This window comes from Zalophus californianus, chromosome 5, assembly GCF_009762305.2.
Source record: "Zalophus californianus isolate mZalCal1 chromosome 5, mZalCal1.pri.v2, whole genome shotgun sequence".
NCBI lineage: Eukaryota > Metazoa > Chordata > Mammalia > Carnivora > Otariidae > Zalophus > Zalophus californianus.
The window spans coordinates 7,142,136-7,214,224 of NC_045599.1; the positions used below are offsets into that span (position 1 = coordinate 7,142,136).

At 38.2% G+C, this 72,089-nt stretch overlaps 2 pseudogenes; one reads left to right on the top strand and one right to left on the bottom strand.

The window, feature by feature from the left end:
- Positions 1–25,162: 25,162 nt before the first annotated feature.
- On the top strand, positions 25,163–45,121 carry LOC113928632 (annotated as a pseudogene).
- Positions 45,122–46,176: 1,055 nt separating this feature from the next.
- On the bottom strand, positions 46,177–52,871 carry LOC113928631 (annotated as a pseudogene).
- Positions 52,872–72,089: the final 19,218 nt, after the last annotated feature.

Below are 72,089 nucleotides of genomic sequence, written 5' to 3' on the forward strand. Positions count from 1 at the left end.
CATGGTTAACAGTATAAAGATAAACAGGACAGTGACATCATCCTGGTTTTACTATGCCCATTATGGGAGTTGATGAGGTTTGCTATTGAGAAATTCCTTTTGGGACTTTGAAGAATGAAATTAAGAGACCTAACAAAAACAGAAAGATAATAGGTAACTATGTTGCACTGTTCTGGTTCTCTTCTCATGTCTTTTAAAAATCTTTTCTTATTATTAACCGGAAATCTTAGCCAATATTAACAGTAATCTCAAATTTCACCATCATTAGTAACATTTTATATGTGAAATAGATGCCAGGTTTTATGTGGCCTTGGCCTTTTCTATATTATAAAATATTTTTCTTAAATTGTGTATATCTATCCCCAATTAATTTCAAGAGTATTGTATGAGGTATTGGTATAGTTCTCTTGTCTTTCACTAATGCAGCATCTGAGGCTCAAAACCTAAATGATGTATCAACATCTTTTATATATGAATTTTGAGAAAAGATGGCTTATGAGTAGGGGACCATATTCCAACTGGTCCCTGGAATTGAGCTGGATATCTACCAGACCACTCTGAGCACCCATGAAATCAGCCTGAGATGTAAGAAGATCTGGATCTCTACAGACAATATCGCAGACGTTTGGTTTCAAAGTACAAAGCTGGGAGCCGTGATTCCAGGGACAGACATCGGATGATAAATGGCAGCAGGTGGGAGCCTGGCCATGGTCATCGATGGTGAGCGACAATCTGGTGTGCTGGGGATGGGCACAGGCTTGAAGACCAGGAGCAGCTGGGAAAGGAATTTAAGGCAGCCCCAAGGACAGACCCGGAGTGGTGGGGTTGTGTGGGTGAACTGGGAGCAGCTGGCAGTTTTAGAAGCAGAAAGGGCAGAGACGTGACCAGGCCTGGAGACAGGACTGGGGGCGCTGTGAAGGGATGCACAACCCAGGACACTGCAGATTAAGGCAGCACAGACAGAAACAAAGATGGTGTTGCCTGAGGAGCTCACTGAAAAACAGACTGTGATCTCTCTGCTCTGAGGCAGAGGGTTGGAAATGGTCTCTTCTGCTCTGACTCTCGGAAGAGATGCGCAAATTCGCCAGGAAAGACGCCAGAGAAAAAAGCCCCAACAAATTGGTTTTCACTGAGTCCATCCCCCACCACAGCGGGGCAAGGCAACTCTGCCCAAACAGGGTTGCCTGAGTAACAGCACGGCAGAACCCTCTCCCAGAAGACAGGCTGGGAAAACAAGAGGCCAGCAACCATAAGGTCCCTAGAAAACAAGTGCATCTTACTTGGGTTCTGGTCAATAATTTGGACTCTATACATTCCCTCAAACACCCATCAACAGAATGACTAGGAGGAGGAACCCCCAAATTAGAAAAGACTCAGAGATTATGACTTATGCTGCAGATTTACAAATGGATGCAGATATAACCAAGATGTTGGAGATGGAATTCAGGCTAGCAATTGTGAAGACAATAGCTAGAATGGAGAAATCAATTAATGGCAACATAGAGTCTCTAAGGGCAGAAATGAAAGCTGAATTGGCAGGACTTAAAAATGCTATCAATGAGATCCAATCTAATCTAATTAATCTAACAGCTAGGGTAAGTGAGCCAGAAGAATGAATTAGTGACCTGGAAAACAATTTAATAGATAAAAAGGGAAAACAGGAGGCCAGGGAAAAATAACTCAGAATCCATGAAAATAGAATCAGAGTAATAAGTGACACCATGAAGCATTCCAATGTCAGAATTATTGGAATCCTGGAGGGGGTGGAAAGAGAGAGAGGACTAGAAGGTATATTTGAGCAAATCGTAGCTGAGAACTTCCCTAATCCGAGGAATGAAACAAAAATTCGTGTCCTAGAGGCAGAGAGGACCCCTCCCAAGATCAAGGAAAACAGGCCAACACCACAGCATGTAATAGTAAAACTTGCAAATCTTAGAACAAGGAAACCATCTTAAAGGCAGTTAGGGGGAAGAGATTCCATACATACAGAGGGAGGAACGTCAGAATAACATCAGACTATCACAGTCTGTTTTTCAGTGAGCTCCTCAAGCAACACCATCTTTGTTTCTGTCTGTGCTGCCTTAAACTGCAGTGTCCCAGGTTGTGCATCCCTTCACAGCGCCCCCAGTCCTGTCTCCAGGCCTGGTCATGTCTCTGCCCTTTCTGCTTCTAAAACTGTCAGCTGCTCCCAGTTCACCCATGCAACCCCGCCGCTCCGGGTCTGTCCTTGGGGCTGCCTTAAAGTCCTTTCCCAGCTGCTCCTGGTCTTCAAGCCTGTGCCCATCCCCATATCCTTGCCAGAAAGGGCCGGCAAGACATATTCAGGGTAGTAAAGGAGAAGAACTTGCAGCCAAGAATACTTTATCCAGCAAGGCTGTCATTTTTAATGGATGGAGAGATGCAGACCTTCCAAGACTGGCAGAAAATGAAAGAATATGTGACCACTTAGCCAGCCCTGCAAGAAATATTAAAGGGGGTTCTATATAAGGAGTAAGACCCCAAGAGTGATATACAACAGAAATTTATAGGGACAATCTAAAAAACAATGTCTTCACAGGTGACATGATGATAATTAATTCATATCTTTCAATAATCACTCTCAACGTGAATGGCCTAAATGCTTCCCAAAACAGCACAGGGTTGCAGATCGGATAAAAAGACAGGACCCATCCATATGCTGTCTACAAGAGACTCATTTTTAACCTAAAGATACATCCAGACTGAAAGTGAAAGGATGGAGATCCATCATCCATGCCAGCAGACCTCAAAAGATACATGGGGTAGCAATTCTTGTATCACACAAATTAGATTTTAAACTAAAGTCTGTAGGTAGAGACACAGAAGGACACTATATCATTCTTAAAGGGTCTATCCAACAAGAAGATCTAACAATTGTAAATATCTATGCCCCCAACATGGGAGCAGCCACCTACATAAGCCAACTGTTCACCAAAATAGAGAGTCATAGTGATAACAATACATTAATTGTAAGAGACCTCCTTACTCCACTCTCAGCAATAGACAGATCATCTAAGCAGAAAATCAACAAGGAAACAAGAGCTTTGAATGATACAATGGACCAAATGGACCCTATAGATATATACAGAACATTCAACCCTAAAACAGCAGAATACTAATTCTTCTCAAGCGCACATAGATCTTTCTCCAGAATAGACCACATACTGGGTCACAAATCAGGTCTCAACTTATATCAAAAGATTGAGATTATTCCCTACATATTCTCAGACCATAATGCTTTAAAACTGGAACTCAATCACAAGAAAAAATTTGGCAGAAATTTGAACACTTGGAAGCTAAAGACCACTCTGCTCAAGAATGTTTGGGGCAACCAGGAAATCAAAGAACTTAAACAATTCATGGAACTCAATGAGAACTAAAACACATGGGTCCAAAACCTATGGGATACTGCAAAGGCGGTCCTAGGGGGAAATACATAGCTATCCAAGCCTCACTCAAAAAAACCCAGAAAAATCCGGAATTCACCAACTAACTCTACACCTTAAAGAACTAGAGAAAAAGCACCAAATGATGCCTAAGCCACACATTAGAAGAGAAATAATTAAGATTAGAGCAGAGATCAGGGTGCCTGAGTGGTTCAGTTGGTTAAGTGGCTGCCTTGGGCTCAGGTCATGATCCCAAGGTCCTGGGATCAAGTCCCACATCAGGCTCCCTCCTTGGTGGGAAGCCTGATCTCTCTCTCCCTCTCCCACTGCTTGTGTTCCTGCTCTCGCTATCTCTGTTTCTGTCAAATAATAATAAAAAAAAACTTAAAAAAAACAAAACAAACAAACAAAAAAACCTCCCAAAAAACAGTCCAGGGCCTGACGGATTCCCTGGGAAATTCTACCAAACATTCAAAGAAGAAATAATACCTATTCTCCTGAAGCTGTTTCAAAAAATAGAAACAGAAGGAAAACTTCCAAACTCATTCTATGAGGCCAGCATTACCTTGATCCCCAAACCGGGCAAAGACCCCATCAAAAAGGAGAATTTCAGACCGACATCCCTAATGAATATGGAATCCAAAATCATCAAAAAAATCCTAGCTAATAGGATCCAACAATACATTAAAAGGATCATCCACCCCGACGAAGTGGGATTTGTCCCCGGGATGCAAGGGTGGTTCAACATTTGCAAATCAATCAGTGTGATAGAACACATTAATAAGAGAAGAGCCATATGGTCCTCTCAATGGATGTAGAAAAAGCATTGAACAAAATACAGCATCCTTTCCTAATTAAAACTTTTCAGAGTATAGGGATACAGAGAACAAACCTCTAGTTCATAAAATCCATCTGTAAGAAACCCACAGCAATTATCATCCTCCTTGGTTAAAGTTGAGAGCCTTTCCCTTAAGATCAGGAACACGTCAAGGATGCCCACTCTCGCCACTATTGTTCAACATAATACTAGAAGTCCTAACAGCAGCAATCAGACAACAAAAAGAAATAAAAGGTATTCAAATTGGCAAAGAAGAAGTCAAACTCTCTCTTTTCGCAGATATCATGATACTTTATGTGGAAAGCCTGAAAGACTCCACCCCCAAATTACTAGAATTCATACAGCAATTCAGTAATGTGGCAGGATACAAAATCAATGCACAGAAATCAGTTGCTTTCTTATACACTATCAATGCAACTGTAGAAAGAGAAATTAGAGAAACAATTCCATTTACAACAGCACCAAAAACCATAAGATACCTCAGTATGATCCTAACCAAAGAGATAAAGGATCTATACTCTAGGAACTACAGAACACTCATGAAAGAAATTGAAGGAGACACAAAAAGATGGAAACATATTCCATGCTCATGGATCGGAAGAATAAATATTGTTAAAATGTCTATGCTACCCAGAGCAATCTATACCTTCAATGCCATCCCAGTCAAAATTCCAATGACACTTTTCAAAGTGCTGGAGCAAACAATCCTAAAATTTGTATGGAATCAGAAAAGACCCCGAATCACCAAGGAAATGTTGAAAAAGAAAAACAAAGCTGGGGGCATCACGTTGCCCGGTTTCAAGCTATATTACAAAGCTGTGATCACCAAGACGGCATGGTACTCGCACAAAAACAGACATATAGACCAATGGAAGAGAATAGAGAACCCAGATATGGTCCCTCAAGTCTATGGTCAAATAATTTTTTTTTTAATTTTTTTATTGTTATGTTAATCACCATATATTACATCATTAGTTTTTGGTGCAGTGTTCCATGATTCATGGTTTGTTCATAACACCCAGTGCTCCATGCAGAACGTGCCCTCCTCAATACCCATCACCAGGCTAACCCATCCCCCCACCCCCCTCCCCTCTAGAACCCTCAGTTTGCTTTTCAGAGTCCATCATCTCTCATGGTTCGTCTCCCCCTCTGACATACTCCCCTTTTCTTCCTCTCCTGTTATCTTCTTCTTTTTCTTTTTTCTTAAAATATGTTGCGTTATTTGTTTCAGAAGTACAGATCTGTGATTCAACAGTCTTGCACAATTCACAGCGCTCACCGTAGCACATACCCTCCCCAATATCTATCACCCAGCCACCCCATCCCTCCCACCCCCAACCACTCCAGTAACACTCAGTTTCTTTCCTGAGATTAAGAATTCCTCATATCAGTGAGGTCATGTGATACATGTCTTTCTCTGATTGACTTATTTCACTCAGCATAACACCCTCCAGTTCCATCCACGTCGTTGCAAATGGCAAGATCTCATTCCTTTTGATGGCTGCATAATATTCCATTGTGTATATATACCACCTCTTCTTTATCCATTCATCTGTCGAAGGGCATCTTGGCTCTTTCCACAGTTTGGCTATGGTGGACATTGCTGCTATAAACATTGGAGTGCACGTACCCCTTCGGGTCCCTACATTTGTATCTTTGTGGTAAATACCCAGTAGTGCAATTGCTGGATCGAACGGTAGCTCTAATTTCAACTGTTTGAGGAACCTCCATACTGTTTTCCAGAGGGGTTGCACCAGCTTGCATTCCCACCAACAGTGTAGGAGGGTTCCCCTTTCTCCACATCCCCGCCAACATCTGTCGTTCCCTGACTTGTTAATTTTAGCCATTCTTACGGGTGTGAGGTGGTATCTCATTGAGGTTTTGATTTGGATTTCCCTGATGCCAAGCGATGTTGAGCACTTTTTCATGTGCCTGTTGGCCATTTGGATGTCTTCTTTGGAGAAATGTCTGTTCATGTCTTCTGCCCATTTCTTGATTGGATTATTTGTTCTTTGGGTGTTGAGTTTGATAAGTTCTTTATAGATTTTGGATATTAGCCCTTTATCTGATATGTCATTTGCAAATATTTTCTCCCATTCTGTCGGTTGTCTTTTGGTTTTGTGGACTGTTTCTTTTGCTGTGCAGAAGCTTTTTATCTTGATGAAATCCCAATAGTTCATTTTTGCCCTGGCTTCCCGTGCCTTTGGCAATGTTTCTAGGAAGAAGTTGCTGCGGCTAAGGTCGAAAAGGTTGCTACCTGTGTTCTCCTTTAGGATTTGGATGGACTCCTGTCTCACGTTTAGGTCTTTCAACCATGTGGAGTCTATTTTTGTGTGTGGTGTAAGGAAATGGTCCAGTTTCATTCTTCTGCATGTGGCTGTCCAATTTTCCCAACACCATTTGTTGAAGAGACTGTCTTTTTGCCATTGGACATTCTTTCCTGCTTTGTCAAAGATAAGTTGACCATAGAGTTGAGGGTCCATTTCTGGGCTCTCAATTCTGTTCCATTGATCTATGTGTCTGTTTTTGTGCCAGTACCATACTGTCTTGATGATGACAGCTTTGTAATAGAGCTGGAAGTCCGGAATTGTGATGCCGCCAGCTTTGCTTTTCTTTTTCAGTATTCCTCTGGCTATTCTGGGCCTCTTCTGGTTCCATACAAATTTTAGGATTATTTGTTCCATTTCTTTGAAAAAAGTGGATGGTATTTTGATGGAGATTGCATTGAATGTGTAGATTGCTCTAGGTAGCATTGACATCTTCACAATGTTGATTCTCCCAATCCATGAGCATGGAACGTTTTTCCATTTCTTTGTGTCTTCTTCAATTTCTTTCCTGAGTATTTTATAGTTTTCTGTGTACAGATCCTTTGCCTCTTTGGTTAGATTTATTCCTAGGTATCTAATGGTTTTGGGTGCAATTGTAAATGGGATCGACTCCTTGATTTGTCTCTCTTCTGTCTTGTTGTTGGTGTATAGGAATGCCACTGATTTCTGTGCATTGATTTTATATCCTGCTACTTTACTGAATTCCTGTATGAGTTCTAGCAGTTTTGGGGTGGAGTCTTTTGGGTTTTCCACATACAGTATCATATCATCTGCAAAGAGTGAGAGTTGGACTTCCTCTTTGCCGATTTGGATGCCTTTGATTTCTTTTTGTTGTCTGATTGCTGTGGCTAGGACTTCTAATACTATGTTGAATAGCAGTGGTGAGAGTGGACATCCCTGCCGCGTTCCTGACCTTAGGGGAAAAGCTCTCAGCCTTTCCCCATTGAGAATGATATTCGCTGTAGGTTTTTCATAGATGGCTTTTATGATATTGAGGTATGTACCCTCTATCCCTATACTCTGAAGAGTTTTGATCAAGAAAGGATGTTGTACTTTGTCAAATGCTTTTTCTGCATCTATTGAGAGGATCATATGATTCTTGTTCTTTCTTTTGTTAATGTATTGTATCACGTTGATTGATTTGCGGATGTTGAACCAGCCTTGCAGCCCAGGAATAAATCCCACTTGGTCGTGGTGAATAATCCTTTAATGTACTGTTGGATCCTATTGGCTAGTATTTTGGTGAGAATTTTTGCAACCATGTTCATCAAGGATATTGGTCTGTAATTCTCTTTTTTGATGGGGTCTTTGTCTGGTTTTGGGATCAAGGTAATGCTGGCCTCATAAAATGAGTTTGGAAGTTTCCCTTCCATTTCTATTTTTTGGAGCAGTTTCAGGAGAATAGGTATTAATTCTTCTTGAAATGTCTGATAGAATTCCCCTGGGAAGCCATCTGGCCCTGGGCTTTTGTTTCTTGGGAGATTTTTGATGACTGTTTCAATTTCCTTAGTGGTTATAGGTCTGTTCAGGTTTTCTATTTCTTCCTGGTTCAATTTTGGTAGTTGATACATCTCTAGGAATGCACCGATTTCTTCCAGGTTATCTAATTTGCTGGCATAGAGTTGCTCATAATATGTTCTTATAATTGTTTGTATTTCTTTGGTGTTGCTTGTGATCTCTCCTCTTTCATTCATGATTTTGTTGATTTGGGTCATTTCTCTTTTCTTTTTGATCAGTCTGGCCAGGGGTTTATCAATCTTGTTAATTCTTTCAAAGAACCAGCTCCTAGTTTCGTTGATCTGTTCTACTGTTCTTTTGGTTTCTAGTTCATTGATTTCTGCTCTGATCTTTATGATTTCTCTTCTCCTGCTGGGTTTAGGCTTTCTTTGCTGTTCTTTCTCCAGCTCCTTTAGGTGTAGGGTTAGGTTGTGTATTTGAGACCTTTCTTGTTTCTTGAGAAAGGCTTGTATTGCTATATACTTTCCTCTCAGGACTGCCTTTGCTGTATCCCAAAGATTTTGAACAGTTGTGTTTTCATTTTCATTGGTTTCCATGAATTTTTTTAATTCTTCTTTAATTTCTTGGTTGACCCATTCATTCTTTAGTAGGATGCTCTTTAGCCTCCATGTATTTGAGTTCTTTCCGACTTTCCTCTTGTGGTTGAGTTCTAGTTTCAAAGCATTGTGGTCTGAAAATATGCAGGGAATGATCCCAATCTTTTGGTACCGATTGAGACCTGATTTGTGACCTAGGATGTGATCAATTCTGGAGAATGTTCCATGGGCACTAGAGAAGAATGTGTATTCCGTTGCTTTGGGATGGAATGTTCTGAATATGTCTGTGAAGTCCATTTGGTCCAGTGTGTCATTTAAAGTCTTTATTTCCTTGTTGATCTTTTGCTTAGATGATCTGTCCATTTCAGTCAGAGGGGTGTTAAAGTCCCCCACTATTATTGTATTGTTGTCAATGTGTTTCTTTGCTTTTGTTATTAATTGCCTTATATAATTGGCTGCTCCCATGTTCGGGGCATAGATATTTACAATTGTTAGTTCTTCTTGTTGGATAGACCCTTTAAGTAGGATATAGTGTCCTTCCTCATCTCTTATTACAGTCTTTGTTTTAAAATCTAGTTTGTCTGATATAAGGATTGCCACCCCAGCTTTCTTTTGGTGTCCATTAGCATGGTAAATGGTTTTCCACCCCCTCACTTTCAATCTGGGGGTGTCTTTGGGTGTAAAATGAGTCTCTTGCAGACAGCATATTGATGGGTCTTGTTTTTTAATCCAATCTGATAGCCTGTGTCTTTTGATTGGGGCATTTAGCCCATTTACATTCAGGATAACTATTGAAAGGTATGAATTTAGTGCCATTGTATTACCTGTAAGGTGACTGTTAACTGTCTGTTGTCTGTGTTTGTTTCTGCTCTTTGCTGCTTTTAGGTTCTCTCTTTGCTTAGAGGACCCCTCTCAATATTTCTTGGAGGGCTGGTTTCGTGTTTGCAAATTCCTTTAGTTTTTGTTTGTTCTGGAAGCTTTTTATCTCTCCTTCTATTTTCAATGATAGCCTAGCTGGATATAGTATTCTTGGCTGCATATTTTTCTCGTTTAGTGCTCTGAAGATATCTTGCCAGTCCTTTCTGGCCTGCCAGGTCTCTGTGGATAGGTCTGTTGCCAATCTAATGTTTCTACCATTGTAGGTTACATATCTCTTCTCCCGAGCTGCTTTCAGGATTTTCTCTTTGTCTCTGAGACTCGTAAGTTTTACTATTAGATGTCGGGGTGTTGACCTATTTTTATTGATTTTGAGAGGGGTTCTCTGTGCCTCCTGGATTTTAATGCCCGTTTCCTTCCTCACATTAGGGAAGTTCTCTGCTATAATTTGCTCCAATATACCTTCTGCCCCTCTCTCTCTCTCTTCTTCTTCTGGGATCCCAATTATTCTAATGTTGTTTCGTCTTATCGTATCACTTATCTCTCGAATTCTGCCCTCGTGATCCTGTAGTTGTTTCTCTCTCTTTTTCTCAGCCTCTTTATTTTCCATCATTTGGTCTTCTATATCGCTGATTCTCTCTTCTGCCTCATTTATCCTAGCATTTAGGGCCCCCATTTTTGATTGCACCTCATCAATAGCCTTTTTGATTTCGATTTGGTTAGATTTTAGTTCTTTTATTTCTCCAGAAAGGGTTTCTCTAATAACTTCCACGCTTTTTTCAAGCCCAGCTAGTATCTTTAAAGTCATGATTCTGAACTCTAGGTCCGACATCGTACTAATGTCCGTATTGAGTAGGTCCCTGGCTGACGGTACTACCTCTTGTTCTTTTTGCTGAGGTGATTTCTTTCGTCTTGTCATTTTGTCCAGAGGAGAATAGATGAATGAGAGAACAAAAGGCTAACAGGTTTACAACGTCCCCAGCAAATATACTGTATACAAATCAGAAAAGACCTGAAACCAGGGGAAAAGAAAGGGAAAGAAAGAAAAAAGAAAGAGAAAAAGAAAAAAAAAAGAAAAAAAAGATAAAAACAAAAACAAAACAATTCAAAAAAGGCAGAATATGATCAAATATGATCAGGCTAGTGCATAGATCAGTGCCACACACTAGATTTTGGGCGTATTTTGGTCTGTTAGAAAAAGTGCCTCTTAAAATTTTAAAGGAAGAAAGACATATATGTACAAAATAAGGGTTGATACAATGAAGGGATGGAAGATGACTGTAAAGATGAAAATTATAAAAGATTTTATAAAAGGACTTGGTAAGATAAGTTGTTTGAAAAAAGAAAGAAGATTTAAGGAAAAAAAAAAAAAGGAAAAAGGGAGAGAATGTGATCAGGCAGGAGACTAGAACAAAGCCATACACTAGTGGTTTAGGGTATATTTTGATCTGTTAGAAGAAACTGTACCTCAAAATTTTAAAGAGAGAACAACTTATATATATATGCCAAAAACAAGGATAACTAGTATGAAGGGATAAAATATGACTCTAAAAATGAAAAAAAAATAAAAAATGTTTTTTTTTTTAAAAAAGGGATTTATAAGATGTTGGTTGAAAAAGGGAAAAAGAAAAATGAAAAAAGTCAACAAAAATTAACTTTGATGAAATAATGAATCATGGTAAAAAAAAAAAAAAAGAAGCCATGAATCTATGTGCAGTATTCCCCTAGCGCTGGAGTTCTCCTATTCTCCTTGATCGATCAACTTGGTCTTGGCTTGCTGGCTGTTTGTGCTGATCTTCTGGGGGAGGGGCCTGTTGCTGTGGTTTCCAAATGTCTTTGCCGGAGGCGGAATTGCCCCGCCCTTGTCGGTCCGGGCTAAGGAAGCTGATCCAGTTTGCTCTCAGGAGCTTTTGTTCCCTGCAAGCTCTCGGTACAGCTTTGGAGGACCAGGGCGAAAATGGCGGCCTCCCAGTCTCCGCCCGGAGGAGCCGAGAACTCGGGGCCCCACTCCTCAGTGCGCCCCCAGAGAAAAGCAGTCACTCCCGTGTCCCCGGTCTCTGGCCGCACTCCGTGCTCACCCGGCCTGTGATCGAGCGTTGCTATCTCTGGCACCCGACCCCGCTCGGAGTCTCCAAACCCAGCAGATCCCTGCAGTGTGTTCCCGCACCGCTCCTCCCCGGGAAGGAAGGGGAGTCTCCCCGGATCTGCTGCTTGTTGGGTCCCTGCTGGGGGAGCCGTGCCCCGACTGGGCCGCAGATCACAGTTTGTGGCAACCCAGAGCTGAGAGCCCGCGACTCTGCTCCGTCTCTGCAGCCGGCTTCCCTGCTCTGATACCTGGGAGCTCTGCCGCACTCAGGCACCCCCGGTCTCTCTGTGACCCCAAGGGTCCTGAGACCACACTGTCCCGGGAGGATTCCACCCCCCGCTTAGCCACTGCAGCGACGTCCCTCCACCAAGCCAACTTTTAAAAGGTCCGATTTTGTGCTCCGCGGCTCTAGCACTTGCCAGAAGCGGCTGGCGGAGGCCCCTCCCCCGCCGTCTATCCTCCCGAATATCGCCGCGGATTCACTTCTCCGCACGCCCTACCTTCCAGTAAGTGGTCGCTTCTCTGTTCAGAGAGTTGTTGCTACTCTCCTGTTCAATCTCCTGTTGAGTTCGTAGGTGTTCAGAATGGTTTGATCCCTATTCAGCTGAATTCCTGAGACCAGACAAAATCTAGGTCTCCTACTCCTCCGCCATCTTGGTCAAATAATTTTTGACAAAGCAGGAAAAAACACGCAATGGAAAAAAGACAGTCTCTTCAAGTAATGGTGCTGGGAAAACTGGACAGCCACATGTAGAAGAATGAAACTCGACCATTCTCTAACACCATACACAAGATAAACTCAAAATGGATGAAAGACCTCAATGTGAGACAGGAATCCATCAAAATCCTAGAGGAGAACATAGGCAGTAACCTCTTTGACATAGGCCACAGCAACTTCTTTCAAGATACATCTCCAAAGGCTATTGAAACAAAAGCAAAAATGAACTTTTGGGACTTCATCAAGCTAAAAAGCTTGTGCACAGCAAAGGAAACAGTCAACAAAACAAAGAGGCAACCCACAGAATGGGAGAAGATATTTGCAAATGACACTACACATAAAGGGCTGGTATCCAAGATCTATAAAGAATTTCTCAAACTCAACACCCAAAAAACAAATAATCAAGTCAAAAAATGGGCAGAAGATTCAAAAAGACACTTCTCTGAAGAAGACATACAAGTGGCTAGCAGATACATGAAAAAATGTTCATCATCATTAGCCATCAGGGAAATTCAAATCAAAACCACATTGAGATACCACCTTACAGCAGGTAGAATGGCAACAATGGACAGGGAAAGAAACAACCAATGTTGGAGAGGTTGTGGAGAAAGGAGAACCTTCTTACACTGTTGGGTGAATGCAAGTTGGTACAGCCACTTTGGAAAACAGTGTGGAGGTTCCTCAAAAAATTAAAAATAGAGCTACCCTATGACCCAGCAATTGCGCTCCTGGGTATTTACCCCAAAGACACAGATGTAGTGAAAAGAAGGGCCATACGCACCGCAAAGTTCATAGCAGCATTGTCCACAATAGCCAAACTGTGGAAAGAGCTGAGATGCCCTTCAGCAGATGAATGGATAAAGGAGATGTGGTCCATATATACAATGGAATATTACTCAGCCATCAGAAAGGAAGAATACCCAACTTTTACATCCACATGGATGGGTCTGGAGGAGATTATGCTAAGTGAAATAAGTCAAGTAGAGAAAGTCAATTATCCTATGGTTTCACTTATTTGTGGAACATAAAGAATCTCATGGAGGACATTAGAAGGAAGGGAAAATGAAGGGGGGTGGAAATCGGAGGGAGAGATGAACCATGAGAAACAATGGACTCTGAGAAGCAAACAGGGTTTTAGAGGGGAGTGGGAAGGGGGGATTGGTTACTCGGTGATGGGTATTAAGGAGGGCACGTACTGCATGGAGCACTGGGTGTTATATGAAAACAATGGATTTTGGATCACCACATCAAAAACTAGTGATGTATTGTACAGTGACAAGCATAACATAATAAAATTTAAAAAAATTAAAAAAAATATCTTTTATTTATTTATTTGACTGAGAAAGGGAGAGAATAAGCAGGGGGGGCGGTGGCAGCCAGTGGGAGAGGGAAAAGCAGGTTCCCCAGTGAATAGGGAGACTGACTCGGAGCTTGATTCCAGACCCTGAGATCATAACCTGCGTTGAAGGCAGGTGTTTAACCGCCTGAGCTACCCAGGCATCCCTTGAATTTACCTTTAATGTCATCTGGCTCTGGATTTCTGTTTCCTGGGAGTATTTTGATCACTGAGTCAATTTCATTGCTCGTAGTGGGTCTACTCAAATTTTTGATTTCTTCTTTATTTAATTTGGGAGGATGTATGTTTATAGGAATTTATCCATTTCTGTTAGATTCTCTAACTCATTGGCATATAATTTTTCACACAACCCTCTTATAATCCTTTCTATTTGCATGGTGTTGGTTGTCATTTCTCCTTTGATTTCTGATTTATCTGTGTCCTGTCTCTTTTTATCTTTCTTTTTTGTTTCTGATGAGTCTAATAGTTCATCAATTTTGTAGGTCTTTCAAAGAATGAGTTCCTAGGGCACCTGGGTGGCTCAGTTGGTTAAGCGACTGCCTTGGGCTCAGGTCATGATCCCAGGGTCCTGGGAAGCAGGGAGTCTGCTTCTCCCTCTGATCCTCTTCCCTCTCATGCTCTCTATCTCTCATTCTCTCTCTCTCAAATAAATAAATAAATAAAATCTTTAAAAAAAAAAAGAATGAGTTCCTAGTTTCCTTGATTTCTTCCATTGTTTTGTTTCTAATGTGTTCATTTCAGATCTAATCTTTATATGTCCTTCCTTCTACTAGTTCTAGGTTTTATTTGCTTTTCTTTTTCTAGGTTCATTTTGTAAGGTTAGGTTGTTTATTTGAGGTTTTTCTTGCTTTTTGATAGGCCTTTATTGCTCTAACTTCCCACTTAGAAGAGTTTTGCTACCTCCCCAAATCTTTGGGCTGTTGTGTTATTTTCATTTGTATTCAAATATTTTTATTATTTCATCTTTGTTTTCATTGTTTAGTAGCATATTATTTAACCTCCATATTCTTGTGATCTTTAGATATTTTTGTTGTTGATATCCAATTTCACAACGATATGGTTAGAAATGATGCATGGTATGACTTTAGTAGTTTTGGGATTGTTCTTGTTTTGTGGCCTAACAAGTGATCTATTCTGGAGAATGTCTTATGTGCACTTGAAAAGAATGTGTATTCTGCTGTTTGAGGGTAGAAAGTTCTGAATCTATCTGTTAGTTCCGTCTGTTCCCATTTGTCATTCACAGCCACTGTTTTGTTGTGTATTTTCTATTTGGATGATCTATTCATTGATATATGTAAGTATTAAAGTCTCCTGCTATTGGACGCCTGGGTGGCTCAGTCGGTTAAGGGTCTGCCTTCGGCTCAGGTCATGATCCCAGGGTCCTGGGATCGAGTCCCGCATCGGGCTCCCTGCTCGGTGGGGAGACTGCTTCTCCCTCTGCCTCTGCCTCTCTCTCTCTCTTTCTCTCATGAATAAATAAATAAAATCTTAAAAAAAAGTCTCCTACTATTGTTGCTTTTTCTGTAAGTTTTATTTAAATTCCAGTTAGTTAACATACAGTGCAAATTAGGTTCATGTATACAATATGGTGATTCAAAACTTCAATACAACACCCAGTGCTTATCAGGAGTGTATTGCTTAATCCCCATTACTTATTTAACCCATTCCCCAACCACTTCCCCTCTGGTAACAGTCAGGTTCAACTCTAAAGTTAGTAATCAGTTTCATGGTTTGCCTCTCTTTTTTTTCCTTTTTCTCATTTGTTTTGTTATTTTAATTCCACATACGTGAAATCATATGGTATTTGTCTTTATCTAACTGACTTATTTTGCTTACATGAATACTCATTAGTTCCAGCCACATAGTTGCAAATGACAAGATTTCATTCATTTTTATGGCTAATATTCTATTGAATATATATATATCCTACTTCTTTATCCATGCATAAGTTGATGGACACTTGAGCTGTTTCCATAATTTGGCTATAATAGATAATTCTGTTATGAACATCGAAATGCATGTACCCCTTGGATTAGAATTCTTGTATTCTTTGGGTAAAACCTAGTAGTCCAATTGCTGGATCACACAGTAGGTCTATTTTTAACTTTTTTAAAAAAAATTTATTGTTATGTTAATCACCATACATCATTAGTTTTTGATGTAGTGTTCCATGATTCATTGTGCATAACACCCAGTGCTCCATGCAGAACGTGCCCTCTTTAATACCCATCACCAGGCTAACCCATCCCGCCAACCCCCTACCCTCTAGAAACCTCAGTTTGTTTTTAGGAGTCCATCTTCTCTCATGGTTCGTCTCCCCCTCCGACCTACTCCCCTTCATTCTTCCCCTCCTGCTATCTTTTTCTTCCTTTTTTTTTCTTAACATATATTGCATTATTTGTCTCAGAAGTACCGATCTGTGATTCAACAGTCTTGCACAATTCACAGCGCTCACCATAGCACATACCCTCCCCAATGTCTATCACCCAGCCACCCCATCCCTCCCACACCCCACCACTCCAGCAACACTCAGTTTGTTTCCTGAGGTTAAAAATTCCTCATATCAGCGAGGTCATATGATACATGTCTTTCTCTGATTGACTTATTTCACTCAGCATAATACCCTCCAGTTCTATCCATGTCGTTGCTAATGGCAAGATCTCATTCTTTTTATGGCTGCATAATATTCCATTGTGTATATATACCACCTCTTCTTTATCGCTTCATCTGTCGATGGACATCTTGGCTCTTTCCACAGTTTGGCTATTGTGGACATTGCTGCTATAAACATTGGGGTGCACGTACCCCTTCGGATCCTTACATTTGTATCTTTGGGGTAAATACCCAGTAGTGCAATTGCTGGATCGTATGGTAGCTCTATTTTCAACTGTTTGAGGAACCTCCATACTGTTTTCCAGAGGAGTTGCACCAGCTTGCATTCCCACCAACAGTGTAGGAGGGTTCCCCTTTCTCCACATCCCCGCCAACATCTGTCATTTCCTGACTTGTTAATTTTAGCCATTCTCACTGGTGGGAGGTGGTATCTCATTGAGGTTTTGATTTGGATTTCCCTGATGCCGAGCGATGTTGAGCACTTTTTCATGTGTCTGTTGGCCATTTGGATGTCTTCTTTGGAAAAATGTCTGTTCATGTGTTCTGCCCATTTCTTGATTGGATTATTTGTTCTTTGGGTGTTGAGTTTGAGAAGTTCTTTATAGATTTTCGATACTAGCCCTTTATCTGATATGTCATTTGCAAATATTTTCTTCCATTCTGTGGGTTGTCTTTTGGTTTTGTGGACTGTTTCTTTTGCTGTGCAAAAGCTTTTTATCTTGATGAAATCCCAATAGTTCATTTTTGCCCTTGCTTCCTTTGCCTTTGGTGATGTCTCTAGGAAGAAGTTGCTGCGGCTGGGGTCAAAGAGGTTGCTACCTGTGTTCTCCTTTAGGATTTGGATGGACTCCTGTGTCACGTTTAGGTCTTTCAACCATTTGGAGTCTATTTTTGTGTGTGGTGTAAGGAAATGGTCCAGTTTCATTCTTCTGCATGTGGCTGTCCAGTTTCCTAACACCATTTGTTGAAGAGACTGTCTTTTTTCCATTGGACATTCTTTCCTGTTTTGTCAAAGATTAGTTGACCATAGAGTTGAGGGTCTGTTTCTGGGCTCTCTATTCTGTTCCAATGATCTATGTGTCTCTTTTTGTGCCACTACCATACTGTCTTGATGATGACAGCTTTGTAATAGAGCTAGAAGTCTGGAATTGTGATGCCGCCAGCTTTGCTTTTCTTTTTAATATTCCTCTGGCTATTCGGGGTCTCTTCTGATTCCATACAAATTTTAGGATTGTTTATTCCATTTCTTTGAAAGAAGTGGATGGTATTTCAATGGGGATGGCATTGAATGTGTAGATTGCTCTAGGTAGCATTGACATCTTCACAATGTTTGTTCTTCCAATCCATGAGCATGGAACGTTTTTCCATTTCTTTGTGTCTTCTTCAATTTCTTTCATGAGTATTTCATAGTTTTCTGAGTACAGATCCTTTGCCTCTTTGGTTAAAGTTATTCCTAGGTATCTTATGGTTTTGGGTGCAATTGTAAATGGGATCGACTCCTTGATTTGTCTCTCTTCTGTCTTGTTGTGGGTGTATAGGAATGCCACTGATTTCTGTGCATTGATTTTGTATCCTGCTACTTTACTGAATTCCTGTATGAGTTCTAGCAGTTTTGGGGTGGAGTCTTTTGGGTTTTCCACATACAGTATCATATGTGCAAGGAGTGAGAGTTTGACTTCCTCTTTGCCGATTTGAATGCCTTTGATATCTTTTTGTTGTCTGATTGCTGTGGCTAGGACTTCTAATACTATGTTGAATAGCAGCTGTGAGAGTGGACATCCCTGCCGGGTTCCTGACCTTAGGGGAAAAGCTCTCAGCTTTTCCCCATTGAGAATGATATTCGCTGTAGGTGTTTCATAGATGGCTTTTATGATATTGAGGTATGTACCCTCTATCCCTATACTCCAAAGAGATTTGATCAAGAAAGGATGCTGTACTTTTTCAAATGCTTTTTCTGTATCTATTGAGAGGATCATATGACTCTTGTTCTTTCTTTTGTTAATGTATTGTATCACATTGATTGATTTGTGGATGTTGAACCAACCTTGCAGCCCAGGGATAAATCCCACTTTATCATGGTGAATAATCCTTTTAATGTACTATTAGATCCTATTGGCTAGTATTTTGGTGAGAATTTTTGCATCTGGTTCATTAAGGATATTGTTCTGTAATTCTCCTTTTTGATGGGGTCTTTGTCTGGTTTGGGGATCAAGGTAATGCTGGCCTCATAAAAGGAGTTTGGAAGTTTTCCTTCCATTTCTTTTTTCTTTCTTCCTTCCTTCCTTTCTTTCTTTCTTTCTTTTTTTCTTTCTTTCTTTCTTTTTTTTGGAACGGTTTCAGAAGAATAGGTATTAAATCTTCTTTAAATGTTTGGTAGAATTCCCCTGGGAAGCCATCTGGCCCTGGGCTTTTGTTTTTGGGAGATTTTGGATGACTGCTTCTATTTCCTTAGTAGTTATAAGTCTGTTCAGGTTTTCTATTTCTTCCTGGTTCAGTTTTGGTAGTTGATACATCTCTAGGAGTGCATCCATTTCTTCCAGATTATCTAATGGCTGGCATATAGTTGCTCATAATATGTTCTTATAATTGTTTGTATCTTTGGTGTTGGTTGTGATCTCTCTTCTTTCATTCATGATTTTGTTGATTTGGGTCATTTTTCTTTTCTTTTTGATAAGTCTGGCCAGGGGTTTATCAATCTTTTTAATTCTTTGAAAGAACCAGCTCCTAGTTTTGTTGATGTGTTCTCCTGTTCTTTTTGGTTTCTATTTATTGATTTCTCTGATCTTTATTATTTCTCTTCTCCTGCTGGGTTTAGGCTTTATTTGCTGCACTTTCTCCAGCTCCCTTAGGTTTAGGGCTAGGTTGTGTATTTGAGACCTTTCTTGTTTCTTGGGAAAGGCTTGTATTGCTATACACTTTCCTCTTATGACTGCCTTTGCTGCATCACAAAGATTTTCAACTGTTGTGTTCCACTTTCATTGGTTTCCATGAATTTTTTAAATTCTTTAATTTCTTGGTTGTCCCATTCATTCTTTAGTAGGATGCTTTTTAGTCTGCATGTACTTGAGTTCTTTCCGACTTTCCTCTTGTGATTGAGTTCCAGTTTCCAAGCATTGTGGTCTGAAAAATGCACGGAACAGTCCCAATCTTTTGGTACCAGTTGAGATCTGATTTGTGACCGAGGATGTGATCAATTCTGGAGAATGTTCCATGGGTACTGGAGAAGAATGTGTATTCTGTTGCTGTGGAATGGAATGTTCTGAATAGATCTGTGAAGTCCATTTGTTCCAGTGTTTCATTTAAAGTCTTTATTTCCTTGTTGATCATTTGCTTAGATGATCTGTCCATTTTGGTGAGTTTACGTCCCCCACTATTATTGTATTGTTGTTGATGTGTTTCTTTGCTTTTGTTATTAATTGCTTTATATAATTGGCTGCTCCCACGTTAGGGGCATAGATATTCACAATTGTTAGATCTTCTTGTTGGATAGACCCTTTAAGTGTGATATAGTGTCCTTCCTCAATTCTTATTATAGTCTTTGGTTTGAAATCTAATCTGTCTGATATAAGGATTGCCACCCCAGCTTTCTTTTGGTGTCCATTAGCATGGTAAATGGTTTTCCACCCCCTTGCTTTCAATCTGGATTTGTCTTTGGGTCTAAATGAGTCCCTTGCAGACAGCATATCGATGGGTCTTGTTTTTTTTTATTCAATCTAATAGTCTGTGTCTTTTCACGGGGCATTTAGCCCATTTACATTCAGGGTATCTATTGAAAGATATGAATTTAGTTCCATTGTATTGCCTGTAAGGTGACTGTTACTGTATTTTGTCTGTGTTCCTTTCTGGTCTATGTTACTTTTAAGCTCTCTCTTTGCTTAGAGGACCCCTTTCAATATTTCTTGTAGGGCTGGTTTCGTGTTTGCAAATTCCTTTAGTTTTTGTTTGTCCGGGAAGCTTTTTATCTCTCCTTCTGTTTTCAATGACAGCCTAACTGGATAGAGTATTCTTGGCTGCATATTGTTCTCATTTAGTGCTCTGAATATATCATGCCAGTCCTTTCTGGCCTGCCAGGTCTCTGTGGATAGGTCTGTTGCCAATCTAATGTTTCTGCCATTCTAGGTTACAGATCTCTTCTCCTGAGCTGCTTTCAGGATTTACTCTTTGTCTCTGAGACTCGTAAGTTTTACTATTACATGTCGGGGTGTTGACCCATTTTCATGTACTTTGAGAGGGGTTCTCTGTGCCTCCTGGATTTTGATGCCTGTTTCCTTCCCCAAATTAGGGAAGTTCTCTGCTATAATTTGCTCCAATATACCTTTTACCCCTCTCTCTCTTTCTTTGTCTTCTGGGATCCCAATTATTCTGTTTCATCTTATGGTATCACTTATCTCTCGAATTCTGCCCTTGTGATCCAATAGTTGTTTATCTTTCTTTTTCTCAGCTTCTTTATTTTCCATCATTTCATCTTCTATATCACTGATTCTCTTCTGCCTCATTTATCCTAGCAGTTAGAGCCCCCTTTTTTGCTTTCACCTCATTTAGCCTTTTTGATTTCTACTTGGTTAGATTTTAGTTCTTTTATTTCTCCAGAAAGGATTTCTCTAATAACTTCTATGTTTTTTCAACCCCAGCTAGTATCTTCAAAATCATCATTCTGAGCTCTAGTTCCAACATTTTACTAATGTCCGTATTGATTAGGTCTCTGGCAGTTGGTACTGTCTCTTGTTTTTGTTGAGGTGATTTTTTCCGTCTTGTCATACTGTCCAGAGGAGAATACATGAAGGAGAGAACAGGGTAACAATGTCCACATAAAATATACACTAAATAAATCAGAAAAGACCTGAAACCAGGGTAAAGAAAGGGAAAGAAAGAAAAACGATTAAAACAAACTAAACAAGACATAAAGAAAACAGAATATGATCAAATATGATCAGGTTGGTGCATAGACCAGGGCCATACACTAGATTTTGCATGTATTTTAGTTTGTTAGAAGAAAGTGCCTCCCAAAATTGTATAGAAAGAAAAACTAATATATGTACAAAAATAAGGGTAAATACAATGAAGGGATGGAACATGACTGTAAAGGTGAAAATTATAAAAGATTTTATAAAAAGAATTGATAAGTAGTTGGGTGAAAAATGAAAGAAGAGGATTTAAAAAAAAAGGTGTGGGGGGGCAAGAATGTGATCAGGCAGGAGACTAGAATGAAGCCATACACTAGAGATTTAGCGTATATTTTGATTTGTTAAAAAAACTGTATCTCAAAGTTTTAAAGAAAGAACAACTTATACATATATGTCAAAAATAAGGGTAACTACTCTGAAGCGATAGAATATGACTCTAAAAATGAAATATAAAAAATATTTTTTAAAAAAGAGATTGATAAGATGTTGGTTGAAAAAGAGAAAAAGAAAAATTCACTAAACAAACAGTTAAAAAATTAACTTTCAAAGACTAAAGAATCATGGTAAAAAAGCCATGAGGACCACATCTTCTTTATCTATTCATCTGTTGAATGGCATCTCAGCTCTTTCCACAGTTTGGCTATTGTGGACATTGGTGCTATGAACTTTGGGAAGCATATGGCCCTTATTTTCACTACATCTGTGTCTTTGTGGTAAATACCCAGGAGTGCAATTGCTGGGTCATTGGTTAACTCTATTTTAAATTTTTTGAGGAACCTCCACACTGTTTTCCAAAGTGGCTGCACCAACTTGCATTCACACCAATATTGTAAGAGGGTTCCCCTTTCTCAAGATGTATCTTGAAAGAAGTTGTTGTGGCTGATGTCAAAGAGTTTATTGCCTATGTTCTCCTTTAAGATTTTCATGGATTCCTTTTTCACATTGAGGTCTTTCATCCATCTTGAGTTTATCTTTGTGTATGGTGTAGAGAATGGTCTAGTTTCATTCTTCTGTATATAGCTGTCCAATTTTCCCAGCACCATTTATTGAAGAGACTGTCTTTTTTCCTTTGCATATTTTTTCCTGCCTTGTCAAAGATTATTTGACCATAGAGTTGAGGGTACATACCTGGGCTTTCTATTCTCTTCTGTTGTTCTACATTTGTTTTTGTTACAAAATCTCACTTATAATGGCACCAAAAACAGCAAGATGCCTAGGAACCAAAGTGTTGAAAGACCTCTACTTTTAAAACTATAAAACACTCATGCAGGAATTTGAGGATGAATCAAAGAAATAGAGCAGTATTCTATGCTCATGCATTGGAAGAATAAAGATTTTTAAAATGTCTATAGGAGCCAAAGCAATCTACACATTTAGTTCAATCCCTTTCAATATATCAGCAACATTTTTTCACAGAGCTACAAGAAATAGTCCTAACATTTGCATGGAGACAAAAGTTCTTGAATAGCCAAAGCAATGTTGAAAAAGAAAATCAAATCTGCAGGCATCACAATTCTGAACTTCAAGCTATATTTCAAAAACTGTAGTCATCAAGACAGTGTGGTACTTGCACAAAAAGAGACACATAGATCAATGGAAAAGAATAAAAAAGCCAAAAGTGGACCCAGTACTATATGGTCTATTAATCCTTGACAAAACAGGGAAGAATATCCAATGGGAAAAAGACAGTGTCTTCAACAAACAGTTTAGGGAAAACTGGACAGCAACAAACAAAAGAATGAAACTGGACCACTTTCTTATACCACACACAAAAACAAAATTGATAGAAAACCTAAATGTGACATGAAAGTATCAAAATCCTAGAAGAGAACACAAGCAGTAACCTGTTTGTGGTCAGCCATAACAAATTCTTATTCAATATGTCTCCTGAGGCAAAGCAAACAAAAGCAAAAATAACCTCTTTAGTCTTTATCAAAGGAAAAAGCTTCTGCACTGTGAATGAAGCAATCAACAAAACTTAAAGGCAACCTAGGGAATGGGAGAAGAGATTTTCAAATGACAGATCTGATAAGGGTTAGTATCCAAAATAAATAAATATATTATAAAGCTCAACACCCAAAAAGCAAATAATGCAATTTTAAAATGGATTTTAATGAGGATTTGAACAGACATTTCCCCAAGGAACACATCCACTTGTACCACAGACATATGAAAAGATGCTCAACTTCACTCACCATCAGGGAAATACAAATCAAAAGTATACAGAGATATCACCTCACCTGTTAGAATGGGTAAAATCAACAACAGGTATTGGTGAGAATGTGGAGAAGGGGGAAACTTCTTGTAATGTTGGTGGGAATGCAAACTGGTGCAGCCACTCTGGAAAACAGTATGGAGGTCCTACAAAAATTTAAAAATGGAACTACCCTACGATCCAGGAATTACACTACTAAGTATTAACCCAAAGAGTGTAAAAATATGAATTCAAAGGGATACATGCACCCCGATGTTTGTAACAGCATTATCAACAATAGCCAAATTTTGGAAAGAACCAAGTGTGCATTGACTGTTGAATGGATAAAGAAGAGGTAGTATATATAGAAATAGAATATTGCTCAGCCATAAAAAAATAATGAAATCTTGCCATTTGTAAAGACAGGAATGGAGCTGGAGAGTATGATGCTAAGTGAAATAAGTCAGTCAGAAAAAGAGAAATTCCATAAGATCTTACTATGTGGAATTTAAGAAACAAAACAAATGAGGAGAATGACAAAAAAGAGAGAGAGGCAAACCAAGAAACTGGCTTTTAACTGTAAAGAACAAACTGATGGTTACCATAAGGGAATGGGTGAAGGGATGAGTTAAATAGGTGTTGGGGATTAAGGAGTGCACTTGTGATGAAGGCCAGGTGTAGTATGGAAGACTTGAATCACTATTTTGTACACCTGAAACTAGTATTACCCTCAATGTTAACTTACTGAAATTTAACTAAAAACTTAAAAAAAAAACTAAGTAGGATTGAAATTAATACTGTAGAAAAATAAAAATAGCAGCTTAGAGAAAAAAAAAAAGTCAAAGGAGTCAGGATGAATCATCCACAGGATGAAACCCTGGAAGACACAGGAGACTCCAGTTCATAAGTGTGGGCCTTACAAACAAAAATCATTGTCTGGAGAAAGGATATTATGGGCAAAGATGACATGAGAAAATGATCAACATAGTTCCAGAACACATATATAGAAAAAGGTTTAGAAGAATTCTTTTGTATTATGGAAATATAAGTGACATACAATGTTATATTAACTTCAGGTGTAAAATATATTGATTAATTTTTCTTTTTGATGGTTTTTGTTTTTATATTTTTTCTATTATTAACATATAAATATATAAATTATAAAACATTTACCCTAAAATGCAACAGTAAACCAACACTGATTACAATGGAGTAACAGAAGAAAGAGTACAATCAGTAATCTAATGAAAACTGATTGAGACAAAGATGTAAAGGAAATCCCTTCAATTTTATTCTCAACTACTGTACTGATTAGTGGTGCTTTCCTTGACACATCAATTAGTCTATGAGTTGCAGATGCAACTGACTTATCTTTCAGATAACAAAAAGATAACAGAAGTATATCAATACCACACACAGTGTTTTTGAAAATTAAATGAAGATAGATATACACTTTGTAATGAGAATATTTTATAATGTGAAAAACGCTAAGGCCACATATAAACTGACAGCTATTTTAAACAAGATTTTATTGGTGATGGTGAAATTTGAGATTACTGTTAATATTGGTTAAGACTTCTAGTTAAGAGGGAGAAAAGATGGCGGAGGAGTAGGGGACACTATTCTAACTGGTCCCCAGAATTGAAGTGGTTAGCTACCAGACCACTGGGAGCACCCACGAAATCAGCCTGAGATGTAAGAAGATCTGAATCTCTACAAACAGAATATCCCAGGTGGTTGGTTTCGAGGTACGAAGCAGGGAGCTGTGATTCCATGGGCGGATATCGGAGGATGAACGGCAACGGGAGGGAACCTGGCTTTGGGGATCCACAGGCAGTGAGAGATAGCCTCCCGCGCTGGGGACTGGGCAGAGACTCGCAGACTGGTACAGCAGGGAAAGGACTTTAGGGAAGCCCCCCCCCCCCCACTGAAAACTGGAGCGGTGGGATTGTGCATGTGAACTGGGAGCGGCTGGTGGTATTAGAAGCACAAAGGGCAAGGACATGCCCCAACCTGGAGGCAGGACTGGGAGTGTTGTGGAGGGGCACACAACCCAGGACGCTGCAGTTTATAGCAGCACAGACAGAAAAGGAGATAGTGTGGCCTAGAGAGCTCACTGAACAGACTGTGATCTCTCTGCTCTGAGGCAGAGGGTTGGAAATGGTCTCTTCTGCTCTGACTCTCGGAAGAGATGCAGAAAGCCACCAGGGAAAGCTGCCAGAGAACAAAAGCCCCCCAAAACTGGTTCCCACTGAGCAAATCCCTTGCCACAAGGGGCAGGGCAACTCTACCCTAACAGGGTTGCCTGAGTAACAGCTTGGCAGGCCCCTCCCCCAGAAGACAGACTGGGAAAACAAGAGGCCAGCAACCTTAAGGTCCCTAGAAAACAGGTGCATTTTGCTTGGGTTCTGGTCAATAATTTGGACTCTGTATATTCCCTCAACCACCCATCAACAGAATGACTAGGAGGAGGAAATCCCAAAATAAAAAAGACTCAGAGATTATGACTTATGCCACAGATTTACAAATGGATGCAGATTTAACCAAGATGTCAGAGATGAAAGTCAGGCTAGCAATTGTGAAGACAATAGTTAGAATGGAGAAATCAGTTAATGGCAACATAGAGTATCTAAAGGCAGAAATGAAAGATTAATTGGCAGAAATTAAAAGTGCTATCAATGAGATCCAATCTAATCTAGATAATCTAACAGCTAGGGTAAGTGAGCCAGAAGAACAAATTAGTGACCTGGAAGACAGTTTAATAGATAAAAAGGGAAAAGAGGCAGATGAATGGATAAAGAAGAAGTGGTATATATACACAATGGAATATTATGCAGCCATCAAAAAGAATGAAATCTTGCCATTTGCAATGACGTGGGTGGAAGTTCAGGGTATTATGCTGAGCGAAATAAGTCAATCAGAGAAAGACCTGTGTCATATGACCTCACTGATATGAGGAATTCTTAATCTCAGGAAACAAACTGAGGGTTGCTGGAGTGGTGGGGGGTTGGAGGGATGGGGTGGCTGGGTGAAAGACATTGGGGAAGGTATGTGCTATGTGAGTGCTATGAATTGTGCAAGACAGTTGAATCACAGATCTGTAACTCTGAAGTAAATAATACATTATATGTTAAAAAAAGAAGAAGAAGATACTAGGAGGGGAAGAATGAAGGGGGGAAATCGAAAGGGGAGATGAACCATGGGAGTCTATGGACTCTGAAAAACAAACTGAGGGTTCTAGAGGGGAGGGGGTGGGGGGATGGGTTAGCCTGGTGATGGGTATTAAAGAGGGCACGTTCTGCATGGAGCACTGGGTGTTATACGCAAACAATGAATCATGGAACACTACATCAAAAACTAATGATGTAATGTATGGTGATTAACATAACATAATAATAAAAAAAAAAAAAGGAAAAGAGGAGGCCAGGGAAAAACAACTCAGGATCCATGAAAATAGAATCAGAGTAATAAGTGACACTATGAGACGTTCCAATGTCAGAATTATTGGGATCCCGGAGGGAGTGGAGAGAGAGGACTAGAAGATATACTTGAGCAAATCATACTTGAGAACTTCCCTAATCTGGGGAATGAAACAAACTTTCGTGTCCTGGAGGCAGACTGTGATCAGACTCTCTGTGATCTCTCTGTGACCCCTCCCAAAATCAAGGAAAACAGGCCAACACCCTGGCATGTAATAGTAAAATTCAAAAATCTTAGAACCAAGGAAACCATCTTAAGGGCAGTTAGGGGGAAGAGATTCCTTACATACAGAGGAAGGAACATCTGAATAACGTCAGACCTATGCACAGAGACCTGGCAGGCCAGAAAGGCCTGGCAAGAAATATTCAGTGTACTGAACGAGAGGAACATGCAGCCAAGAATACTTTATCCAGCAAGGCTGTCATTAAGAATGGATGGAGAGATGCAGAGATTCCACAACTGGCAGAAACTGAAAGAATGTGACCACTAAGCCGGCCCAGCAAGAAATATTAAGGGGGGTTCTATAAAAGCAGGAAGACCCCAAGAGTGATATACAACAGAAACTTACAGGGACAATCTATTAAAAAAGTCTTCACAGGCAAAATGATGAAAATTAATTCAAATCTTCCTTCTTCTTTTTAAAATTTTATTATGTTATGTTAGTCACCATACAATACAATATTAGTTTTTGATGTGTTGAACCACGATCCATTGTTTTCATATAACATCCAGTGCTCCATGCAGTACGTGCTCTCCTTAATACCCATCACCGGGCTAACCAATCTCCCCTCCCCTTCACCTCTAAAACCCTGTTTGTTTCTCAGAGTCCATAGTCTTTCATGCTTCATCTCTCCCTCCAATGTCCCCCCTTTCATTTTTCCCTTCCTTCACCTAATGTCCTCCATGCTATTCCTTATGTTCCACAAATAAGTGAAACCATATGATAATTGACTTTCTCTGCTTGACTTATTTCACTTAGCATAATCTCCTCCAGTCCCATCCATGTGGATGTAAAAGTTGGGTATTCATCCTTTCTGATGGCTGAGTAATATTCCATTGCATATATGGACCACATCTTCTTTATCTATTCATCAGTTGAAGGGCATCTCGGCTCTTTCCACAGTTTGGCTATTGCGGACATTGCTGCTATGAACATTGGGGTGCATATGGCCCTTCTTTTCACTACAACTGTGTCTTTGGGATAAATACCCAGGAGCGCAATTGCTGGGTCATAGGTAGCTCTATTTTTAAGTTTTGAAGAACCACCACACTGTTTTCCAGGGTGGCTGTACCAACTTGCATGCCCACCAACAGTGTAAGAGGGTTCTCCTTTCTCCACAACCTCTCCAACATTTGTTGTTTCTTTCCCTGTCCATTGTTGCCATTCTACCTGGTGTAAGGTGGTATCTCAATGTGGTTTTAATTTGAATTTCCCTGATGGCTAATGATGATGAACATTTTTTCATGTGTCTGTTAGCCATTTGTATGTCTTCTTCAGAGAAGTGTCTTTCATAACTTCTGCCCATTTTTTTGACTTATTATTTGTTTTTTTGGGTGTTGAGTTGAGAAATTCTTTATAGATCTTGGATACCAGCCCTTTATCTGTAGTGTCATTTGCAAAAATCTTCTCCCATTCTTGGGTTCCCTTTTTGTTTTGTTGACTGTTTCCTTTGCTGTGCACAAGCTTTTTATCTTGATGAAGTCCCAAATGTTCATTTTTGCTTTTGGTTCACTAGCTTTTGCAGATGTATCTTAAAAGTTGTTGTGGCCTATGTCAAAGAGGTTACTGCCTATGTTCTCCTCTAGGATTTTGATGGATTCCTGTCTCACATTGAGGTCTTTCATCCATTTTGAGTTTATCTTTATGTATGTGTTAGAGAATGGTCCATTTTCATTCTTCTGCATGTGGCTGTCCAATTTTCCCATTGCATGTTTTTTTCTGCTTTGTCAAAGACTATTTGACCAAAGAGTTGAGGATCCATATCTGGGTTCTCTATTCTGTTCCATTGGTCTATATGTCTGTTTTTGTGCCAGTACCATGCCGTCTTGGTGATCACAGCTTCGTAATATAGCTTGAAACCAGGCAACGTGATGCCCCCAGCTTTGTTTTTCTTTTTCAACATTTCCTTGGTGATTCGGGGTCTTTTCTGATTCCATACAAATTTTAGGATTGTTTGCTCCAGCACTCTGAAAAATGTCATTGGAATTTTGATTGGGATGGCATTGAAGGTATAGATTACTCTGGGTAGCATAGACATTTTAACAATGTTTATTCTTCCGATCCATGAGCATGGAATATTTTTCCATCTTTTGTGTCATCTTCAATTTCTTTCATGAGTGTTCTGTACTTCCTAGAGTATAGATCCTTTACCTCTTTGGTTATGTTCATACTGAGCTATCTTATGGTTTTTGGTCCTATTGTAAATGGATTCGTTTCTCTAATTTCTATTTCTATAGTTCGCTTGTTAGTGTTAAGAAAGCAACTGATTTCTGTGCATTGATTTTGTATCCTGCCACATTACTGAATTGCTGTATGAGTTCTAGTAATTTGGGGGTGGAGTGTTTTGGGTTTTCCACATAAAGTATCATGTCATCTACGAAAAGAGAGAGTTTGACTTCTTCTTTCCCAATTTGAATACGTTTTATTTCTTTTTGTTGTCTGATGCTGTTGCTAAGGTTTGTAGTACTATGTTGAACAATAGTGGCGAGATTGGGCACCTTGATGTGTTCCTGATCTTAAGGGAAATGCTCTCAGCTTTTCCCCATTGAGGATGATATTCGCTGTGTGTTTTTCATAGATGGATTTTATGAACTTGAGGAATATTCCCTCTCTCCCTATACTCTGAAGAGTTTTAATAAGGAACGGATGTTGTATTTTGTCAAATGCTTTTTCTACATCAATTGGGAGGACCATATGGTTCTACTCCCTCTTCTTATTAATGTGTTCTATCACATTGATTGATTTGTGAATGTTGAAGCACCCTTGCATCCTAGGGATAAATCCCACTTGGTCGTGGCGGATGATTCTTTTAATATATTCTTAGATCTTATTAGCTAGGATTTTGTTGAGAATTTTGGAATCCATATTCATCAGGGATATCAGTCTGAAATTCTCCTTTTTGATGGGGTCTTTGCCTGTTTTGGGGATTAAGGTAATTTTGGCCTCATAGAATGAGTCTGGAATTTTTCCTTCTGTTTCTATTATATGAAATAGCTTCAGTAGAATATGTATTATTTCTTCTTTGAATATTTGGTAGAATTCCCCAGGGAATCCATCAGGCCCTAAACTCTTGTTTTTTGGGAGGTTTTTGATCACTGCTTCAATCTCCTTACTGATTATTGGCCTATTGAGGTTGTCAATTTCTTCCTGTTTCAGTCTTGGCAGCTAATAGGTTTCCCAGGAAGGCATCCATTTCATCCAGACTGCTCAGTGTATTAGCATATAATTGTTGCTAATAATTTCTAATAATTGTTTCTATTTCCTTAGTGTTATGATATCTCCCCTTTCATTCATAATTTTATTAATTTGGGTCCTCTCTCTTTTTTTATTTTATTTTAATTTTTAAAAAATATTTTATTTATTTATTTGAGAGGGAGAATGAGATAGAAAGAGCATGAGATGGGGGAGGGTCAGAGGGAGAAGCAGACTCCCTGTTGAGCATGGAGCCCAATGAGGGTCTCGATCCCAGGACTCCAGGATCATGACCTGAGCCGAAGGCAGTCACTTAACCAACTGAGCAACACCTGCACCCTACTTTCTCTTTTCTTTTGGATAAGTCTGGCCAGTGGTTTATCGAATTATTAATTCATTGAAAAACCAACTTCTAGTTTCGTTGATGTGATCTACTGTGTTTCTAGTTTCTAATTCATTGATCTTTGCCCTAATCTTAATTATGTCTCTTGTAATGTGTGGATTAGGCATCTTTTGTTGCTTTTTCTCTAGTTCTTTAAGGTGTAGAGTTAGTGAATTCGGGAGTTTTCTATTTTGTTGAGTGAGGCTTGGATGGCTATGTATTTCCCCCTTAGGACAGCCTTTGCAGTATCCCATAGGTTTTGGACCGATGTGTTTTTGGTCTCATTCATTTCCAAGAATTGTTTAAGCTCTTCTTTGATTTCCTGGTTGACCCAAGCATTCTTGAGCAGAGTGGTCTTTAGCTTCCAAGTGTTTGAATTTCTGCCAAATTTTTTCTTGTGATTGAGTTCCAGTTTTAAAGCATGTGGTCTGAGAATATGCAGGGAATAATCTTAATCTTTGGTATTGGTTGAGACCTGATTTGTGACCCAGTATGTGGTCTATTCTGGAGAAAGTTCCATATGTACTGGAGAAGAATAAGTATACTATTGTTTTAGGGTGGAATGTTCTGTATATATCTATGAGATCCATCTGGTCCAGTGTGTCATTCAAAGCTCTGGTTCCTTTGTTGATTTTCTGCTTAGATGATTTGTCCATTGCTGAGAGTGGAGTATTGAGGTCTCTTACAATTAACGTGTTGTTATCAATATGACTATTTTGGTAGACAGTTGGCTTATGTAGATGTCTGCTCCCATGTTGGGGGCATAGATATTTACAATTGTTAGATCTTCTTGTTGGATAGACCCTTTAAGAATGATATAGTGTCCTTCTGTGTCTCTAACTACAGACTTTAGCTTAACATCTAATTTGTCTGATATAAGAATTGCTACCCCAGTTTTCTTTTGAGGTACGTTGGCATGGAAGATGAATCTCCATCCCTTCACTTTCAGACTGGATGTATCTTTAGGTTGAAAATGAGTCTCTTGTAGGCAGCATATGGATGGGTCCTCTTTTTTATCCAATCTGCAACCGGGTGCCATTTTAAGGGAGCATTTAGGCCATTCACGTTGAGAATGATTATTGAAAGATATGAATTAATTGTCATCATGTTGCCTGTGAAGATGTTGTTTTTATAGATTGTCCCTGTAAATTTTTGTTGTATATCACTCTTGGGGTCTTTCTCCTTTTATAGAACCCCCATTAATATTTCCTGCAGGGCTGGCTTCGTTGTCACATATTCTTTCAGTTTCTGCCGGTCGTGGAAGCTCTGCATCTCTCCACCCATTTTAAATGAAAGCCTTGCCGGATAAAGTATTCTTGGCTGCATGTTCTTCTCATTTTGTACCTTGAATATGTCTTGCCAGGCCTTTCTGGCTTGCCAGGTCTCTGTGGATAGGTCTGACGTTGTTCTGATGTTCCTCCCTCTATATGTAAGGAATCTCTTCCCCCTAACTGTCCTTAAGATGGTTTCCTTGGTTCTAAGATTTGCGAGTTTTACTACTGCATGCTGTGTCATTGTCTTTTCTCCTTAATCTAGGGAGGGGTCATTTCTGCCTCTAGGACATGAATGTTTGTTCCATTCTCCAGATTAGGGAAGTTCTCACCTATGATTTGCTCAAATATATCTTCTAGTCTTCTCTCTCTCTCCATCTCCTCAGGGATCCCAATAATTCTGACATTGGACGTTTCATGTCGTCACTTATTACTCTTATTTTATTTTCATGGATTCTGAGTTGTTTTTCCCTGGCCTCCTCTTTTCCCTTTTTATCCATTAAATTTCTTCTTGTCACTCATTTGTTCTTCAGCCTTTCTTACCCTAGCTGTTAGATTATCGAAATTAGATGGATCTCACGGGGATAGCATTTTTAAGTTCTGCCAATTCAGCTTTCATTTCTGCCGTAGAGACTCTGTGTTGTCATTAACTGATTTCTCCATTCTAGCTATTGCCTTCACAATTGCTAGCCTGAATTCCATCTTCGACATCTTGGTTATGTCTACATCCATTTGTAAATCTGAGGCATAAGTCATAATCTCTGAGTCTTTTTTATTTTGGAGGTTCCTCCTCCAGGCATTCTGTTGATGGGTGTTTGAGGGAATGTATAGAGTCCAAATTATTGACTAGATCCCAAGCAAAATGCACATGTTTTCTAGGGACCTTAGGGTTGCTGGCCTCTTGTTCTTCCAGCCTGTCTTCTGGGGGAGGCGTCTGCTGCACTGTTACTCAGGCCACCCTCTTTGGGCAAAATTGCCCTTTCCCTTATGGCTGGTGATGGGCTCAGTGGGAACCCGTTTTGGTGGCTTTTTTTCTCTGATGGCTTTCCATGGCAGTTTCCTGTGTCTCTTCTGAGAGTCAGAGCAGAAGAGACCTTTTCCAACCTTCTGCACCAGAGCAGAGAGATCACAATCTCTTCTTCCGTGAGCTCTCCAGGCCACATTATCTCCATTTTTGTCTGTGCTGCTATAAACTGCAGCTTCCTGGGTTGTGCACCCCTCTGCAGTGCCGCCAGTCCTGCCTCCAGGTCTTGGCTCGTCTCTGCCCTTTGTGCTTCTAAAACCACCAGGTGCTCCCAGTTCGTACCCATGACCCTGCTGCTCTGGGTGTCCGTCCTGGGGCTCCCCTAAAGTCCTTTCCCAGCCCCTACCGGTCTGCAAGTCTGTGCCTGGTCTCCAGCGTGGGATGCTATCACTCACTGGCGGTGCAGGATTCCCACAGAGCAGCTCCCTTCTGCTGCCATTGATCCTCCTATATCTGCCTGCGGAATCAAGGCTCCCTGCTTCATACCTTGAAACCAACCCCTGAGATATTTTGTTTGTAGAGATCCAGATCTATTTTCTTACATCTCGGGCTGATTTTGTGGGTGCTCAGAGTGGTCGGGTAGTTATCCAGCTCAATTCTGGGGACCAGTTGGAATAGGTTCCCCTACCCCTCTGCCATCTTTTCTCTCCTCCTAATTCATATCTTTCAATAATCACTCTCAATGTGCCTGGTCTAAATGTTCCCATAAAATGGCAAGGTTTGCAGATGGGATAAAAAGACAGGACCCATCCATAGCTGTCTACAAGAGACTCATTTTCAACCTAAAGATACATCCAGACTGAAAGTGAAGGGATGGAGATTCATCTTCCATGCCAGTGGACCTCAAAAGAAAGCTGGGGTAGCAATTCTTATATTAGACAAATTAGATTTTAAACTAAAGTCTGTAGTTAGAGACACAGAAGGACACCATATCATTCTTAATGGGTCTTTCCAACAAGAAGATCTAATAATTGTAAATATCTATGTCCCCAACATGGGAGCAGACATCTACATAGGCCAACTGTTAACCAAAATAGAATCATATTGACAACAGTACGTCAATTGTAAGAGACCTCAATTCTGCACTCTCAGCAGTGGACAGGTCATCTAAGCAGAAAATCAACAAAGAAACAGGAGCTTTGAATGATACATGGGACCAGATGGACCTCATAGATATATACAGAACATTCCACCCTAAAACAACAGTATACTCACTCTTCTCCAGCACACATGGAACTTTCTCCAGAATAGACCACATACTGGGTCACTAATCAGGTCTCAACCGATACCAAAGACTGGGATTATTCCCTGCATATTCTCAGACCACAATGCTTTAAAACTGGAACTCAATCACAAGAAAAAATTTGGCAGGGCGCCTGGGTGGCTCAGTTGGTTGAGCGACTGCCTTCAGCTCAGGTCATGATCCTCAGTCCCGGGATTGAGTCCCACATCGGGCTCCCTGCTCAGTGGGGGGTCTGCTTCTCCCTCTGACCCTCTTCCCTCTCGTGCTCTCTGTCTCTCATTCTCTCTCTCTCAAATAAATAAATAAAATCTTTAAAAAACAAAGAAAAAATTTGGCAGAAATTCAAACACTTGGAAGCTAAAGACCACTCTGCTCAAGAATGTTTGGCTCAACCAGGAAATCAAAGAAGAACTTAAACAATTCTTGGAAATGAATGAGAACAAAAACACATCAGTCCAAAACCAATGGGATACTGCAAAGGAGGTCCTAAGGGGAAAATACATACTCATCCAAGCCTCACTCAAAGAAATAGAAAAATCCCAAATTCACCAACTAACTCTACACTTTAATGAACTAGAGAAAAAACAACAAACGACACCTAAGCCACACATTAGAAGAGAAATAATTAAGATTAGAGCAGAGATCTAAGAATTAGAAGCTAGAAACACAGTAGATCACAACAATGAAACTAAAAGTTGGTTTTTGAATGAATGAATAAGATCGATAAACCATTGGCTGCATTTATCCAAAAGAAAATATAAAGGACCCAAATAAATGAAAGTGTGAATGAAAGGGAAGAGATCATGGCTAATACCAAAGAAATAGAAACAATTATTAGAAATTATTATCAACAACTATATGCTAATACACTGAGCAATTTGGATGAAATGGAGGTCTTTTGGAAACCTCTAAGTTGCCAAGACCAAAACAGGAAGAAATTGACAACCTGAATAGGCCAATATCCAGTAACAAGATTGAAACAGTGATCAAAAACCTCCCAAAAAACAAAAGTCTAGGGCCTGATGGATTCCCTGGGGATTCTACCAAACATTCAAAGAAGAAATAATACCTATTCTACTGAAGCTATTTCAAATAATAGAAAGAGAAGGAAAAATTCCAAACTCCTATGAGATCACCATTACCTTAATTCCCAAAGTAGGCAAAGACCCCGTCAAAAAGGAGAATTTCAGACTGGCATCCCTGATGAATATGGATTCCAAAATCCTCAACAAAATCCTAGCTAATAGGATCTAAGAATATATTAAAGGATCATCCACCACGACCAAGTGGCATTTATCCCCGGGATGCAAGCGTGGTTCAACATTCACAAATCAATCAATGTGATAGAACACATTATTAAGAGGATGGAGAAGAACCATATGGTCCTCCCAATTGATGCAGAAAAAGCATTTGACAAAATACAACATCCTTTCCTGATTAAATCTCTTCAGAGTACAGGGATAGAGGGAACATTCCTCAAGTTCATAAAATCCATCTATGAAAAACCCACAGTGAATATCATCCTCAATGCGGAAAAGCTGAGAGCATTTCCCTTAAGATCAGGAACACGTCAAGGATGCCCACTCTTACCACTATTGTTCAACATAGTACTAGAAGTCCTAACAACAGCAATCAGACAACAAAAAGAAATAAAACGTATTCAAATTGGCAAAGAAGAAGTCAAACCCTCTCTTTTTGCAGATGACACAATACTTTATGTGGAAAACCCAAAAGACTCCACCCCCAAATTACTAGAACTCATACAGCAATTCAGTAATGTGGCAGGATACACAATCAATGCACAGAAATCAGTTTCTTTCTTATACACTAACAACGTAACTGCAGAAAGGGAAATCAGAGAACAGATACATTTACAATAGCACCAAAAACCATAAGATACCTCAGAATAAACCTAACCAAAGAGGTAAAGGATCTATACTCTAGGGGTTACAGAACACTCATGGAAGAAATTGAAGAAGACACAAAAAGATGGAAAAATATTCCATGCTCATGGATCAAAACAAGAAACATTGTTAAGATATCTATGTTACCCAGAGCAATCTATACCTTCAATGCCATCCCAATCAAAATTTCAATGACATTTTTCAAAGTGCTGGAACAAACAATCCTGAACTTCGTATGGAATCAGAAAATACCCCAAATCACCAAGGAAATGTTGAAAAAGAAAAACAAAGCTGGGGCATCACGTTGCCCAGTTTCAAGCTATAATTACAAAGCTGTGATCACCAGGAAAATATGGTACTGGCACAAAAACAGACATATAGACCAATGGAACCGAATAGAGAACCCAGATATGATCCCTCAACTCTATGGTCAAATAGTCTTCGACAAAGAAGGAAAAAAAATGCAATGGAAAAAAGACATTCTCTTCAATAAATGGTGCTGGGAAAATTCGAGAGGCACATGCAGAAGAATGAAACCTGACCATTCTCTAACACCACACACAAGATAAACTCAAAATGGATGAAAGACCTCAATGTGGGACAAGAATCCATCAAAATCCTAGAGGAGAACATAGGCAATAACCTATTTGACATCGGCCACAGTGACTTCTTTCAAGATACATCTCAACAAGCTAGTGAACCAAAAGCAAAAATGAACTTTTGGTACTTCATCAAGATAAGAAGCTTGTGCACAGCAAAGGAAACAGTCAACAGAACAAAGAAGCAACCCATAGAATGGAGAAGATATTTGCAAATGACACTACAGATAAAGGGCTGGAATCCAAGGTCTATAAAGATTTCTCAAACTCAACAACACCCATAAAACAAATAATCAATTCAAAAAATGGGCAGAAGCTATGAAAAGACACTTCTCTGAAGAAGACATACAAATGGCTAACAAACACATGAAAAAATTTTCATTATCATTAGCCATCAGGGAAATTCAAATCAAAACCACATTGATATAGCAGCTTACACCAGGCAGATTGGCAAAAATGGACAGGAAAAGAAACAACAAATGTTGGAGAGGTTGTGGAGAAAGGGGGACCCTCTTACATTCTGTTGGGAATGCAAGTTGTTACAGCCACTTTGGAAAACAGTATGGAGGTTCCTCAAAAATTTAAAAATAGAGCTACCCTATGACCCAGCAATTGCACTCCTGGGTATTTACTCCAAAGGTACAGATGTAGTGAAAAGAAGGGCCATATGCACCCCAATGTTCATAGCAGCAATGTCCGCAATAGCCAAACTGTGGAAAGAGCCAAGATGCCCTTCAACTGATGAATAGATAAAGAAGATGTGGTCCATATATGCAATGGAATATTACTCAGCCATCAGAAAGGATGAATACCCAACCTTTACATCCACATGGATGAGACTGGAGGAGATTATGCTAAGTGAAATAAGTCAGGCAGAGAAAGACAATTATCCTACGGTTTCACTTATTTGTGGAACATAAGGTATAGCATAGAGGATATTAGAAGGAAGGGAAAAATGAAGGGGGAGAATCGGAGGGAGAGATGAACTATGAGAGACTAAGGACTGTGAGAAAGAAACTGAGGGTTTCAGAGGGGCGGGGGGAGAGGGATGGGTTAGCTCAGTGATGGCTATTAAGGAGGGCACATAGAACGTGGAGCACTGGGTGTTATACGAAAACAATGGATCATGGATCACCACATCAAATACTAATGATGTATTGTATGGTGAGTAACATAACATAATAATATTTAAAAAAATAAAAAAATAAAAGACTTCCAGTTAATAAGAAAAGATTTTATAAGGACATGAGGAGAGAAGTAGAACAGTGCAATATAGATACCTATTATCTTTTTGCTGTTGTTGTTAGGGCTCTTAATTGCATTCTTCTCCAAAGTCCCAGAAGGAATTTATCAACAGCAAACCTCAACTCCCATAATGGGCATAGTAAAACCAGGATGATATCACTGGCTTGTTTATCTTTATACCATGGTCACACTCCATTACTCAGATGGATAGGAGCTGCACCATCTTCTGATGCTGAGTTCAATCATATAGAAAAAATTACAGCAGCAAAAAGGGTAATTATCGTTTTTGACTTGTTCTCCTTCTGATACATGCTCTTAATTCTTGACCATATTTCCTCTATTTTTCCCTATCATGTATTTTTATGAAAAAAAGGAAATGTGATATATTTTTTATTAATGGGACATATATTTTAATTCAAGTATCATTAACACACAGCATTATATTAGTTTCAGTTGTATATTATAATGATTCAACAATTCTATACATTTCTTAGTGCTCATCAAGATAAATGTACTTTTAATTGTCCTTTTTGTTTGAATCTTTCTTGTAGCAATAATTCACTGCAGCATATTAGGAGAAAATATTTGCAAATGGCATATCAGATAAAGGGTTAGTATACAAAATCTATAAAGAACTTCTCAAACTCAACACCCAAAGAACAAATAATCCAATCAAGAAACGGGCAGAAGACATGAACAGACATTTTTCCAAAGAAGACACTCAAGTGGCCAACAGACACATGAAAAACTGCTCAACATCACTCGGCATCAGGGAAATTCAAATCAAAACCTCAATGAGATACCACCTCACACCAGTCAGAATAGCTAAAATTGACAAGTTAGGAAACGACAGATGTTGGCGGGGATGTGGAGAAAGGGGGAACCCTCCTACATTGTAGGTGGGAATTCAAGCTGGTGCAGCCACTCTGGAAAACAGTATGGAGGTTCCTCAAAAAGTTGAAAATAGAGCTACCTTATGACCCAGCAATTGCACTACTGGGTATTTACCCCAAAGATAAAAATGTAGGGATTGGAAGGGGTATGTGCACCCCAGTGTTTATAGCAACAATGCCCACAATAGCCAAACTATGGAAAGAGCCAAGATGTCCCCTGATAGACGAATGGATAAAGAAGAAGTGGTATATATATACAATAGAATATTATGGAGCCATCAAAAGGAATGAGATCTTGCCATTGTCAACGACATGGATAGAAATGGTGGGTATGATGCTGAGCGAAATAAGTCAATCAGAGAAAGACTTGTGTGATATGATCTCACTGATATGAAGAATTCTTAATCTCAGGAAACAAACTGAGGGTTGCTGGAGTGGTGGGGGGTGGGAGGGATGTGGTGCTGGGTGATAGACATTGGGGAGGGTATGTGCTATGGTGAGTGCTGTGAATTGTGCAATACTGTTGAATCACAGATCTGTACCTCTGAAACAAATAATGCAATATATGTTAAGAAAAAAAGAAGAAGAAGATAGCAGGAGGGGAAGAATGAAGGGGGGAAATCTGAGGGGGAGACGAACCATGAGAGATGATGGACTGTGAAAAACAAACTGAGGGTTCTAGAGGGGAGGGCGGTGGGGGGATGGGTTAGCCTGGTGGGGGTATTAAAGAGGGCACGTTCTGCGTGGAGCACTGGGTATTATGCACAATGAATCATGGAACACTACATCAAAAACTAATCATGTAATGTATGGTGATTAACATAACAATAAAAAATTTAAAGAGAAAAAAAGGAAATGGCTTTTTGATTTCCATTTATGTATGGACATGGGACTTATTTTATTTTGAGTGGGCATTATTTCTGATAGTTACAAAACTGAAACTAATGTCTCAGTTATATTTATGTTTCTGAGATGACACTGACAGCGAGTGATAAGACCTAAATTGTAGACTGTGGAGGGAAGAGAGTATTCTAGGGAGTGATAGTAGAATTATAGGCTCTGAATTCTATCACCTGATTTGAGATTGAGACAAAAATCCACCTTCAGGTGAATTGTGTGATGCTAAGCAGTTACCCTGGTAATTTCTTTGTTTTTAAGATTTTATTTATTTGAGAGAGAGAGAGCATGAGTGTGTGTGCATGAGTGGGGGGAGGGGCAGAGGGAAAGGAAGAAGCAGATTCCTCTCTGAGCAAGGAGTCCAACATGGGGCTCAATCCTAGGACCCCAAGATCATGACCTGAGCTGAAGGCAGACGCTTAACCAACTGAGCCACCCAGGTGCCCCTAAGCCACTTTTTAAATAATTTTCTCTTTCATTATTCTTATGTTAAAATGCCTACCCTGGGAATTAGAATTATTTAATTTGTGAAAGGAGAAAATAGATGATTAAATACTTCATTGATTCTTGGGGAAGTGAAATATAGAATGATATAGAACAATAGAACAATTTCTGGAATTTTGTTAGCTTCAAGTAAAGATTTGATTTTCTACCACCACTATTTAAAACAAAACAAAACAAAGGGATAGTTTGAAAATTTTAATTAAAAAATTTTTTTTAAAAATTTTAGTAAACTCTATGCCCAATATAGAGTTCAAACTCACAACCCCAAGATCAAGAGTCACATGCTCTACTACTGAGCCATTCAGGTGTCCTTATCACACTATTAATTCCCCAGTTTAAATATGTACTGTTCTGTTTACAGTAAACTCAAACATCTGGGCAGAGAAAGTAAGAATGAACAAGATGGCCAGTTATAGCATGATATAGAGAGCATTCCACCGTCTGTCTGGTGTTCAGAGTGGCTGATCACAGTGACTCTTATTTACCAAAGAGCAACAGAGATTTGCTTCATTTGACCACAAACATTGACTGAGACAGCAGGTATATTTTGCTTTTATTGGGCTGTTTTAAAATTTTGCCCAGAGGTCAGCTTTTATCTGTTAGTGGGGTGAAAATGAAAATAAGATTATATTTTTTGATATAATGTGTACCAGATTTGTTGGATATTTATGTTAAGGCATCAAATTAATTTTCAGTGTTGTCTATTGCTTTAGAACCTTGGAACTTGGGACTATTAATAAGTTGAATATTGTAATTAATCTTTGTAATCATTACAAAAGTATGCAATGCTTTGAAAGTCAGAATTTATTCCTGAAATATCCCTGTATCATAATCATTCCTAAATTCTTCCTAGAGAGAAGAGCCAATATTTCTTTTTTTGTTGGTAAGGACATTTATAATTTAACATTTGATATGTCAGTAATTGAGAAGTTGCAAAGATTTGATCTCTAGAACAGAAAATGTAAAAGAAGTTATTAGTGAGTCTTTTCAGAAAGGACAGGTATATTTTACTTCTATTGTTCTTTCTTATTTATTTTGCACTATTTCAAAATTCTACTTATACCTCAAATCACACACACACACACACACACACACACACACACACACACACACACACACACACACTATTTTTGGCTGAATAGATGGACCATGACCTCCTTCAGTGTAATTGATTTAATTTTTCTTTTGTCTTCAGCATTTAACACAGATGTAGGCTTCAAGAAGTCAGATTTTTTTTGAGGGGGTTGTTTTGTAGTCAGAGACAAACTCAGTGTTGCTCAATTTTGCTCTTTACATCTCAGTTTCCTTGAAAAATAGATTACTATAGACAATAAAGTAGATTATTTTGTTGTTTGTAACAACAACTAAAGCCTTGTCTTGGAAATGACAATGATCTTGTAGTTGCTAATTCTTCTTCCTGAGATTTAGAACAAATGGTAGAATATTTAAGCAGATGAAATTGGAGAAGCATATACTAGATAGAAGTAAGGTAGGATTTTCCATAAAGATCTGCGTAACCAGAGTAAAAATAATAAATATATCTCATATATTTATTTATATTTATATATTCATATATGTATGTATAAAGTCTGGGACTACAGAAATGATCGAATCTTAATTCTTATGTGTATGAATAGATACTAAAACTGTCAAACTGAAGTAATTCATCTTATATCATAAAACACAAATGGTAACTGCCATTTCTTACACAGATTTTGCATAATAATCACCATAGATATTAGCTCTTTAAATTAACAATACATGGGCTTAATCACCTGTAACTGGTAATTTTCATTACCACTTTCATTATTTTATACCATTTAATCCTGAATCTTGTTTAATGTAAAATGAACAAAGGGATTGTGTGTAGAGGATAATCTAGACCCACACAGTATAACTTCAAAGTTTGGGCTCCTAAATTGATGTCCTTAGGATATCTAAGGGGTTGGTCATTGGTGAGTACCCTGATATGCTGCTGGGGATGCATGGAACACTCTGTACACCCACAGAGCATCTCAGTCTGGCCAGGCCATACAGACAATGGGGGTTCAAATTTTTGTGTAAATATTCCCCAAGTTATGTTTCAGTTACTTTCTAAATCTTTCTCATATGGAATATATCTCTAAGAGTTTTTAAGATCCAGTTGGATTCTTTTTTTTAATTTTTTAATTTTATTTTATTTGAGAGAGAGAGAAAGCACATGGGGGGAGGGTCAGAGGGAGAAGCAGACTCCCTGCCGAGCAGGGAGCCTGATGCGGGACTTGAACCAGGGACTCCAGGATCATGACCTGAGCCGAAGGCAGTCGCTTAACCAACTGAGCCACCCAGGCGCCCGATCCAGTTGGATTCTTAAACCTGAAAGGTGGATTCAATTTTGATTTCAATAAAAAGGTCTATAAATAGGAGATTTTATTGCCTTCTTTTCAATGATTCAATTTTTCTGTGTTTTTATATGGCAGTGATTCTGAAAATTTCCATACTCATTGATAAACAACACTATCTATCATCAGGAAATCTCATGACCTCGAACTTTGGCAATCTTACTGTAAGTTACCAATATTTAAATATTTTTATTTGAATGTACTTGACACACAATGTTACAGTAGTTTCAGGCATGCAACATAGATATTCAACAAATTATATGTTATGTTATGCTTACAGCAAGTGTAGCTTCCATCTGTCACTATACAACACTATTACAATATCATTGGCTATATTCCTTATGCTGTGTCTTTCATTCCTGTGACTTACTCCTAACTAGAAGACTGTATCTCCCATTCCCTGTCACTCATTCTGCCCATCACCCTAGCTCTTCCCTCTGGAGACCATCAGCTTCTTCTCTATATTTTTAGGTTTCATATTGGTTTTTTTCATTTGTTTATTCATTTGTGTTTTTAGATTCTACATATGAGTGAAATTATGTAATATTTGTCTTTTTTCAGTCTGATTTATTTCACTTACCATAATACCCTGGTGGGTCTGTTGTAAAAAAGGGCAGAATCTCATTCACTATTATAGTGGCAAATATATATATGAATAGATACTATATATATATATATATATATATATATATATACACACACACAAATATACTCATACACAAACATATATATGCACACATATACACACACCATTCCTTCTTTATCCATTTGTCTATTGAAGGAAACTTAGATTGTTTCCATATCTTGGCTATTGTAAATAATGCTGCAGTAAACATATGGGTGAATATAAAAATAAACAATGGAATATTACTCAGCCATAAAAAGTTTGAAAACTTGCCATTTGCAATGGCATAGATGCAGCTAGAGAGTATTATGCTAAGCAAAATGTCAGAGAAAGATAAATACCATATGATTTCACTTGCATGTGGAATTTAAGAAAAAAAGCAAATGAACAAAGGGGAAAAAATAGAGAGGCAAACCAAGAAACAGACTCTTAAATATAGAGAACAAACTGATGGTTACCAGAATGGAGGTGGGTGTGGGGATGGGTTAAATATATTGTGGGGATTAAGAGTACACTTGTTATGAGCACCAGGTATTGTATGAAAATGTTGAATCATTATATTCTACACTTGAAACTAATATTACACTGAGTTAACTAACTGGAATTTAAATAAACATTTAAAAATTAAAGGTCATATGAAAATTTGAAAAAAAAAATAAACATAGGGGTACAGATAGTGGTTTTGTTTTCTTTGGGGAAATACATATCCAGCAGTGGAATTATTAAAGTATTCATATTTTTGACCCAGAGTTGGGAATTCTTAGATATCTATTAAATTTGTTCAATTACAAATAATTTATAATCCTAAAATTTACAGGTCCTTGGAACTTCCGTTTATTGGCACACCGGGTTGCCATATGTAAAAATGCAAACACACACACACACAAACACACACACACACACACACACACACACACTTAAGCTCACTAAACATTTATTTCAGGTGCTTGTATCCCAGGAGTGATCTATTAACACCATAGTTCTCCTTGGTTCACCAGGTAAAATCTAATGGAGAACACCACTTGAGTGGCAAACCATACTGGACGATCAGATTTTGACCTAGTGGGACTCTTCAGTCAATTCAAGTACCCAGCTTTCCTTTGTTTGGTCATTTTTGTAGTTTTCTTGATGGCCTTGTCTGAGCACCCAGTTGTCTCTCATGGATGTGATGTACATTTCTGTCACTGCCCAAGATGCTTATGGACCAGGTCATGGGTGTGAAACAGATCTCAGCCCCTGAGTGTGGGATGCAGATGTTTATCTGACACTAGGAGGTTCAGAAGTTTTCCTTCTAGCTGCCATGGTCTATGACCGCTATGTGGCCATCTGCCATCCACTCTGTTATTCTATCCTCATGAACCGTAGGGTGTGTCTCCTCTTGGTGTCTTCCTCCTGGTTTCTGGGATCTGTGGATGGATTTATGCTCACACCCATCACCATGACCTTCCCCTTCTGCAGATCCTGGGAGATCCACCATTTCTTCTGTGCTGTAATGAAGCTTTCCTGCTCAGACACTTCCCTCTATGAGACACTAATGTACCTGTGTTGTGTCCTCAAGCTTCTCTTCCCTGTGACAGTCATTTCAAGCTCCTATTCTTTCATCTTCTTCACCATCCATGGTTGAACTCAGCAGAGGGACGGAAGAAGGCCTTTGCCACTTGTTCTTCCCACATGCTGGTGGTCATCCTCTTCTATGGGGCTTCCATCTATACCTACATGCTTCCCACCTCCTACCACACCCCTGAGAAGGACATGATTGTATCTGTCTTTTATACCATACTCACTCCTGTTCTAAACCCTCTAATTTATAGTCTTAGGAGTAAGGATGTCACAAGGGCTCTAAAAAAAATGTTGAATGTGGGATCGGTCTTTCAGGAAACTATAAAATAGGAACTATTTGTGCTATTTTTTTTCTTCACCCTACAAATTAAAACTTTGGGATCCTATGTCAATGTTTTTCCTTAGCTTCTCACACCATGATGTGTCATCACCAATTTGTTCCTTTTGGAGGAATTGTTAACCTGTCCTCGAAAGCCCTTCATTTCTACACTTCAGCATTCAAAACAATTGTACAATTGTATTGTATCCATGTTACATTTTTTTCTGAAGTTTCCACTGTGATTCTGTGGAAGAATATTCATATTCTGAAGAAATACATTATAAAATATTTAGAAACAAAATCATAAGGTGTGCAATTGATGAGAGAGAGAGATGGAGAGAGAAGTGATAAACCAAAGGGGACAAAAAGATAAAGGAGAATCTAGGTAAGGGAATATGAGTGTTAATTGTATTATTATTATTATTCATACTATTTTTCTGTAAGTTTGAAATTACTTAAGAATAAAACACAAAGAATCAGACTTTTGGCTATTTTAAAAATTTGTCCTTGCTGCATAGTGACAGTGTAAGTGACAAATCTTGGAAATCATGCACATGTTAACATGGCTGATCATTACTGCAACAATCAGGTTGTTTGCCTACATTTAATTAGGGCAATTTTGTTCTTTAGGTTCCAAACCTGAAAACATCCAGTGGCTGTTACCACTCTGAAATCATTAGTCCATTGTAGTAGAAGGTACTGTGGGAAAAGCATTAATCCCAAAAGAAGGGCTTAGGGAAGCTTTTCAGCATAAGGTGGTATCACAGCTGATATTTAAAGGATGTCACTTATTGTACAAAGAACCAGAGGAAGACTATCAAACACACCCAATCCTTCATTTGTTCAAAAAACGTATCATGCTATATTATAATAAAAAATAACTAATAGCTAACTGAATTTAATATAAATAACAAATGTTATTTACTATTGCCCCTTAGGAGTTTGATATGTAGGTGCAGTTTGTGCAAATATTTGTAATAAAATACACAAATGGTTTTGAGCCTCATGTGGAAAGGGTACAGCTTATTTTTTTAAAGATTTTTTTTTCATAAAATATAGAGTGGTTCATTTAGATGGTTTTAAATGATTTCACTGTGGAATTCAGCATAACTGGAACAAACATCCAAGATCTTCGTAACAGAAATCTTCTTGCTAGGCAATGGCTTTGGCTTCAGGCAAGAATGCCTCCCAGTATTTTATCAGCTGTTGCTGTGTTTGTTCTAATGATTCTAAGTACTTGATAATACAGTTTTAAAATCTTTCACTCGTTCTTTCTCAAATCTTCCCACTTCTTTTCGAATTGTTTTAGAGATCTGTTCAAAATCTCTTTCTCCTTGTTGTACTTTTGCCTCCCACTCTCTTATTTCATTTTTAGCTTGCTGTATTTTATCTGGTTTATTAGCAACCATCATTTTTGCCCCAGTTTCACGTTTTTTGAGCAAAGTAATTTGAGCATCTTCCCATTTCTGCCAGCACTTCATTCAATGGTCAAACACACCTTTCACTGGGGCAATAAGACAAATGTAGTCACTAAGCAGTTCTGAAAACATATAAAAGTCAGCAAAAGCTTGTTCTTGATGTAACTGGTCTATCTTCTCCTCCACCTCCGCAAGCTGAGACAAAGCTCTAGATAAAGCAGTATGGTCCTCTGAGTTACCTAACATGGCGGCACTTTTAGCAAAGGCAGCTGTGTTGGCTGAAAGCTCTTTTCTATGACAGACCAAGGCTTCGACACTAGCATGAAGTTTCCTAAGTTGCTGATCCAGATTTTCAAATTGCTGCTGCTTTTCTTTCAAACCATGCATCCGATTCATTCATCTTGATTGTCATTTTGTTGACAGCGTCGGCAGCCTTGTTCACCATCCTCAATATTCTTGCTCCACTCAGAGCCTGTGTGTTAACTGCTCTAGGCAGCTGGAATTGAATGACAAATAAGGGCAAACAAACCGGTTAAAAGCCTGGAGGTTTAACCGGGCACAAAAGGGACTGCCTTTTTTAAAGATTTTATTTATTTATTTGACAGACACATAGAGCCAGAGAGCATGAGTGGGGGGGTGGCAAAGGCAGAGGGAGAAGGAGAAATAGTCTCCCCCCTGAGCAGGGAGCCCAATGCAGGGCTCAATCCCAGGACCTGGGGATAATGACCTGAGTTGAAGGCAGATGCTTAACTAACTGAGCCACCCAGATGCCACAAGTGTAGAGTTTATAAGGACACACCAATTCTACCTATGACATGTGAGTTCAGTTGAGTTCGACTAAACAAAGAGGCTGAAAGGAGACCCTAGATCTCTGTGTTGAATGGTGACTAAATGCTGCTTTCATATGAGTACAGGAGGTTGGGACCAGGGCTCTTGCTCAAGGACATAATGCCACAGAAAAAGAACACTATGAGCAAAGTTCAGGTGGTTGGTCAAGCAGGAGAAAAATGTTCTAGTGGGTCCTCCTTCCATATTCATTTTATAGCGTCATTTCCTGCCCTTTTTTGATGCAAGTATTTACAAATAATAATAAAATTATCAGGTTTGGATTTTCGTTATTTTATTATGTTATGTTAGTCACCATACAGTACATCATTAGTTTTTGATGTAGTGTTCCATGTTTCACTGTTTGCACATATCATCCAGTGCCCCAAGCAATATGTGCCCTCCTTAATACCTATCATCGTGCTAACCCATCCCCCCACCCCCTCCTCTCTAAAATCCTCAGTTTGTTTCCCAGAGTCCATAGTTTCTCATGGTTCATCTCCCCCTGATTTCCCTCCTTCATTTTTCCTTTCCTATTCCTAATGTCCTCCATGCTATTCCTTATGTTCCACAAATAAGTGAAACTGTATGAAAATTATCTTTCTTTGCTTGACTTATTTCACTTAGCATAATCCCCCTCCTGTTCCATCCATGTCAGTGCAGATGGTGGGTATTCATTCTTTCTGATGGCTGAGTAATATTCCACTGTATATATGCACCACATCTTCTTTATCCATTCATCTGTTGAAGGGCATCTTGCCTCCTTCCACAGTTTGGCTATTGTGGTCATTGCTGCTATAAACATTGGGGTGTATGTGCCCCTTCTTTACACTGCATCTCTATCTTTGGGGTAAATACTCAGTAGTGCAATTGCTGGGTTCTAGGGTAGTTCTATTTTTAATGTCTTGAGGAACCTCTATACTGTTTTCCAAAGTGGCTGTACCAACTTGCATGCCCACCAACAGTGTAAGAGGGGTCCCCTTTCTCCACATCCTCTCCAACATTTGTTGTTTCCTGCCTTGTCAATTTTTGCCATTCTACCTGGTGTAAGGTGGTATCTCAATGTGGTTTTGATTTGAATTTCCCTGATGGCTAATGATGTTGAACAATTTTTCATGTGTCTGTTAGCCATTGTATGTCTTCTTTTGAGAAATGTCTGTTCATGTCTTCTGTCCATTTTTTTCACTTGATTATTTGTTTTTTGGGTGTTGAGTTTGAGTTCTTTGTAGATCTTGGATACCAGCCTTTTATCTGTAGTGTCATTTGCAATTATCTTGTCCCATTCTGTGGGTTGCCTCTTTGTTTGGTTGACTGTTTCCTTTGCTGTGCAGAAGATTTTCATCTTGATGAAGTCCCAAAAGTTCATTTTTGCTTTTATTTCCCTTGCCTTTGCAGATTTGGATTTTAGAATAGTTAAATCAGTAGGAATCAATCGGAAAAGAGCAACATTAGAGGTATGGTGACCAAGTGAGTGAGGACAATGAGATGGATAGTGTTGATCTCTGTGGACTGGATCATACCAAATGAAATTAGGGGCTTTTAGGGTATAAGTAGGGCCTTGTTGAGTTTGTTCCTTAAAACCACAAACTTGGTTGCATGTTTACCAGTTTCCAATTAGCTATGGCAATTTGTGAATTATCAGTTGGTTTCAAAAGTAGAGATTCCCTTTTTTTCTTGACATACTCAATTCTTTCATAACTATAAAATAAGGACCTTGCAGTATTTTAGGAAACAGTGTTGGAAAATTTGTTTAGAATTTTTTTTGTTGCAGTAAAATGGAATGAATAAAGTATGTACACTATTTAACTTTTAAAAATAATTGAGAAGTATAATATCACCCTTCAATTTCTTGGACTATAATGACACACATTTGATGGTTTCATTTAGAGCACTGTAGATTTGGGAAAGAAAATGGGGCAAAACAAAATAAAACATTCTATGAAACCATGTTTTTCCATAGACGAATTTTTACTCTATCTCAAGCAAAAGAAAATAGATGAAAATATTTTAGAATGATGTGTTTTTTTAAATAAAATATTTATTTTCCATAGCCTATACAAAAAAGGATTTACAAGAACTGTGCAGTTGGGAAACTCAATCAAATTATATATACTGCATAATACCCAGAATTACTAGACATGAAAGAACAGTATCTAGAATACAAACAACAAATGAAGTTTTTCTGGCACTCAAGTGCACTTGCTTACAGTGCCATGTAAGTAGCTGTGCACTGAAGTAGTTTAAAATGTGCAAATTTCAGAATGCATTCAAGTGTTTGTGCTTGTGCTTATGATGCCACTTGCATTTGGCCAAAGAAATAATTTTTAACCCATGAAAACCAGCCCTCAGTGTTCCTGAACCCTCCAAAGGTCATTAAGGACTATAATTAGAATTATTACAAATTTAGTCATAAACCAATATGAATTAGGTGGAGAAGCTTGAATTGTTTGTTCTTGTTTTTACAAATATTCCACTTTAATTTTTAATACATATTTTATTTATTTATTTTACACTATGTGCCAGTCATTATTATAATGTTGCTCTGTATATTAATTTATTCAAACCTATTAAACCCTTTAAGGAAGATATGATTTTTTTCTTTGTTCTTGTTGTTGATACATTTATTTTATTGTGGTAAGAGCACCTATCATTAGATCAACCTTCTTAACAAATTTTTATGTGTGCAACATAGTATTGCTGACTACAGGGCAGGTATTCATATTATCTCCATTTTACAGAGAAGGACACTAAGTCACCAACAGGTTAAATAATTTGTTTGGGACCACTAGGTAGTAATGTTCAAATGGGTACTTGCTAACAAGTATGAACTCCATGTTGGTTGGAATGACTAGGTCTTTCCATTGTGAAAAATGTTAATGTTACATCTGTCATTTTTGCTCTAGACAGAAACCTTGGTGATACCAAGTTTTATAGAAAACCAGTTTCTTATACTACAATTTACTCACTAATACTGTATATCTTCAGAGAAAAGACAGAAGATGCCACACATTTTTTTCTAAATGATTTCCAGAGAGTGAGTCATTACAGTTCAATTATAGTGTAATTCTGCCATGCTCTAAACATAAGTGCTATAAAGTTGCAATGTAAAGGATAAAATAAGGCATTGTTATCAATTCTTAACCACTGAAGTTTGTTTTCCATAGGATTAAGAGAATTGATTATTCTCTATATATAGAAGTCAGTTTTCAGAGATGCTCCAGTTATGTGGGTTAGCAATTCATTGCTAGATTAAAGGTTCTAACTTTGAGTTATAAAAACATGCTGACAACATATGTGTATGTTAGAGCTAATGATAAATACCAGTTAACATCTTAAGCAAAGCTCTGAATTGTCCAGCTAACAATTAATTTCCCTGGATAAACGTTAAAGAAAATCAACCAAGATTTTGCACTGAAGGTCTCTGGATAAAGGTAGTTCTATAGACTGAAACCAGAAGATGTAAAGATCAGGCACACTTATGAAATCCTAACTAACCATTTATGAATGGTGAATTATACTCTGTATGCAAGACAGATGTTAGATGAGTAATTAACCCGCATGCACGTGAATGTGTGTATATATATGTATATATGTGTATAGGTATATATTTGTACAAATGTATGTATGTTAGCCCTGTATATTTATCTATTTTTTTCATTTTGTGAGGTTTACTGTGTACTAGTCACTGGGCTAAATACTTCATAGTTTTTTTTCTTTTCTTTCTTCCAACTGATTTTTTTTAATTGAGTATAGTGGAAATACAATGTGACATTAGTTTCTACTGTACAATATGTAATTTGACAAGTGTATATATTATGCTATTCTTACCACAACTATAACTACCATCTGTCACCACACAACACTATTAAGATATTGACTATATTCATTATGCTGTGTCTTTTATTCTTGTGACTTTTTCATTCCATATCTGGAAGTCTGTATTTTCCACTCCCTTTCACCCATTTTGCCTATCACTCCACCCCTCTTCCCTCTGGTAACTATGACTTTGTTCTCTGTATTTGTAGGTCTGATTCTGATTTTAATTTATTCATTTGTGTTTTTAAATTCCACATATGGCTGAAATCATGTGTGGTTGTCTTTCTCAGTCAGACATATTTAACTTAGTTTAAGGTCCTCCAGACACATCCATGTATTAAATGACAAGATGTTCTTATTTAAGAAAAGAAAAAAAAAAGATGTCCTTATGTTTTTAACATTGCATAATATTCCATCATATACCACATTTCATATTTTGTCACATTGTTTATCCATTCATTGTTTGATAGTCATTAATTTTTTTCCATATGTTGGCTACTGTGAATAATATGACAATAAACATGAATATGTCAGGGTGCCTGGGGGGGCTCAGTCGGTTAAGGGAATGACTCTTGTTTTAGTTTTAGGTACTGATCTCATGGTTCATGAGATAAAGCCCCATGTTGGGCTCCACACTCAGCAGGAGTCTTCTTGAATATTCTCTCCCTATGCCCCTCCCCACTCTCTCTAGTAAATAAATCTTAAAAAAAAAAAGAAAGCTCAAATCTTACTGAGATCCAGATTTCAATTCATGTGGTTATACACCCAGAAGTGGGATTGCTGAATCAAATGATAATTAGCTTTCAAATTTTTTAGGTACCTATATATTGTTTTCCAAAATGTCTGCATCAGTTTAAATTCTAACCAAGAATATACAAGGATTACCCTCTCTCCACATTCTCACCAGCACTTACTCTTTTTGTTTTTGTTAATAATAGTTATTCTAACAGGTGGAAGGTGATATCTATTGTGGGTTTGACTTGCATTTCCCTGATGATTAGTGATGGTCAGTTTTATATATCTGTGACCATTTGTATGTCTCCTTTGGAGAAATATCTACTCAGTTCCTTTGCTCATTTTTAATTTTTGTTGTTGTTTGTTTTATTTTGCTATTGAGTTTTATGAGGTCCTTAAATATTTTGGATATTAACCATTTATGTAAAATGAGGTCTGCAGATATCTCTTCCCTTCCCTAGTTGCCTTTGTATTATGTTAATTGTTTACTTTCCTGTGCAGAAGACTTTTGTTTGATGTCACACCCATCTATTTTAGGTTTGTCACTTGGACTTTTAGTATTATATCAAGAAATCTTTGCCCAGTACAATGTCCAGACTCTTCTAACCTGTTTTTCCTTATAAGATTTATGGTTTTAGAACTTATGTTTATGCCTATTTTTTATATATAATGGTCACATGACATTTTATTACTTTCAGGTACAGAACATAACCACCCAGTATTCATATATATTGCAAAATAATCATCACAGCAATATTAGTTAACATTCATTGCCATACATAATTATGACATTTTTTCTCATGATGAGAATTTGTAAGATCTACTGTCTTAACAAATTTCAAATATGCAATACTGTATGATTAAATATAGTCACTATGCTGTACATTACATCTAAATGCTTTATTTATTTTACACCTGTAAGTTTGTTCCTTTAGACCACCTTCACCTATTTCACCTTCCTCGCCATCCACCTCTGGTAGTAATTAATCTTCTCTCTGTATTTTGAGTTTTTTTTTTTTAATTCCACATATAAGTAAGATCATATGGTAATTGTCTTTCTTTGTCTGACTGATTACACTTAGCATAAGGTCATCAAGATCTATCCATGTTGTCACAAATGGCAATTTCCCTTTTTATGGCTGAATAATACTGCATTGTATGTATGTGTATTTACATTTTTTAAAAAATAATTTGTTAGTCTATGAACACTTAGGTTGTTTCCATATCTGGCCATTATAAATAATACAGTGATAAAGATGGGGATGTATATATCTTATCAATTTGGTGTTTCTCTTTTCTTCAGAAAAATATCCAGAAGTGGAATTGCTGGATCATATAGTAGTTCTTTTTGATTTTTAAAAAAATTTTCTTAGTGTTTTCCATAGTGGCCGCCCAAATTTACATTTCCACCAGCAATGCACAAGGCTTCCATTTTCTCCACATCCTCACCAATACGTGCTAATTCTTATGCTTTTATTATCCATTCTAACAGGTGTGAGGTGATATTTTGGAGTGGTATTAATTTATATTTCTATAATGATTTGTGATTTTGAGCACCTTTTCATGTACCTGTTGGACATCCATATGTCTTTGACAAAATGTCTATTCAGATCTTCTGCCCATTTTTAAATCAGATTGCATGGGTTTTATTGTTGTGATGGTAGTGATGGTGGTGCTGGTGGTTATGAAGTTGTATGAGTCCTTTATATATTTTTGATATTAACCCCTTATCAGAAATATAATTTGCAAACATTTTCTCCCATAGTTGGTTTGCCTGTTCATTTTGTGGATGTTTTCTTTGTTGTGAAGTAGCGTATTAGTTTGATGTAATCCTACATATTCAATTTTCCTTTTGTTACGTTTGCTTTTGGTGTCAAATAAAAAAAACATATCACTAATTCTAATAACAAGGATCTTGTTGCCTATTATTTTTCCTTCTGGGAATTGTATGATTTCAAGTCTAAATTAATATCTTTAATCCATGCTGAGTTAATTTTTGTATATAGTTCTGCAAAATAGTCTAGTTTCATTTTTTTTTTGCATATGACTGTCCAGATTTTCTAACACCATTAATTGCAAAGATGGTCCTTTCCCCATGGTATATTCATGGCTCCTTTGATAAATTAATTTACCATGTGTACATGGATATATTTCTGGGCTCTCTGTTGTTGTTGTTGTTGTTGTTGTTGTTTTTGAGAGAGAGAGAGAGAGGCGAGGGGTGGAGGGAGAGGGAGAGAGAATCTTAAGTAGATTTTATGCTCAATTTGTAGCCTAACACAGGGCTCAATCTCACGACCCTCAGATCATGACCTGAGCCAAAATCGAGAGTCAGACACTTAACTGACTGAGCTTCCCAGGAGCCACTCTATTCTGTTCTATTGAATGGTGTTTTTGTTTTTATGCTAATACATACTGTTTTGATAACTATAACTGTAATATTGTTTGAAATCAGGGAAGATGATGTCTCCAGATTTACCCTTCTTGCTCAAGATTGTTTTGGCTATTCAAGATATTTTGTGGTTCCATACAACATTTAGGATTCTTTGTTTTATTTCACATAACTTTAATAAGGTTTGCATTTAATGTATAGACTGCTTTAGATATTATGGAGGTTTTAACAATATTAATTCTTCCAATCCATGAGCATGGTATATAATTCCATTTATGTATGTCTTCAGTTTCTTTCTTCAATGTCTGAGGGTTTTCAGTATAAATTTCAGCTATTTGCATAAATTTGTTCTTTGGTGTTTTAGTCTTTGTGATGTAATTATAAATGAAATTTTTTTAAATTTCCCTTTCTGTTTGTTATTAGTGTATAGAATTGAAACTATTGTTGTGTATTGATTTTGTATCCTGAAAGTTTATGAGTTCATTTATCAATTCTAACAGGTTTCTTTTTTTGATTCAGTCTTTAAGGTTTTGTATATATCATATCATGCTGTTTCCAATTTGAGACAGTTTTGCTTCTTCCTCTCAAATTTGGACAACTTTTATTTTTTCTTCTTGCCTAATTATTCTGGCTCAGACTTACAATACTATGTTAAATAAACTGATAAGAGTGAGCATCCTTGTCTTGTTCCTGATCTGAGGGGAAAGCTTTCAGCTTTCCACCTCTAAGTATGATGCTAACCATGGGCTTGACATATCTAGCCTTTATTATTTTGAGATAAATTTCCTCTATACCTAGTTTGTTGAGAGTTTTTTTTTTTTATCATAAGTGGATGTTGAAATTTGTCACAGGGTTTCTCTACAACTATTGAGGTGATTGTATGACTTTTAGCTTTCATTTTGTAAATGTGGTTTAACACATTGATTGATTTGCAGAGGACTAACCATCTTTTAATCCCTGGGATAAATCCCACTTAATCATGATGTATCCCATATATTTTGGTATGTTGTATTTCCATTTCATTTGTCTCCACAGTTTTATTTTCTTTTTTGATTTTTCTTTGATCCATTGTTTTTTCAATAAGATATTGTTTCATCTTCACATACTTGTGAATTTTCCCGTTTTCTTTTTGTAATTGACTTCTGGTTTCATATCATGTGGTCATAAAAGATGCTTGATATGATTTCAATCTTTTAAAAAATTTTAACACTTGTTTTGGATTCTAAAATATAGTCTATCCTGGATAATATTCTATGTGCATTTGAGAAAAAATGTGTATGTTTCTTTTGGATGAAATGTTTTGTAAAAATGTTAAATCTATCTGATTTAATGTGTCATTTAAGACTAATATTTCCTTGGAGGGGAGGAGAAGATGGCAGAGGAGTAGGAGACCTGAATTCAGCTGGATAAGGATCAAACAGTTATGAACACCTACGAACTCAACAGGAGATCGAAGAAAAGAATAGCAACAACTCACTGAATAGAAAAGCAACCACTTTCTGGAAGATATTTTCTCATTTGTTTAGTGTATATTTTCTGGAATGTTGTTACCATGTTAGCACTTTGTTCTCTCATTCATCTATTCTCCTTTGGACAAAATGACAAGATGGAAAAAAATCACCTCAACAAAAAGAACAAGAGGCAGTACTGACAGCCAGAGACCTAATCAATACGGATTTTAGTAAAATGTCGGAAATAGAGCTCAGAATGATGATTTTAAAGATACGAGCTGAGCTTGAAAAAGCATGGAAGTTATTAGAAAAACCCTTTCTGGAGAAATAAAAGAAAGAAAATCTAACCAGGTTGAAATAAAAAAGGCTATTAATGAGGTGCAATAAAAAATGAGGGCACTAACTGCAGGGATAAATGAAGCAGAAGAAAAAATTAGTGATATAAAGGACCAAATGATGAAAAATAAAGAAGCTGAGAAAAAGAGAGATAAACAACTACTGGATCACGAGGGCAGAATTCGAGAGATAAGTGATACCATAAGACGAAACAACATTAGAATAATTGGGATCCCAGGAGAAAAAGAAAGAGAGGGGCAGAAGGTATATTGGAGCAAATTATAGCAGAGAACTTCCCTAATTGGGAGAAAGAAACAGCCATCAAAATCCAGGAGGCACAGAGAATCCCTCTCAAAATCAATAAAAATGGTCAACACCCCAACATCTAATAGTAAAACTGACGAGTCTCAGAGACAAAGAAAAAATCCTGAAAGCAGCTCGGGAGAAGAGATCTGTAACCTACAATGGTAGAAACATTAGACTGGCAACAGACTTATCCACAGAGACCTGGCAGGCCAGAAAGACTGGCATGATATATTCAGAGCACTAAAAGAGAAAAACATGCAGCCAAGAATACTCTATCCAGCTACGCTGCCATTGAAAATAGAAGGAGAGATACAAAGTTTCCAGGACAAACAAAAACTAAAGGAATGTGCAAACACAAAACCAGCCCTCCAAGAAATATTGAAAGGGGTCCTCTAAGCAAAGAGAGAGCCTAAAAGTAACATAGACAAGAAAGGAAAACACACAATATACAGTAACAGTCACCTTACAGGCAATACGGTGGCACTAAATTCATATCTTTCAATAGTTACCCTGAATGTAAATGGGCTAAATGCCCCAATCAAAAGACACAGGCTATCATATTGGATTAAAAAAAAACAAGACCCATCGATATCCTGTCTGCAAGAGACTCATTTTAGACCCAAAGACACCCCCAGATTTAAAGTGAGGGGGTGGAAAATCATTTACCATGCTAATGGACACCAGAAGAAAGCTGGATGGTAATCACTGTATCAGGCAATTTAGATTTTAACCAAAGACTGTAATAAGAGATGAGGAAAGACACTATATCCTATTTAAAGGGTCTATCCAACAAGAAGATCTAACAATTGTAAATATCTATGCCCCTAACATGGAAGCAGCCACTTATTTAAGCCAGGTAATAAAAAAAGCAAAGAAACACATTGACAACAATACAATAATAGTGGGGGACTTAACATCCCCCTCACCGAAATGGACAGATCATCTAAGATCTGTCAAGGAAATAGATCAAATAGATCAACAAGGAAATAAAGGAAATAAAGACTTTAAATGACACACTGGACCAAATGGATTTCACAGATCTATTCAGAATATTCTGTCCAAAGCAAAAGAATACACATTCTTCTCTAGTGGCCATGGAATATTCTCCAGAATAGATCACAGCTTAGGCCACAAATCAGGTTTCAACCAGTACCAAAAGATTGGGATTATTCCATGCATATTTTCAGACCACAATGCTTTGAAACTAGAACTCAATCACAAGAGGAAAGTTGGAAAGAATTCAAGTACATGGAAGCTAAAAAGCATCCTACTAAAAAATGAATGGGTCAACCAGGAAATTAAAGAAGAATTTTAAAAATTCATGGAAAACAAAGAAAATTAAAACACAACTGTTCAAAATCTTTGGGATGCAGCAAAGGCAGTCCTAAGAGAAAAGCGTATAGCAACACAAGCCTTTCTCAAGAAACAAGAAAGGTCTCAAATACACAACCTAATCCTACACCTAAAGGAGCTAGAGGAAAAACAGCAAATAAAGCCTAAACCCAGCAGGAGAAGAGAAATAATAAAGATCAGAGTATAAATCAGTGAAATAGAAACCAAAAGAACAGTAGAACAGATCAATGAAACAAGGAGCTGTTACTTTGAAACAGTTAACAAGATTGATAAACCCCTTGCCAGACTTATCAAAAAGAGAAAGGACCCAAATCACCAAAATCATGAATGAAAGAGGAGAGATCACAACCAACACCAAAGAAATACAAACAATTCTAAGAACATAGTATGAGCAACTCTATGCCAGCATATTAGATAATCTGGAAGAAATAGATGCATTCCTAGATGTGTATCAACTAACAAAACTGAACCAGAAAGAAATAGAAAACCTGAACAGACCTATAACTGTTAAGGTAATTGAAGCAGTCATCAAAAATCTCCCAACAAACAAAAGCCCAGGGCCAGATGGCTTCCCAGGGGAATTCTACCAAATATTTAAGGAAGAATTAATACCTATTCTTCTGAAACACTTCCAAAAAATAGAAATGGAAGGAAACTTTCAAACTCGTTTTATGAGGCCACCATTACCTTGATCCCCAAACCAGACAAAGACTCCATCTAAAAGAATTACAGACCAATATCCTTGATGAACATGGATGCAAAAATTCTCACCAAAATACTAGCCAATATGATCCATCAGTGTATTAAAAGGATTATTCACCACGACCAAGTGGGATTTATCCCTACGCTGCAAGGTTGGTTCAACATCCGCATATCAATCAATGTGATACAATACATTAACAAAAGAAAGAACAAGAACCATATGATCCTCTCAATAGATGCAGAAAAAGCATTTGACAAAGTACAGCATCCTTTCTTGATGAAAACTCTTCAGAGTTTAGGAATAGAGGGTACATACCTCAATATCATAAAAACCATCTATGAAAAACCCACAGCAAATATCAATCTCAATGGAGAAAAACTGAGAACTTTCCCCCTAAGGTCAGGAACAGGGCAGGGATGTCCACTCTCACCACTGCCATTCAACATAGTACTAGAAGTCCTAGCCACATCAATCAGACAACAAAAAGAAATCAAAGGCATCCAAATCAGCAAGGAAGAAATCAAACTCTCACTCTTTGCAGATGATATACTTTATGTGGAAAACCCAAAAGACTCCACCCCACCCCAAAACTGCTAGAACTCATACAGGAATTCATTCAAGTGGCAGGATATAATAACAACGCACCCAAATCAGTGGCATTCCTATACATCACAACAAGACAGAAGAAAAAGAATTTATGTAGTTGATCCCATTTACAACTGCCCCCGAAACCATAAGATACCTAGGAATAAATCTAACCAAAGAGGTAAAGGATCTGTTCTCAGAAAACTGTAAAATACTCATGAAAGAAATTGAGGAAGACACAAAGAAATAGAAAAATTTTCCATGATCATGGATTGCAAGAACAAATATTGTGAAGATGTCAATGCTACCTAGAGCAATCTACACATTCAATGCAATCCCTATCAAAATGCCATCCACTTTTTTCAAAGAAATGGAACCAATAATCCTAAAATTTGTATGGAACCAGAAGAGACCCCGAATAGCCAGAGGAATGTTGAAAAAGAAAAGCAAAGCTGGCGGCATCACAATTCTGAGCTTCCAGCTCTATTACAAAGCTGTCATCATCAAGACAGTATGGTACTGGCACAAAAACAGACAGATATATCAATGGAACAGAATAGAGAGCCCAGAAATGGAGCCTCAACTTTATGGTTAACTAATCTTCGACAAAGCGGGATAAAATATCCAATGGAAAAAAGAAAGTCTCTTCAACAAATGGTGTTGGTAAAATTGGACAGCCACATACAGAAGAATGAAACTGGACCATTTCTTTACAGCATACAGAAAGATAGACTCAAAATGGTTGAAAGACCTCAATGTGAGGCAGGAGTCCATCAACATCCTAAAGGAGAACACAGGCAGCAACCTCTTCAACCTCAGCCACAGCAACTTCTTCCTAGAGACATCACCAAAGGCAAGGGAAGCAAGGGCAAAAATGAACTATTGAGATTTCATCAAGATAAAAAAGCTTTTGCACAGTGAAAGAAATAGTCAACAAAACCAAAAGACAACTGACAGAATGGGAGAAGATATTTGCAAATGACATATCAGATAAAGGGTTAGTATCCAAAATCTATAAAGAACTTCTTAAACTCAACACCCAAAGAACAAATGATCCAATCAAGAAATGGGCAGAAGATATGAACAGACATTTTTCCAAAGAAGACATCCAAATGGCCAACAGACACCTGAAAAAGTCCTCAGCGTCGCTCGGCATCAGGGATATCCAATCAAAACCTCAATGAGATAGCACCTCACACCAATCAGAATGGCTAAAATCAACAAGTCAGGAAATGATAGATGTTGGTGCGGATGTGAAGGAAGGGGAAACCTCCTACACTGTTGGTGGGAGTGCAAGCTGGTGCAGCCACTCTGGAAAACTGTATGGAGGTTCTTCAAAAAGTTGAAAATATAGCTACCATATGATCCAGCAATTGCACTACTGGGTATTTACCCCAAAGATACAAATGTAGGGATCCGAAGGGGTATGTGCATCCCGATGTTTATAGCAGTAATGTTCACAATTGCCAAACTATGGAAAGAGCCATGATGTCCATCAACAGATGATTAGATAAAGAAGATGTATTGTATATATATATACAATGGAATATTATGTAGCCATCAAAAGGAATGAAATCTTGCCATTTGCAACTACCCGGTTGGAACTGGAAGGTATTATGTTGAGCGAAATAAGTCAATCAGAGAAAGACACGTATCGCATGACTTCACTGATATGAGGAATTCTTAATCTCAGGAAACAAACTGATGCTTGCTGGAGTGATGGGGGGGTGGGAGGGCTGGGGTGGCTGGGTGATAGACCTTGGGGAGGGTATGTGCTATGGTACGTGCTGTGAATTGTGTAAACTGTTGAATCACAAACCTGTACCTCTGAAACAAATAATACATTACATGTTAAAAAAAAAAAGAAGAAGAAGAGGGTAGCAGGAGGGGAAGAATGAATGGGGGGGATATCAGAGGGGCAGATGAACCATGAGAGACTATGGACTCTGAAAAACAAACTGAGGGATCTTGAGGGGAGGGGGTGGGGGGATGGGTTAGCCTGGGGATGGGTATTAAAGAGGGCATAGGCTGCATGGGGCACTGGGTGTTATACGCAAACAATGAATCATGGGACACTAAATCAAAAACTAATGACGTAATGTATGGTGATTAACATAACATAATAATAATAAAAAAGACTAATATTTCCTCATTGATTTTCTGTGTGGATGATCTAAACACTAATGAAAGTGGGGATATTAGGTTTCCATGCTATTATTTTATTGTTGTTTATTTCTCACTTTAGGTCTCTTAATATTAGCTTTATATATTTAAGTGTTCCTGTGTTGGATGCATTATTTTTTTCCAGTGTTATTCTCTTGTTGGATTAACTCCTTTATCACTTGTAATGTCCTAATTTGTTTCTTTGTATAGTCTGTTTAAGTTTATTTTGTCTTATATATAGTTATCCCAGCTTCTTTTACTTTTCATGTGCATGAAATATTTTTTTCCCTTTGTTTTCAATCTTTGTTTCCTTACATCTGGATTGAGTCTCTTGTAATCATCATATAAATGAATCATTCATATATGTATATATATATGTATATATATATATGAGGAACTAGTACAACACGTGCTTCAGAAAAAAAATGAAGAATTACTTTAAACAATACTATGTGAACAAACAGCATTATTAAGAAGAAATGAATAAATTCCTAGAAGCGTATAACATACCAATACTGAAGTTAAAAAAAGTAGTGAGCTTGAACAGACTAATAGTAAGTGAGAAAACTGAAGTCATCATAATTAATAATCATAACAACAACAATAATAATAAATGTAAGAGAGAAATCTCTGGGCCAGATGGCTTTGTGGCTGAATTCTACCAACATTCAAGGAAAAAGTTAGTACAAATCCTTCTTAAACTCTTTTAAAACACAGAAGTAGAAGGAATGCTTTCAACATCATTTATGAAACCAGGGTAATTGTAAGAAATTGTGTGTATATATATATAAATATATATATATACACAAACAACATATATATTGTTATGCTAGTATAAAGAAATGCAACAGTTTTTGTATGTTCATTTTGTGTCATGTAACCTTACTAAATTTGGTTAGAACTAACCGGTTTTATTTTATAGAGTATTTAGGATTTTCTACACATAGAACTATGTCATCTGCATGCAGAAATTATTTTATATCTTCCTTTCCGATTTGCACGCTTTTTACATCTTTTCTTAACTGATTGCTCTTTTTAGTATTTTAGTACGATGCTATATATAAGTGGTGAGAATAAATGTCCTTCCTATGTTCAAAATTTGAGACAAGAAAATGTAGAAATGGCTAACAGACGCATGAAAAAATGTTCATCATAATTAGCCATCAGGGAAATTCAAATCAAAACCACATTGAGATACCACCTTACAACAGTTAGAACGTCAAAAATGGACAGGGAAAGAAACAACAAATGTTGGAGAGGTTGTGGAGAAAGGGGAAACTTCTTACATTGTTGGTGGGAATGGAGGTTGGTACAGCCACTTTGGGAAACAGTGTAGAGGTTCCTCAAAAATTTAAAAATAGAGCTACCCTATGACGCAGCAATTGCACTCTTGGGAATTTCCCCCAAAGACACAGATGTAGTGAAAAGAACAGCCATTTGCACCCCAATGTTCATAGCAGTGATGTCCGCAATAGCCAAACTGTGGAAAGAGCCGAGATGCCCTTCAACAGATGAATGGATAATGAAGATGTGGTCCGTATATACAATGGAATATTACTCAGCCATCAGAAAGGATAAATACCCAACTTTTACATCCACATGGATGGGACTGGAGGAGATTATGCTAAGTGAAATAAGTCAAGTGGGGAAAGTCAATTATCATATGGTTTCACTTATTTGTGGAACATAAGGAATAGCATGGAAGACATTAGGAGAAGGAAGGTAAAAATGAAGGGGAAGAATAGGAGGGAGAGATGAACCATGAGAGACTATGGACTCTGAGAAACAAACTGAGGGTTTTAGAGGGGAAGGGGTGGGGGGATGGGTATTCAGGAGGGCACGTACTTCATGGAGCACTGGGTGTTATATGAAAACAATGGATCATGGATCACCACATCAAAACCTAATGGTGTATGGTGACTAACATAACCTAATAAAATAAAATTAAAAAAAGTTTTTAGTTTTTATATAGTTGTGTGTGTGTATATATATATAACTTTTATATAGTTGTATATATACATACAAATGACATATATATGTACACAAATGACACCACAGGAAGAGAAAAATACAGGCTAATATGTATAAACAACATAGATGCAAAACTTCTGAATAAAATTCTAACAAACTGAATTCAACAACCATCAAAAACATTATATACCAAGAACTAAGGGTATTTATCCTTGGGATTCAAGGTTGATTTAATATGTAAAAATAAAACAATGAGGCAAACTACAGTAAGAGAATAAAAATAATAAAGACTGATTATTTGATTAAATGCAGACAAAGCATTGACAAAGTTCGAAGTCCATTCATGATAAAAATGTTCTACAAAATAGAAAAAAATTCATAATGAATGGAGAAAAACTAAAAGCTTTTTGCCTCAAATTTTGAACATGGGAAGGACATTTATTCTCACCACTTATATATAGTATCATACTAAAATACTAAAAAGAGCAATCAGATAAGAAAAGATGTAAAAAGCGTGCAAATCAGAAAGGAAGATATAAAATAATTTCTGCATGCAGATGACATAATTCTATGTGTAGAAAATCCTAAATACTCTATAAAATAAAACCTGTTAGTTCTAACCAAATTTAGTAAGGTTACATGATACAAAATGAACATACAAAAACTGTTGCCTTTTTTTTATACTAGCAATGATCTACTGAAAAGGAAATCAAGAAGCAACCTCAATAGAACATATTTAACTCAAGAGTTGAAATACCTGTACGCTGAGACTTATAGCACATTAATTGAAAGAAATTGAAAAGGATATAAATACATGGAATGATATCCCATGTTCATAGATTCGGTGAATTAATAGGGTTAACATGTCCATACTATCCAAATCTCTCCATAGATTCAATGCAAGCTCTGTCAAAGTTCCAATGACAGTTTATATAATGGGGGAAAAAATCTAAAACTTTTATGGAACCACAAGAAATCCTGGATAGTCTATGCCTTCTTGATAAAGAAGAACAGATTAGAGGTATTATGCTTCTTGAATTTAAATTATACTACAAAATTGTAGTCATCAAAGCGAGATTTACAAGCATGAAAATATTGGAAATAAAACAGATCACTAAAAAAGAATAGAGATCCTATAAATAAACCCAAGCATATATAATCAACTAATTTTGACAAGAACATAATGCCCATAATACATAATGGGGAGAGGAGAGTGTCTTCTGTTAATGGTACTGGGAAAACTGAATATCCATGTGTAAAATAACATAAATGGACCCTTACTTTACATGATCAACAGACATCAACTTAAGCAAAATAAGTCAATCAGAGAAAGACAAATGCCATGATTTCACTCATATGTGGAATTTAAGAAACAAAACAAGTAAACATAGAAAAAACAAACAAACAAAACAGAGATAGAGGCAAACCAAGAAATAAACTCTTAATTATAAAGAACAAACTAATGGTTGCCAGAGGGCAAGTGGGTGGGTGGATGAGTTAAATATGTGTTGGGGATTAAGAAGTGCACGTGTGTTGATGAGCACTGGGTGTTGTATGGAAGTGTCAAATCACTAAATTCTACGCCTGAAACTAACATTACACTGTATGTTAACTAACTGAAATTTAAATAAAAACTTGGGGGAAAAAGTAAAAAGGTATCTATATATAAAGAACTTATAAAACTCAACACCCAAGAAACAAATAATCCAATGGGCAGGAGACATGAATAGACATTTTTCCAAAGAAGACATCCAGATGGTCACAAGACACATGAAAAATGCTGAATATCACTCATCATCATAGGAATACAAGTCAAAATTACAGTGAGATACCACCTCATACCAGTCAGAATGGCTAAAATTAACAACACAGGAAACAACAGGTGTTGGCAAGGATGTGGAGGAAGGGGAGCCCTCTTACAATGTTGTTGGAATGCAAACTGGTGTAGCCACTCTGGAAAACAGTATGGAGTTTCCTCATAAAGTTAGAAATAGAACTGCCCTATGATCCAGCAATTTCACTACCAGGTTTGTACCGAGGATACAAAATACTAATTCAAAGGGATACCTGTACCCCATGTTTATAGCAGCATTATCAACAATAGCCAAACTTTGGAACAAGTCCAAGTGCCTATCAACTTATGAATGGATAAAGAATATGTAGCAAATATATATTATTTTGCCATGGGAAAAAAATGAAATCTTCCATTTGCAGTGACATAGATGGAGTTAGAGTGTATTATGCTAAATGAAATAAGTCATATGATTTCACTCATATGTGGAATTTAAGAAACATAACAAAAAAATCGTAAGTGAAAAAAAGTAGAGAGAAACTTAGAAATAAATTCTTAAGAATAGAAAACAAAGTGATGGTTACCAGAGGGGAAGGAGGTGGAGGAATGGGTTAAATAGGTGATGGGGATTAGTGATGATCACCAGGTGTTGTATGGAAGTATTGAATTACTAAACTGTACACCTGAAGCTAATATTATGCTATATGTTAACTAACTGGAATTTAAATAAAAACTAAAAAAAAAAATGGATAGCAATTTAAACATGTCATTAGTAATTCTTCACATAACAATAACACTAATGTAAATAGATTTAATTCACCAATCAAAAAGCACACAGTGCCTGATTGGATAAAAAAAAAGACACAACTATAGGCTGCCTACAAGGGACTCACTTTATCTTTACAGGCACATATAAAGGATGTGAAAGAATGGAAAAGATATTCCATGCAATTGGAAACTAAAAGAAAGTGGGGGTAGCTATATGAGACAAAATCAACTTTAAAGCTAAAACAATAACAAGAGAAGAAGAAAGTCATTATATAATGATAAAGAGGTCAATTTATCAAGAAGATATATAATTGTAAATATATACACAACCAATTTAGGAGCATCTAAATAATTTAGGCAAATACTGATCAGAAGAGAGAAATAAACAGCAACAGACCATTTGAGAAATGAATGGATCCTCCAGGCAAAAAATCAGCAAGAAAATGATGCATGAGAACCAAACATTAGATCAAATGTACCTAACAGATATTCACAGAACATTCCATTGAACAGAAGCACAATACACATTCTTCTCAAGAGTATACATAACAGGCGGAGAAAGATGGCAGAGGAGTAGGAGACCTGGATTTTGTCTGGTCTGAGGAATTCAGCTGAATAGGGATCAAACCATTCTGAACACCTACGAACTCAACAGGAGATCGAAGATAAGAACAGTAACAACACTCTGAACAGAAAAGCGACCACTTTCTGGAAGGTAGGACGTGCGGAGAAGTGAATACCAGGTGATATTCGGGAGGATAGACGGCGGGGGAGGGGGGCCTCCCTCGGCCGCTTCTGGCAAGTGATAGAGCCGCGGGACACAAAATTGGAACTTTTACAAGTCAGCTCCGCTGAGGGATGTCACTCCAGTGGCTAAGCGGGAGGCGGAAACCTCGTGGGACAGTGTGGACTCAGGACCCTCAGGGTCACAGAAAGACCGGGGGTGCCTGAGTGCGCCAGAGCACCCAGGTATTGGAGCGGGGAAGCGGCTGCAGAGATGGCGCTGAGGCACGGGCTCTCAGCTCGGGGTGGCCATAAACTGTGATCCGCGGCCCAGTCGGGCCACTGCTCCTCCAGCAGAGACCCAACAACAGCAGATCCGGGGAGACTCACCTCCCTCCCCCGGGAGGAGCGTCACGGGAGTGCACCGCAGGGATCTGCTGGGCTTGGAGACTCCACACGGGGTTGGGTGCCAGACATAGAAATGCTCGGTCACAGGCCAGGTGAACACGCAGTGTGGCCGGAGACTGGGGAGATGGGAGTGGCTGCTTTTCTCTGGGGGCACACTGAGGAGTGGGGCCCCGAGTTCTAAGCTCCTCCGGGCGGAGATTGGGAAGCCACCATTTTCACCCTGGTCCTCCAAAGCTGTACTGAGAGCTTGCAGGGAACAAAAGCTCCTGAGAGCAAACCGGAGCAGCTTGCTTAGCCCAGACTCACAAGGGCCGGGCAATTCCACCTCCGGCAAAAACATTTGGGAACCGCGGCAACAGGCCCCTCCCCCAGAAGATCAGCACGAACAGCCAGCAAGCCAAGACCAAGTTTACCGATCAAGGAGAACGGGAGAACTCCAGAGCTAGGGGAATACTGCACATAGAATTCATGGCTTTTTTACCATAATTCATTAGTTTTTAAAAGTTAATTTTTTAACTTTTTTTTTAATTTTTCTTTTTCCCTTTTTCAAACATCTTATCAATCCCTTTTTTAAAAAAACATTTTTATTTTTCATTTTTAGAGTCATATTTTTATCCCTTCATAGTAGTTACCCTTATTTTTGCCATATATATATAAATTGTTCTCTCTTTAAAATTTTGAGATATGGGGGGGGGCGGAGCAAGATGGCGGGGGAGTAGGAGATCTAGATTTCGTCTGGTCTCAGGTCTGTTTCTCAACAGACCATTTGAGAAATGAATGGATCCTCCAGGCAAAAAATCAGCAAGAAAATGATGCATGAGAACCAAACATTAGATCAAATGTACCTAACAGATATTCACAGAACATTCCATTGAACAGAAGCACAATACACATTCTTCTCAAGAGTATACATAACAGGCGGAGAAAGATGGCAGAGGAGTAGGAGACCTGGATTTTGTCTGGTCTGAGGAATTCAGCTGAATAGGGATCAAACCATTCTGAACACCTACGAACTCAACAGGAGATCGAAGAGGAGAGTAGCAACAACTCTCTGAACAGAGAAGCGACCACTTACTGGAAGGTAGGACGTGCGGAGAAGTGAATCCGAGGCGATATTCAGGGGGATAGATGGCGGGGGAGGGGGCCGCCGCTGGCCGCTTCTGGCAAGTGATAGAGCCGCACAGCACAAAATCGGACCTTTTAGAAGTTGGCTCCGCTGAGTGACGTCGCTGCAGTGGCTAAGCGGGGGCTGGAATCCACCCGGGACAGTGTGGTCTCAGGACCCTTGGGGTCACAGAAAGACCAGGGGTGCCTGAGTGCGCCAGGGCTCCCAGGTATCGGAGCGGGGAAGCTAGCTGCAGAGACAGAGCTGAGGCGCGGGCTCTCAGCTCAGGGTTGCTATAAACTGTGATCAGTGACCGTTGGGCCACTGCTCTTCCAGCAGGGACCCAACAAGCGGCAGAGCCAGGGAGACTCCCCTTTATCCCCCGGGAAGAGCGGCGTGGGAATGCACCGCAGGGATCTGCTGGGTTTGGAGACTCCACACGGGGTCAGGTGCCAGAGATACAAATGCTCGGTCACAGGCCGGGTGAGCACGGAGTGCGGCCAGAGACCGGGGAGACGGGAGTGACTGCTTTTCTCTGGGGGCGCATTGAGGAGTGGGGCCCCAAGTTCTCAGCTCCTCCGGGTGGAGATTGGGAGGCCACCATTTTCGCCCTGGTCCTCCAAAGCTGTACCGAGAGCTTGCAGGGAACAAAATCTCCTGAGAGCAAACCCAAGCAGCTTGCTTAGTCCAGACCCAAAAGGGCGGGGCAATTCAGCCTCCGGCAAAGACATTTGGAAACCACGGCAACAGGCCCCTCCCGCAGAAGATCAGCACGAACAGCCAGCAAGCCAAGACCAAGTTTACCGATCAAGGAGAATGGGAGAACTCCAGTGCTAGGGGAATACTGCACATAGAATTCATGGCTTTTTTACCATAATTCATTAGTTTTTAAAAGTTAATTTTTTTAACTGTTTTTTTAAAAATTTTCTTTTTCCCTTTTTCAACCAACATCTTATCAATCCCTTTTTGAAAAAAAACATTTTTTATTATTAATTTTTGAGTCATATTTTATCCCTTCATAGTAGTTACCCTTATTTTTGGCATATATGTATAAGTTGTTCTCTCTTTAAAATTTTGAGATACAGTTTCTTCTAACAAATCAAAATATACTCTAAACCACTAGTGTATGGCTTTGTTCTAGTCTCCTGCCTGATCACATTCTGTCCCTATTTTCTTTTTTTTTTAATCTTCTTTCTTTTTTCAAACAAATTATCTTATCAATTCCTTTTATAAAATCTTTTATAATTTTCATCTTTACAGTCATCTTCCATCCCTTCATTGTATCAACCCTTATTTTGTACATATATGTCTTTCTTCCTTTAAAATTTTAGGAGGCACTTTTTTCTAACAGACCAAAATAGGCCCAAAATATAGTGTGTGGCACTGGTCTATGCATTAGCCTGATCATATTTGATCATATTCTGCTTTTTTTGTATCGTTCTGTTTTTGTTTTTATCTTTTATCTTTTTTTTTCTCTTTCTTTTTTCTTTATTTCCCTTTCTTTTCCCCTGGTTTCAGGTCTTTTCTGATTTGTATACAGTATATTTGCTGGGGACATTGTTAACCTGTTAGCATTTGGTTCTCTCATTCATCTATTCTCCTCTGGACAAAATGACAAGACGAAAAAAATCCCCTCAGCAAAAAGAACAAGAGATAGTACCGTCAGCCAGGGACCTACTCAATACAGACATTAGTAGGATGTCAGACTTAGGGTTCAGAAGCATGACTTTAAAGATACTAGCTGGGCTTGAAAAAAGCATGGAAGTTATTAGAGAAACCTTTTCTGAAGAAATAAAAGAACTAAAATCTAACCAAGTTGAAATCAAAAAGGCTATTGATGAGGTGCAATCAAAAATGGGGGCACTAACTGCTAGGATAAATGAGGCAGAAGAGAGAATCAGCAATATAGAAGACCAAATGATGGAAAATAAAGAGGCTGAGAAAAAGAGAGATAAACAACTACAGGATCACGAGGGCAGAATTCGAGAGATAAGTGATATGATAAGATGAAACAACATTAGAAAATTTGGGATCCGAGAAGAAGAAGAAAGAGAGAGAGGGGCAGAAGGTATATTTGAGCAAATAAATGTGAGGAAGGAAACAGGCATCAAAATCCAGGAGGCACAGAAAACCCCTCTCAAAATCAATAATAATAGGTCAACACCCCGACATCTAATAGTAAAACTTATGAGTCTCAGAGACAAAGAGAAAATCCTGAAAGCAGCTCGGGAGAAGAGATATGTAACCTACAAGGGTAGAAATATTAGATTGGCAACAGTCCTATCCACAGAGACCTGGCAGGCCAGAAAGGACTGGCATGATATCTTCAGAGCACTAAACGAGAAAAATATGCAGCCAAGAATAATATATCCAGCTAGGCTCTCATTGAAAATTGAAGGAGAGATACAAAGCTTCCAGGACAAACAAAAACTAAAGGAATTTGCAAAAATGAAACCAGCCCTCCAAGAAATATTGAAAGGTGTCCTCTAAGCAAAGAGAGAGCCTAAAAGCAGCATAGATCAGAAAGGAACACAGACAATATACAGTAACAGTCACCTTACAGGCAATACAATGGCACTAAATTCATACCTTTCAATAGGTACCCTGAATGTAAATGGGCTAAATGTCCCAATCAAAAGACACAGGCTATCAGACTGGATTAAAAAACAAGACCCATCCATATGCTGTCTGCAAGAGACTCATTTTAGACCCAAAGACACCACCAGATTGAAAGTGAGGGGATGGAAAACCATTTACCATGCTAATGGACACCAAAAGAAAGCTGGGGTGGCAATCCTTATATCAGACAAACTAGATTTTAAAACAAAGACTGTAATAAGAGATGAGGAAGGACACTATATCCTAATTAAAGGGTCTATCGAACAAGAAGATCTAACAATTGTAAATATCTATGCCCCTAAGGTGGGAGCAGCCAATTATATAAGGCAATTAATAACAAAAGTGAAGAAACACATTGACAACAATACAATAATAGTGGGGGACTTTAACACCCCCCTGACTGAAATGGACAGATCCTCTAAGCAAAAGATCAACAAGCAAATAAAGACTTTAAATGACACACTGGACCAAATGGACTTCACAGACATATTCAGAACATTCCATCCCAAAGCAACGGAATACACATTTTTTTCTAGTGCCCATGGAACATTCTCCAGAATAGATCACATCCTAGGTCACAAATCAGGTCTCAACCGGTACCAAAAGATTGGGATCATTCCCTGCATATTTTCAGACAGAATGCTTTGAAACTAGAACTCAATCACAAGAGGAAAGTCGGAAAGAACTCAAATACATGGAGGCTAAAGAGCATCCTACTAAAGAATGAATGGGTCAACCAGGAAATTAAAGAAGAATTTAAATAATTCATGGAAACCAATGAAAATTAAAACACAACTGTTCAAAATGTTTGGGATACAGCAAAGGCAGTCCTGAGAGGAAAGTATATAGTAATACAAGCCTTTCTCAAGAAACAAGAAAGGTCTCAAATACACAACCTAACACTACACCTAAAGGAGCTGGAGAAAGAACAGCAAATAAAGCCTAAACCCAGCAGGAGAAGAGAAATAATAAAGATCAGAGCAGAAATCAATGAACTAGAAACCAAAAGAACAGTAGAACAGATCAACGAAACTTGGAGCTGGTTCTTTGAAAGAATTAACAAGATTGATAAACCCCTGGCCAGACTTATCAAAAAGAGAAATGACCCAAATCAACAAAATCATGAATGAAAGAGGAGAGATCACAACCAACACCAAAGAAATACAAACAATTTAAAGAACATAGTATGAGCAACTCTATGCCAGCAAATTAGATAACCTGGAAGAAATCGGTGCATTCCTAGAGATGTATCAACTACCAAAATTGAACCAGGAAGAAATAGAAAACCTGAACAGACCTATAACCACTAAGGAAATTGAAGCAGTCATCAAAAATCTCCCAAGAAACAAAAGCCCAGGGCCAGGTGGCTTCCCAGGGGAATTCTATCAGACATTTAAAGAAGAATTAATACCTATTCTCCTGAAACTGTTCCAAAAAATAGAAATGGAAGGAAAACTTCCAAACTCATTTTAGGAGGCCAGCATTACCTTGATCCCAAAACCAGACAAGGACC